The sequence below is a fragment of the Psittacula echo genome (assembly GCF_963264785.1).
Source record: "Psittacula echo genome assembly, chromosome: 10".
NCBI lineage: Eukaryota > Metazoa > Chordata > Aves > Psittaciformes > Psittacidae > Psittacula > Psittacula echo.
The window spans coordinates 19,389,374-19,450,321 of NC_137741.1; the positions used below are offsets into that span (position 1 = coordinate 19,389,374).

General features: G+C 45.8%; 1 protein-coding gene across 2 annotated transcripts; it reads left to right on the top strand.

Moving 5' to 3' along the window:
• Positions 1-29,329: 29,329 nt before the first annotated feature.
• ALDH1A3 (aldehyde dehydrogenase 1 family member A3) lies at positions 29,330-60,433 on the top strand (the record flags this gene model as incomplete). Of its 2 annotated transcripts, XM_080626346.1 has the most annotated exons (13): positions 29,330-29,428; positions 32,951-33,055; positions 38,001-38,141; positions 40,335-40,464; positions 42,095-42,156; positions 45,099-45,227; positions 47,580-47,693; positions 50,580-50,682; positions 51,349-51,533; positions 56,111-56,275; positions 58,435-58,592; positions 59,797-59,871; positions 60,361-60,433. In XM_080626346.1, 13 exons carry the CDS (start codon positions 29,330-29,332, stop codon positions 60,431-60,433), a joined length of 1,539 nt encoding a protein of 512 aa, XP_080482472.1. The 2 variants fall into 2 exon arrangements, with proteins under 2 accessions (XP_080482472.1, XP_080482473.1); XM_080626347.1 differs by lacking the exons at positions 40,335-40,464; positions 42,095-42,156; positions 45,099-45,227.
• Positions 60,434-60,948: the final 515 nt, after the last annotated feature.

Genomic DNA, 60,948 nt, shown 5'->3' on the forward strand with positions numbered 1-60,948 from the left:
TGGTGTGAAATGAACTTATTCCTGCCCCCGTGCAGGTACCGAGTATTTCCTAAAGACCATTTCTCTCTGGTTTGAATGGTCTTATCTGGAGACACTAGTTTGTTCTTCCCAATGGCTTTCACACCAGTGAGATGACAGCAGTGGGCATCGTTCTCCTTGTAATGGCCTGGAGCTCAGGGTATGGATGCAAATCCTGCATTACCTCTTAATCACCATCGTAACAGTAATCTGGATTTGCAATGGGAAAATATACAGTATTATTTTGCAAAGACCCTTCCTGGCTCCTCTTTAGCAGCACCTTTGGAAATGGGGCACTTGAAGCATGATAAAGAAAGTGGGAATTATAAGAAGCCCATGGGATGAGAGGCTGACTCCAGGAGCCCATGGAGGCCCCGCTAGTAAAGGGTTGCTGGTTTCCTTTCCGAACTGGGCTGCAGCCAGGCATTCCTGAGTGGCACCGGTCCTCCCAGTGCTGGAAAGGAACCATTCCCATTTGTGAGCTGTGGAAGTGCACGCCTAAGCCAAAGGTTACCGGGCTGAGGTGATGGGTTTGCATTCCTGCAATGTCTGAGCTCTTTTAAATTGAATGCTTGCAACATGAGGATTTAATCCCTTCTGGTACATACAGCGTTGTGTGCCTCTGTGTGTGTGAATGTGTGTGTGCCTCTGTGTGTCTGTGTGCCTCTGTCTGTGTGTGTGTATGTGAATGTGTGTGCGAGCCTCTGTGTGTGTATGTGTGTGTATATGTGTGTATGCCTATGTGTGTCTCTCTCTGTGTGTATGTGTGTGTGTATATGTGTGTATGCCTGTGTGTGTGCCTCTGTGTGTATGTATGTGTGTGTATCTGTGTATGCCTATGTGTGTGCCTCTCTGTGTGTATGTGCCTGTGTGTATGCTTATGTGTGTGTGTGTGTGCCTGTGTGTGTGTGCCTGTGTGTATGTGTATGCCTATGTATGTGTGTGTATGTGCCTGTGTGTATATGTGCTTGTATGTGTGTATGCCTCTGTGTGTGTGCCTCTCTCTGTGTGTATGTGTGTCTATGTACGTGTGTGCCTCTGTGTGTGTATGTGTAGGTGTGTGTGCCTGCGTGTGTCTCTGTGTGTATGTATGTGTGTGTATATCTGTGTATGCCTATGTGTGTGCCCCTCTGTGTGTGTGTGTATGTGTGTGTGTGCCTGTGTGTGTCTCTGTGTGTATGTACGTGTGTGTATATCTGTGTATGCCTATGTGTGTGCCCCTCTGTGTGTGTATGTGTATGTATGTATGAGTGTGTGTATCTGTGTATGCCTATGTGTGTGCCCCTCTGTGTGTGTATGTGTGTATGTGCCTCTCTGTGTGTATGCTTATGTGTGTGTGTGTGCCTCTCTGTGTGTATATGTGTGTGTGTGCCTGTGTGTGTATGCCTATGTATGTGTGTGTATGTGCCTGTGTATATGTGTGCCTGTATGTGTGCGTGCCTGTGTGTATGTGCCTGTGGGTGTGTGTGCCTGTTGGTGTGTATGCCTATGTGTGTGCCTGTGTGTGTATGTGTATGTGTGTGTGTGTGTGTGCCTGTGTGTGTTTGTGCCTCGGGGGGGGGGTGTGTGTGTGTGTGCATGTATTTGATTTTTCCCTACACAGATTCCACCAGGCAGAGTTATTTGTGTTTTTGAGGCTTGGCTCAGACACGGGGTCAGTAACTTTCCACCCAGAGCCCATGGAAAGGTTTGGGGTTTGAGGCTGAAGAGAGGGTCGAGTTTTAGGGTTGTATTTGGGTCGAAACTAGATCTGGGCTTGAGAGGCACTCGGGATGAGATCTGCTGCATTGTTCTTGTTGGTTTGCTTTTCTCTTTATTAAAGATAATGGAAATGAGCAGTTTTCCTGTGCCCAAGTCTTTTAAAAACAGAGTTCTACCACACTGAAAATGGCACTAAGAAAATGAGTGGTTTCCAGTATGGAATTGGGTTCAGAATCCAGTCCCAGAAGGGTAAGTTTGGAGTCACGGACTGAAAATTCAGCTCCAGCAAAACAAAAAGCATTTTGATTGTGTTACTGTGATGGGCGGGGGGAGAACACAAACTGTACCCTGCTCCTGCTAGCAAGCAGTTAGAAATCGCTTGGGACCAGACAGATGCCCTGGGATGCTGATATTCAAGCCCAGGGTTACTTAAATGAGCTCAAAGCTTTGGCTTCAGCACAGGCTTTGTCTCCGGTTGCTTTGAGCTTGCACGCTCTCTGCCCTGCTTCTGTCACAGGAGATGAAGGTGGTATTTTTCCCTTGTGGCAGGGACAAGCAGTGAATAACTCAGGCTGTGATTGAGTTCATTTTCCCTTCCGCTGAGCTGCTTTGCCAGATTTCAGATGATCTAAACCCAACACTGATGCCCTAAAGAAAACACCCACAGCCTGCTTCTGTTAAGCCAAGGAACCCACAGCTCTGGCTGTGCAAAGGGGATGGCACTGCAACATGGTTTGCACCATAGAGTAAATATGATCCAGGCCCACAGCACTGGGAAATAAGTGTCCATTTGATCTAAACCAGGATCCAGCTTTTAAGCATTGACCTTCTACTGAGGTACCCTTAAAAATGTGTCTCTGTTGTGCTGGAAACCACAGTACTTCATTTCTGTGAAGGCTTTCCTCTACTGAAGCTTTTAGCTTGAACTAAGCTCTGTGTTAATGCCAAGGGAAACCGAACAAGGCAGGTTTGGCTGTGTCCTGAAGGTGTCTTGGAGTGAAGATGCTCAGGGTCATGGTACTCTAGGGGTTGGTTCTCTTCTGGTCGTTGTGCAGTTGGGGATGTCCCAGTGCTGTCACGGCCAGCTCGGGTTTGCTTAGTGTTGGGAGGTGGTATCCTGAGCTTCTCCCTTGCTTTGGTCCAACAGAGCCAATGTGAGAGGAGAAAATGAAGTTTTCCTCAATGAAGCTGTCTTCTTTTTGTGACTGCTTCCGTCTTTGGAAGAAAAATGGCTCCTCCAGGTCTTGACATCTGCTGCTGTTTAAAGGAACATCATCCATTCCTCCTGGGCTCCCAAGGCACATAAAGCCTTATTCTTCCCAAAGTCATGATTGAAAACGTACATTACATGACAGTGTCCCTTTAAATGCCATGTCAGTGATGGGAAGCTTGTTAATTGGTGGTCCTGCAAGACAAAATGAGTTGGGGAAGGCAGGAGGAAGGTTTCAGGCAGCATGAACGCCCCAGGGCTGGTGGGTGGTGCAGGAGGGATCTGCAGCCCTTGCAGCTCTCTGCCTGTGCTGTTATTTGCGTTATCCAGGGATTCCCTCTTGGCTTCCAGCAGTTTTTCCTCAGGCTCTGGTGAATGGCTCAGAGGAAGAACTTCTCCGGTTAGCAGCTCCCTCTGCTACTTGTCACCCCCTCGTACACCCGCATGCACACCCCTGCGCGTGGAACCTAGGGAGCAATGGGAGAGTGCACCTGGAAGCTTCTCAGAGGGTCCATGCTCATAAAACGCCTCCTCGGAGGCTGTGTGTAACCTCCATCCTCACCCTCTGTCAGACGGCTCATGCAGGGGGAAGGCTGCAGCTACAGAAACGCTCCCAGCATCAGCACCCTGTGCCGGTGGGGAGCAGACAGCTCTTGCTCTCTGTTTAGGTCTTGCAGGTCCAGTGGTGACGGTTGTAATTTCTTCTAATTGCAAGCCACTGGGAAGCCCTGAAGGCAATAACAGGAGGCTGCAGGCTGGCTGTGTGACCAGCCGGTTCTTCTGACCTCCTCCTTCAGTGATACCTTTGTTAACTGCAGTTTGAATGGCTCAGCTTAGTGCAAGGGGAGCTGCCCCTGCCTTCCCACACATACACACACAGAGCAAATTTAATGGCTTTGAGTAATTGTGCTGGGAGCTGATCAGCTCTGTTCCACAGTTTTGACACGGGCACATTTGGCTTCACCTTTAGGGCTGTTTGATTCCTTTCTCTTTCCACATCCAAAACGTTTGTCTGGTGTGGTTTTGCCCTTAGGAAGCAAATCCCTTCGAAAAGACATCAGGAATGGTTCAAAGCAGAGGGCCATGGATGGGACAGTGCTCTGGTACTGGGTCATTTTTATCTTCCTCCACAGGCTCTCAGCAAACCACCTTTCAATTGCCAGGGCAATAAAAACCATCAGGGGTGATTAAAGACATGGCAGCTGGTGCATGCATCTCAATGCAGTCAGGTCCTTCAGGTTTTCCTTACTCCCACTGGGAAAGACTCTCCCAGTATTCATCACTGGTCTCCAGCACTCCCCACAGCCACTGCCTGAGTGAGCTGAGGGTGTTGAGCACCCATAGGATTCAGCCCAAACTCAGCTCATCTCTCCAAGCTTCATATTGGCTTTGACCTGAACCATGTCCATTGCCGCAGTGCTGGGTGTCCTGCCTGCGGGCGAAGCAGGGGAGCGTGGGGGCCTTCTGCAGTGCCTCGGATATTTGGTACATCTGGTGTGTTCTCTATGCAAGATGTTGGTTTAAGAAATAAGGGGCTTCTTTAAACAGACTCAGGTTTTTTTACTGAGGCATCTGGTTTTCTGAATGTTTGAGAAAGCTGAGATTTTTTCATTCTTGGCAGTAAGAATAACCCAGCTTCTTGCCCACTGCAGTCCAGTGAATAAGTGTCCAAGCAGATCATTGGGGAGCTTATATAGCTATTCTTATGGAACAGAAGGTACTTTTCTCATTAGAGCTGGCTCAGTACCCTATATTATCATGGCTTACTTCTTGTCTTATGGAAAGCTGTGATTTACACCAGGTAAGAATTTGCCACAAAGTTTTGAGAAACCCTTGAAAGCGTGAACCAGAAAAGGAGCTTTTATTTCCCTTGTGAGATATTCCTGTTCTTGTTGAAGTTATGCCCACATTCCCTCCATTGCTATTTTTAACCATGAGACTTTAACCAGTCTTCCCCAGGACACAGGTAGCTCAAGTCAGGTGCTCAAAGGCTCCCCGAGTGAATGGAAGGGATCTGAGGGAATTCAACCCCAGTGATGAGGGTGAATCTGGCCACTGCTGCTGCTCCAAGCTTTTTCCAGTTATTGCTTCCTGGGAATAACTATAAGGTCAGAGGATCTGCCTTGTTTGTGTGTTGCTTCCTGACCTACTGAATCATGATCTGTCTTTTTCCCCCCACCTTGTGCCTGGAACTCAGATACAGTTTTCACAGCAGCTGAAAGAATCCTCCTGGGGTGGAGGGAGGAATTGGACCTGCATCTCTTGCACCACAGCTGCAGGCTCTGATGACTGCACATGGTACAGGAGGATAACACAGATCCTGTTTTGTTTTTCTCTTTTTAAAGGGGTGGGAATGGGGGGAAAAGCAATTTATCTGAAACTGATCCTGTGCCTGCGTGCTAGAAAAGCCTCTGTGTGCGACAGCTCCTGGTGCCCAGGTCACAGAAACCATCCCGGGAAACGTCGGGTACAGCTCAGAGGTAATCTTGCACATCAAAACCAGGTGGGTTTCAGTTCATTGTGTGGCTGGACAAGTCTGGATGCTGGCAGGAGGAAGATGGCAGGAATTAGGATCAAGGGATGGGAGAGCCCTGCAGTGACAGCTTGTTCCCAGTATCGCGGTCACCATAGTTGGGGTTTGCTGATCCATCCAATACAGTGGAGCAGTGACTCTGCTAAAGGGTCCATCACCCCATCTGCCCCAGGGTGAGATGGCTCAGGGACCTGAATGGCCACAAATCCAGCCCTGCAGAAGGAAGGGAAGGGGTTTCTGCAGTTTCAACTGGCCAAAGCGATGCTGGTGGAGGAGCCAGCCTGGCTCTTGGGATCACAGTGGCCATCGCCTTGGCACAGCCACGGCACCAAACCACACCTCTGGACAGCCCCACTTTGCAGCCTGGCCTCGTGCCTGGGTTGTCCAGTGTGGTGAAGGCAAATGTGTTGGTTTGGCCTTAATGTTTGTCCCATAGCACTTAACAAATAATAACCTGGAAAAGCACACAAGGACAAAGCCCTGAGATCTTTGGTTTATTCAGTAGCGCTGCTGGGCTTGTCTCTGCCTGCTGCTGGTGCCAGGGTTCCTGTAACCCTTCCCTGGGTTTGAACATGCAACTACACATGTGTGTGTGTGGTCACATATACGACCTGTTCAGTGAAACATTACAGCATCCAGCACAAGCTGGACACTTATAGATTCTGATCATTCTCTGACCACCAACACCCAAGCCACTTCCCCAACGGCCTTGGTAACAGAGAGCAGCACCAAATCACATCCCTCCAGAAGAGAAATTCACTCTTTGCTTTGAAGACAGCAAGGGCTGAGGCATCCACCACATTCCTTCCTGCCGTGTTCCAGCAGCTGCTTCAAAACCAGATGTCTCCTCTCCAATTTGGATGCTGCTGACTTCCAGTTCCTGCCATTAGACCTTCTTCTGCCTGTTCCTGAGGGAGGTGAGGTTATCAGGTATCCAGGCTGCCACTACCACCCAACGCAGTGCACACTTCGGGTGTCCTGAACCAGCTTGCTCTCCCTCGGTGCTACTAAAACAGAGCTATTGGGGTCAGAAAGATCAACGACATCGTAAAACACTTCAAGCGTATTCCTTTGCTTTGTGTCTTGGCTGTGATGGTCATTTAGTAGAAGCAAGGCTTTAATGTGCATAGCCCTGGTCTGGTTTTCCCATTGCTGACTCTTCTTTGACCTACCTGCTTGGTAAAGTGATGTGGTTTTGTCCTTAGTTCAGTTCCCCACCCCCACCCCCCCCCCCCGCAAAGTGATAAATCTGTTAGAAGATGGGTTTTTTCTCTTTTTTCCTGCTTTTATTATTATTATTATTATTATTATTATTTCTTGCTTTATAGCTTGCCATAAATACTCCATGGTATCATCTTATAATGATGCTGGTCGAGGATAAGGGGTTGATCCCCTTTCTGGTTGAGCAATGGACGTTACTTCCACAGGAAGTCCCCAGCAAGGCGTGGGGAAGGCAATGGGCAGCCTGACGTGTGAGGTCGCACAAACAAGGAAGCAGGGGTTTTCTTCTTATCAATAGTTTAAAGGTCAAGCTTGGTTTTGTTTCTCAGCTGCATGTACAGAACAATGCGGCTTTTCTCTTTGGGGCTGTCCTTCCACCTCCTTCCCCTGTAGATTTTGCAGCCCTACCCAAGGCAGAAATGCTGGCAGAGACAGTGTGGGAGACCAGAGCATTGCCCAGAATGGGTCTGATCCTGCAAAACTCGGTGTCTTTTGCTTTTGGGATTGAATGTTGGGCTCTTCTAAATGGAGAGGCCCCTGGGCCCAGCTCATTTTAAGCAAGATTGGCATCATCTGAAGCAATGTAGGAAGATTAAAAGGAAGTGAGGGTGTATCCATAGAGCAAATGAAAGTATTTGTGCTCTCTCCCACCCTGTAAGTACATCACAGTAATTCAGAGAAGTAGCACGTGCTCATTTACAGACTATGAGTTACAGAAGACTAATCACTCGTCAGAGGAGATATGTGCTTAATGCAAAAAAGAGCCTGAGATCGCAAAGATGCTCAGTGCAGCCCATAGCTGAAGCACGTTGTGATACCCCTGGGTAAAGATCAAACTGGACTTACCGACATCTGATTCTCCTCAGTTTTAGTTGGCTCCAAATCGAGCAAAAGGGTATTTTTATGTCTGGTCCCAGTCCAAAAAGATATAGCAAAATCACCTGGAGTTACAAATGTGTTGCAGAACCTGTCCCTAATCACATTAAGAGCTCTAAACTGTAAGAGTGGGTTGTTTGCCAAATGAAATATTCTCCTCCGGTATTTGCAGAAAGGAATTACAGTCTGTGAGTAATGTTTTTCATTTGGTATTGAACTATGGTTTCTGGTTTATGGACCCAATCCGGAGCTTGGGGAAAGAGTCGCTAAAAGGGCTTTGTTTGGTTGGGGAATAAGGGCAAGGTTCCTTTATCTTCACACCCACCTTGGGGTTGGCATCCAGGGACCCACCAGTTGTTCCCATCAGGCTGGTGTTACCTGTCTGTGTGATGCCCAACAGCAGTGGGTCTCAAATGATGTATTTTAGGATCTCGGTTTCCAGCTGGGCATTTGAACCCTTCGCAATGTCAAGCTTCCTTCTGCAGTTCCAAGGGAGATGGTGGATTTGAGGTTGTGCTTAAAAAGATGGGAAGGATGCATAATCATAGGGCTTAAAGGACAGACCCCATGGTTATGAGGCTTGCTGCAGAAATGTCTGGCACCTTCAGGTGTGCTGATGTCCATCCAGCTGCTTTGGTGTGTGATGGTGACCACTCCAAGCTTCAGTTGCAGCTAGCCCCTTCCTTTGGCTCACTCTGATGTTGGCCACTAGCCATGGACTCTGGTCTGCAGGTCCCCCATGGTTTGTACATGAATTCCTGGGCTCAGCATCCCCCAATAAACCAATGAATTAGGTGATGTAGAGCTCTTGCAGCGAGTAAGAGGAGGAGCCAGTAAAATCAAAGGAAAACACTCAAAGCACCAAGTCAGCTGCTGAGAGAAGCAAGGTGAGATGGTTTACAGAGCTCCAATCTCCCTGCCATAGTGGATGTACCCTGTGCGGACTTTATATGTATAAACCTAGAGCTGTGTGAGCTGGGGCAGCAGGGAGATGCTGTTCGCTTAAATCAGTGCTGCTGCTCAATGCACTGCCCAGCACACCACGCTTCATTTACACTGAAGGGCACATTGCAGGGAACAGTTGCCCCCCATATCCCAAGGGAAGGAGAACCCAAACTGGTTTTATACCACCTCATACTTTAAGCTGCGGGCAGGAAAGCACCCTAATGCCTGGAGAAAAGCAGAGCACATGCAGCCTGCCCCCGGCATGCCCCCTTCTCATCCCATGGGAGGAAGCGCGGGGCCGGGTTAGCAGCCATGCCCTGGGGATTTTGGCCTGACTTCTTGCAGTGTCTTAATATCCCCCAGCTGGCAGCCATAATTGGAGAGTTATTAAATAACTGTCTGCAGTGACATACAATCTGAGAGCACTGTACCAATTACTTCTCATTTGCTTCCCTCTATCTCAACGTGTCTCTATCCACCCATCCTACCCTGCGCTGTTCCCATGAAGAGTTTACTGTAGTGATTGTGGGGTAGCGAGAGCTCCTGCAACAAAGGAACTACTTTATTTTCTGCCATGGTTAATGCCTCAGTTTAATGAGTTCTTCGTATCTTTCTCACCACCCTAAATTAAAGGGTAGCCTATGCAATTAAACCGTTTAGGTTTCAGACTGCCCCTCTCACAGTTATCTGCAAGATGGGTTGAAATGCAGCTGCTACTCATATTGCTCGTATTAAAACTGGCAAAGGCAAAACCCGCTTTCATCTCTCTATTTTTTCATCTCTTCATTTTTAGTAGCGTGCCTTTACTTTCAATTAAACTGATTATTTGCACCATCTTGCTCCCTATCGTTGGCCTGTAAGGTTTTCCTAGCCAGGAAATACTTTATGGAATACAGAGCTGTAGATGCTGAGACCTTAATGTTTGTGGCTTTCAAGAAAGAGGATAAAGCTGGGTTTTGCAGGTCTTTAGTCTAATTTAGACCAGTATTAACCAAGAGTAAAGCTGTAGTTTGCAGTGGATTCATTCCACATTTAAGCTTTGTTAGATTAGATTTTGCTCTTCTTTTTCTCCTTTTAAATAGGAGTTTAATGAAGAGATGAAGTTCTCCCAAACCCTTCTCTCCAGATCTCTTCTTTGCATCTGGAACCTATTGCTGTATTACCAAGGGCAGATAATAACCTGCATTAACAGAGCATCCTTGAGGACCCCCAGATTCTTTCCATCAGGAGTCTCTTCACCCATTCCCAGTATCCAGCCCATTGGAGATGAAAGATGAAATAAAAAGTTGCTGCTTTTCAAGGAGTAGGAAGAGTTGTCCTGGGTTGGGAGCAGAGCAGGGACCCCAGCAGCTCACAGCAACGCTCCGCAAACTGGGGTCTTGCACCCACAAATGCCCCCTAGACCCTACTATGGGCTTTGTGGGGATTTATCAGGGTAGGAAAGGTTTGGGCTCATGGAGAGACAACAGAGAAACCCTGAACTGGCAGCAGAGGGACCGGAGTGACCATGTGTGTTTATCTTTAGATGAAATGCAATTACTCTCTGGATTGAGCTGAGTCATTGGAGATGCAGATCCCAACCTCATAATCCTGGCAGGAGTCAGGGTTTTCCTGACCCAGGGGCAGCGCTGGAAGCAGCAGGTTGGATGCATTGGCTGGGACGCTCCCCTCTCGTTTGTGTCAGTCTAAGTGGAGTCCAGCCCAGCACCTCATAAAGCACTCACAGAGGTAAACGCTGTTGTGTCAGCAGGGTTCCCTCTTGCACAAAGTGCTGTAGGCTCCAGGAGCTGGGATTTCTTATTTCCTTTTGTCCCCAAAATGTCAAAACAGAAGCATGAAGAAGTGGCATCAGAAATAGCAATTTTCTGCCATTCAGCTGAGATAGGCTCTGCAGCAAGCCAGGGTATTATAATTGGGATGCATCTGCAGTGAAGTTTCTTCCTGCTCCAAACCTGTCAAGTTCCAATATTCATTTTAATGATCTCATTTTATAAATAATGGAAAGAAAAACAATGCATTCAATAGAAATGAGATTAGAAATGGGAGGGGAATGAATTACAAATACAACAGTGTAATTATTCCAAGGAAGATAAATCTCACTGTAAGTGCTCTCCAGTGAAACCATGTCTTGTTAAGTAGAAACCAAAATAAACCTGGTTCTGTTGATAAATAGAAGTGTGAGGCAGCGGCAGGGAGTGCTTCCTAACACCAGGTCGTTGTCTTAGTATCTTGTGGCTAACGATACCTGGGTTTTATTGGCTATGCCACTGTCTCTCTGCAGTAAATCATTGGACACCCCGTGCTGAAGCTGCAGCTCAAGCTGGAAAATCAAACTCCAGTGAACAAATGCCCAGATGACATCAGTGTGTAACGCTGGGTGAAGCTGTCACTGCCAGGCTCCTACCTCGACGGGATCATGGAGTCTGGAGTGCGCAATGAATTGCAAGGTGCAAATTAGTACCATTTCAGCAGCCCACACACAATTTGCTTCAGGCTATTGTGGGAAAGGCTGTCCCTGGGAGAGAGATTTTAATCTGGGGCTGGATTTTGTGTGGTGATGAACCTCATGTATGTCTGCCAGTGTAGACACGATGCAAATGGTGGCTTGAAAAGCCTGTCTCGTGCGCATGTGGTCACCTTTTCTGTCTGCACAAGTAGCTGCTCTGCAGAACAATCCCTGAGTCCCTTCTCCATCTGGTCCTCAAGGAAGGGACCATTCGGGGATAGATAAGAGGGACTGAACTGCAAACACCACCAGCTCAGCAGCGTGGTTGCCCCACCATGTTTGTGCTCACCTAATCAAAACCAGATTGGCCTCTTCTATGACTCGGAGGGACACGCTGGCATGAGCCGTGATGGGATGGGGTGAGGTATCCCCAGAAAGAATGTAAACCCAAGAGCTGGCAGGCACCGAGTGGGGGTACACAGGGCTGCACAAAACAACACCGCAATCAGCAGCCACATGGGCTGGAGCTGGAGAGCGGCCGACCCTCCTAGCTGGGAGCTAATGATTCCCTTCAGGATTGCATCATTAGATTCAAACTGAGTCATGATGAGGTGATTTGGGAAAACAAGTCAGAATTCATTAGTGAGGAAACACGTTGGAGCTGTTGCAACTCAGAAATACATCGAATAATGAGGAAACTCTTCAAGAATCAACCATAGTGAAGGCAGTGAAACCCCAGTAAGGTGAGCCAGGCGGTGGGTAGTGAAGACAACAGAGGACAGGCCTGATGGGCATCTCCCATGAGTCATTCTCTAGGGAGCTCCATGCCACAGCTGCTGAAGAGAAGATGGATGCCTGATCCCAGGTAAAACCTCCACCATCTCGCATTACCAATCAGGAATGAGGTATAGAGCAAGGTACACGTGAAGAAGATTTCAGCCAGAGGTGCTGAGAGCATTGCAGCCCTCATTACCACTGCCCCATGCAGTGCTTGCCATAGGACTGCTGACAGAAAAGGCTTCGCATGTCCTCACAGCTGCATCTGCCCGTGATGCCAAAGCCACCACAGAGCCCAGGGCACTGGGGTGACAAGTCCACCCTCTGTCCAGTGGCTGCAGGCTGGCTGTACTGGGTCAACCTTTTGAAGCTAGTGCCACAAAATCAGGTCACCTTTGTGAATTAGAGGTTGCATTCAAAGGGTGGGTTTTTTCCCCAAAATTCCTAACAAAAAGCAGCATCTCCCCATAGGATCAGTTGTTCGTGTGAGAGAGAAACTCAGTGAAAACTTGGTGAATTCAGGTATAAAGCATTTCCTTTGCTTCCTCAGCAAACAAAGTCTTCCTACAAATAACTGCATACCCCCAGCCTTGTTCTGTCCTGGGTGATGCTTAAACTGTCAATAATCATAAGGCTGCTGTCCCAGTGCTGCTCAATGGGGGTGACAGATTATATCTCTAAAGTCCCTTTATTGGACCTTGTTCCCAGAAAAGCTTGCAAATTGCTCTGATCTCACCAGACAAAGGCGTTGCTCACTCTGGGAGTCCTTGGATATCCGACACAATAAGGTAGGAATTGGTGAGAATTACCTGAGATAAAATATCCCTTACAACATCAAAGTTCTTGATCTCTTAGCTGTCAGGTGCAGGTATGTGAAAGTCCTGACAGGCTGAAGATAGAAGGAAGAGATAAAGCAAAAGAGGAACAGGGAGGGGAATGGAGAAATTCTCTGAATGAAACGTTATATCATTGGATTTGGCACAAAGATTTCAGTGCAAGGGGTCTATAGGGCTGGCTGGGTGTGAGCAAGGCATGCAGCTTTTGCTTTTGAAATGAATAAGTAGCTGATACCAGGAGGGTGAGGATGGATCCTCATCTTCATCACACCAATGGATGAAGGATACAGCAAAATCATGGTCACACAACCTCTTCATCTCCCCCCGTTTTCATCCTCTCAGTTGTTGGCTGTTTTTTCCCTGTAAGATGGCTGAAGTGGGTCAGTTATTGAGGGGGAATTGCTGGTGTAATACAAGACACATCTTTATGCTGTATATTTAATGACCGGGCTCTCTATGGAGGACTGACCTCCCTGCATTGCTGGCAGTAGCTAAGGCAGGAGAGCTTGGGCAGGACTTTCACCCGGCGCAGCCCAAACTGCAGTAGCAATGTGATTGCAGAAGGCCAGGTCTTTGGCAGTAAAGCCACAGGTAAGTCTGAAACAGAGTCAAAGAGGTTGAGCTGAAAGGAGATCTGCTTTGTTCAGTCAAAATCCTGCCCTTTCACATTGCAAAGACCAGGCAGCCCTTCCCTCTGCCCGCTGCTCCCGCACACCCCATCCTCCTCCCAGGACTATGTTTTAGAGCAGATCAAATACCTTCAGGTTCTTAGCAAGGTTTTGGCAAACATGCAAAATACTTCTCTCGAATGACATAAATATTGTATGTTATTTGCTGCCTTGCCAAAATGCACACACACACACACATGCACTCCTAACTAAGCAACAGCCTTTAACAGTTAAGATTGTTGCTTAGAAAGAAATATACAGCATTTTATAAACCCAAATTGATCACGCACTGTGTGTGTCAAAAATATGCACAAAACCGGGACCCCAAAACTCCATTAAAGCCCTTTGAGGCAATACATCACTGCACCTTCATATTGCACAGAGGGGTTTAACAACCCTTCTCCAGGAAAATATTTTACTAGGTAACAAAAAAACCCCACTTATTGAAAACACATCTATTTGATACTTTTGGCAATTCATTTTACTGCTCACATTTCCAATTCATTGGTGCAGTTCATGAAAAAAAATATTTTCACAGTTGGGTCATGGTATTATTTCTCTAATTTTATGGGGTTTTTCTACTTGAAAGTCGTGATAGGATTTCTTTCTGCAAAACAACAAAGACAAAGATGTTTGCCCACTCTGGTGATAGTGTCGATGTTGTAGGGAAGCAGGGTCTGCTGCAAGTGTAGAATACACACAGACGTGCCTACAGGAAACGATGACATCTTTCTGCATAACCAATGTTATGTCTGAACCAGCTAAAAAAGAGCCAGAGGAAGAACTAGTATGTTTGAATCTCCTAAGGAACAAAAAGAAGGTATTATGTACTAGGCCATATTAAAGTCTTTAAATAAAATAGATGGGTTTACATCAGAACACCTGAACTGTCCCTTGCACTCGCCTGACCTGGATAAATCACTTCATCTCACCCTCTAGCATTCCCCTTCTTTTGGCTGGTGTGAACGCACCTCTCCAGATGAAAGCCTGGCTTGAATGTGGCCTGCCCACAAGTGATCCCAGAAGAGGGCAAAGGAAGGGAGAGAAGGAGATAAACTCTTCCTAAATCAGACTAGCAGCACATCTGCATTGCAAACTGGGCTCAGATTTGGGTCTGCTACATCATTTTCCTATCTAGAGAATGACTTTTCACCCAAAGCTTTTAATGCTTTAAGCCCATTTTAGCTGGCCATGATGGAAATGTGGATGTGTGCTGGGCTTCTGCTTTTCCTTTGGTAGATAACTCACCATTTGGAAACAGACCTAAACTATAGGCATGACCCTTCAGTGCCTGCCTGCATTCATCTTCCCACCTTCCTCTTTCCTTCACAGATCTCCAAGAAGACTTTGATGGAGAGGCTCCACTTACTAACATGCAAAGAACCGAGTTACATATGTCCTTGGAAGCCCTGGTGGCATGCAGGCCTGGTGACAGCAGAAGCCACTTGGCAGTCTGTGGACTCCTGAACCCAAATGCTGGTCATCTGTGAAGACCAACGCTGAACATCCAAATGAGGATTTCTGCTTATTTAACCAAACTCGTCCTGGACCATGTGTGTGCTTACCATTTAAGAGCTTACTTCTTACAATGCTACAGTTAAGTCTAACCTTTGCTTTCAGAGAGATACTGTAAGTACCCACAAGTACAATATGACCTTGTTTGTCCAGAGAACAGTGATTTTTCCACTTTAATTGCTTCCTGTATGACACATTTCATTAGCTCCCAGCTTCCTGCCAGCTGATCTTCTCACTGCATTTGTTTCCTGCTCTGCACGTAATCACGGCCATGAAAGTCCATCAGCAAAAGTGCAATCAATTTGAAAGATTAATGAATCTCACGCTTTCCCTCCTTCCTCCCCCCCAGAACCAGAAAGCCCACTCTGTAGTTTCCAGCACACATCTATCATTACACACTCCTGGGTCTCAGGTAAATTAGCAACCTGATTCTTTTCCCTGCTGTCACTTAGAAGAAAAGGGCTTCTTATTTGCCATCCAAGGAAAAGTACAGTAAACCTAGAACTAGATAAAAGGGAAGTAATCAAATATATTTAACTGTACTCAGCCAAATCCCATTATTTGTATGGATGTTAGCTGGTGCGTTTGAAGAATTAGGATAGCCTTGTCTCTAATAGCAAATAGTACTGCTTGTGACAATTTCTGAGCTAGTGTTCTTCCACTTATTTAAGATGAGAAGTCCAGCTTTGTATTTCCATATTTATTTATGAATTACCATGGTGAGCTTGGCAGATATTAAAACAGAAGTTACATGTCTGCTCTTCCACCAAGCATGTGCCTTTGGGGTGAACACAGCATCCCTCTGTCTCTCCTAGTTGGGAAATGCCTCCTCAGTATGCGAAGTTGCCTTGGATTGCCCTTCCACATCTACCTGAGGGAAGCAGGGAGAATAATTTTAAAGTCACCTTTTACATATCAGAGGGCACCATGTCCCTCAGTTGTGGAGAACAGCTTACGGAGTATATGGAAAGCATAGGGCAGACTGAGCAGCCACGGTGAAGAGATACCCTGGGAATATATTTTGGAGATAATAACCATGTTAAGGGTGGTAAGAACACAGCAAGCCTTCAGCTGGTGCTAGGACCGCAGGACTGAAAATACATGGATAACATCACAGCGGTGCTGATGCAAGGGTGCTCCTTGCCTTGGCAGCTGGTGTGTGGGAAAGGAAGAATGCGCCACCTCTAGACGGCTGCGATCGATGATCACACCACAAGTACCTTCAGAAAGCCCTCCAGTGCCAAAACATATCGAGTACACGGATCAAGACTAATCCAGTTGGGAAACATAGCAAACCCACCTCCTAACCCTCATTCCAGGTCTCCCTGTGCAAACAGTGAAGGTTTTGCAGTGAAACCATTTGACTAAGATGTTCCAACATAAGCATTGGAACTCAAGTCCACAGATGGAGGGAAAGTCTCCTGTGGGCTCTGCTCGTGCCAGCACATGGCTTTTCTCAGTTCAATTCTGTGCTCAAAAGACACTGGTTTGTGTGCTAACCAACTAGGGAAGTAACTGTGGCTCTGCAGGCAGCCCTGTATCTTCGGGATGAAGATGCAGCTCACCTGCATGCAGATGGCCATAACCAGATGACACACATTCTGGTCCCAGCCTCTAGCTTTACTTTGCTCAGATGAAACATTACAGCTCAATGTCGTTTCAGTACTTTGGGGAGAAGAAGGAGGGAGACAAGAGCCCCCACAATGTTTTTTTTTTCACATGCCTGAGTCAAATTACCCTCCCTTCTGCGGGGCTTCTTCTGAAATAACAGATCTTACTGTAACCAAATATTGCCATCCAGGAAAGCCATTTTGCAACCAGCAAGGAGGCTTCTTCCTTCCCAGCAGCCACTGAAAAGGCCCTTTGTTCTCAGGCTGAGCACCTGCAGGGTGTTATCAGCAGTGGCCGGCTCGCTGAGCAGCTGCCACAAGACCCAGTGCCATCGGCATTGGCACCTGCGACCCAAAAACCATCCCCTCTGGGCCACTGCATGGGCAACTTTGGGTGCTCTCTCTCTCCCAGGGGGACCAAGGGCACCAGCCCAGCCTATGTTTTCTTTCTTTTCCCATCCTGAAATGAGCAGCCTCACTCCCAAGGGTCTTTAGGAACCTTGAGGAGGTGATAACTCTGTAGAGGATGGAGAACAAGCTTTACGCACTACCATGCCTTTCTGACTCAGAGCACTGGCATCCTGGGCACGTGGTTAGAAACTACACCTTGAAGCGTACAAGGTGGAACTGTTGACTGGCAGGAGGAGCAGGGCATCCACCAGAGAGGGAATCACCTGATGTGACCCAGGACAAGACTGCACCCCAGGCTGGACCCAGGCACTGCTTTCTGCTCTGTCCATAGAGCCAGCACTTCTGTTTGTGGGAAGACAGACCTATGTCTGCTTAGAAACTCAAGAAAATCTAACTCATTCAACCCAGCAGATAGTCTCCTCATACACCTGAACATAGAACACGCTCTATAAAGCATCACTGTCAGGCACATCAGCTTCAAAAAACAGAAGGTTTTCATTCTTTTGCTCCATTTTACATGATTAAAAGAAGGAGGGCACGAGGGCAGGAAAGCTGAAGAGACAGAAAGCAGAGGCTGTTGGTCATAGATCTACCATGAGGTAGTCTGGAGAGTTGTCTACACCAGTTGAGTCCATGCTGGCTCTGGAAGGATTTTACCAGTGGCCTCAGTAGAAATTGTATCCGCAACCTGTAAGTTATTTAGCAGGTCCAGGCCTGCAGGCCTTTCTCTGAGTATTGCTTTTCCACCAAAGTCAAAGGCTGGACAGTCCACACCACCAAATATGTAAAGCAAGCACATCATTTTTCCTTTCCTGATAATCCAGATAAAATCCTGACTCCTACAAGGGAGTCGTACATCAGGGATTTCAGCAATGCCTCAATGCAGGACGCACAGTATTTATCCTGGAGAAGTTCTACTAAATACCAAGAGAAAACTGCATAATGTGAGAAGGGGCAGACCGCAGCTGAAGCTTCATCATCTGCAGTGGCGGTTCAGCACTGACCTCACGAGTTCTTCCACACACCATGGCATCGCTTCCATTTTCTTTGGACTGCAGCAGTGAAAGAACAAATATTGTAAAAGGTTCAGAATGAGACCTTTGAGTGCCAGGGCCAAGCCCCTGTGAGGTTTGGATAAATGGACAAAATAACATCAAGCAAAAGCTTTACCTGGGAAAAGCGACCATTTCTGGGTGCGTGTTCAGGCAGTTTGTAGTGTACGAGCCACTTTAAACCTTGGTCTCTGTACAGACAGCAGTAGCAGCTTTCCCATGACTTCATGTTTTTATCTCTTTCTAATATTCCCCCCTTTCTTCTTCGCAAAGGGAAAATGTCCAGGTTTGTTCCTTTTAACTTTGTTCGTGGTAGCGCTCTTGACAGAAGGACTTAGTGTCAATTTAACGTCTTTGCAAGGAAAAGGGAGAAACTTCTCGGTTACATAAAAGTTTGTATCAAAATTCAAGAATCCCGATTAATTATTGGAGACTTGCCTTGTGTCATTCAATTTGTTTGAATAGCTTTAAAGATTAAGCAGATCCAAGGCCTAACAGAACCAGGGCCAGTAAGACAATAGCTGAGATTTCCCTTTGAAACAAAATATACAGGTGGTTTCAGTGAGTTTCTGTGTCTATTTGCTCAGCTTTCTTATTTTTATGTCGTATCCGATATCACAGAACCTGGCAGTAGAAATCATATAGCAATTTGTGAAAGCTTGTTGCTGTTCTAGATATCATATAGTCTGTTCCACACCAGCAAAGACAAAACCAATGCCTTTACTCCTCGAGTTTTCATTCAAAGGATAATGATCTCTGGTAACAAAATATTTGGCAGTGGCATTATTTAAAATGCACAGAGGAAATGTTTGTCCCTAATTCAAGGGCCTGCGGTCACACAGTCTCTGTTCCCTTGGTATTTACCAGCGAATGCCAGCAGCAAACAGCCCAGGAACAGAGTTAAGTTTATCACACTCCATCCTTAACCCATCCCATTGTAAGGGAGGGGAAAAAAAGCAATCACTGAATTTCTTTGCGGCCAGAGAACTTATAAACTGTGTGTTATACCCAGCAGGCTCTGATGGCTCCTTCGGTACACATCTAATTAAGCAGCTGGGGTGGATTTTTTTCCTTTCAGCGCATACTTTTGTGTTTTAAAATCCCTTTGCATTAGACGACTTCTCGGTTACCGAATTTCTCACACGGACAGAAAAGGGGAGTGGGGAAAAAAGCAGAGAGGAGATTTCGGTCGTGGGAACAAGAGTCAGAGACAGGGATTTGCAAAGGCTGAAGGCAAATCCTCCCCGAAATCTCCATTTAGAACACCGAAAACCGCAGCCACGAGCTGCCTGGGACCGCTGCCTACCTAAAGAGGGACAAATGAAGCCAGCCCGAGGGGGATGCCCGCATTTGGGAAGGGTGGGATCGCTCCCCGGAACCCAAGTGCCGTTAAATCACCGCGCAGGACACGTCCTGGCGGCAGCCCTTTGGGAAAGCGACGGGTTCGCTTTTAGTGGTGCGAATCCGAAACTTCGGGAGTTTTACTCGGCGAACCCAAGTGGGTGCTCTGGAGCGGTGGGAGCCGGGGTGGAGGAAACAGCCCCGGGGGTGTGGAGAAGGGCCGAGCATCCCCCCTCCCCTCTCTTCTCTTTGGAGAGATGCTGCGAGGAGGTCAGAAAACTGCGGATCTCCTGCCCGGAAAGCGCGGAGCCAGTGCCCGAGGGGAAGCTGCGGGCCCCGGGCACGGTCCCGGTCGGTGCCTATGGACTGGGACGGGTCGGAGGATCCTCGGGGTGCACCCAGCTTAAACCCAGAGAGATTAATGGGGCGTTTTAATGGGAGCCACGTCTGGGTACGGGGCTGGGCTGGAAGGGGCCGAGCACACCCCGAGTCAACCTCGCATCCCGGCGGGTCCGCAAGTCTCTGCCCGCCGGGATAGAGCCCGGGCGGGTCTCGCCGTGTCTCCCCCACCCCTCCGCCCCTTCTCCCTCGTTAAGAAAGTGTTAGAAAGTTGCTGAAGTGCGAAATGAGCCTGCGAAATCTCGTTGTCCTCATTAAACTCTGACAAGGAGGGTGACAGGAAGCAGCGGAGGGGAAACAATGCGGGCAGTGTTGGGGAGAGCCCCTCGCCGGGGGCAGCCTTTGTGCCCGCCAACAAAAGCTCTTGTTTGCATGTGTTAAAGTCCATTAAACCGCTGCAGCCCCAGGTGCAAAACGCCAGCCCCGGAGGGGCCGCGCAACCTTCCGCGCCCGCTGAGCGCGGCGGCGGCAGCACCGCGATCCTCAGCGCCGGGATGCGAACGGGCAGGGCCGAGGCACGGTCTTGGCGTGGTGTGCACGGCGAGGTCCTACTAATGAGGGCCCGGCTCTTCATTAACAGACGTGCCATGTAAGCCTGCAAACCTGGATGGGTTTTGCTTTGCTCTCTTCTTCTTGCGTGCCCCCGGATTCGTCTGTCCCCTGCCTGGTGTTAGTGGAAGCGTGAAGGTTCTGCAGCAGGAGAACGGGACACAATGTCGGCTATTGTGCTTCTCACCCCATCAAAGGAGGGGACACTGGTGGGACCCCATAGCTCAGGGCCACGGACCTGCTGAGAAAGAGCTCAGCAGACACAGAATCATAGAATCAACCAGGTTGGAAAAGACCTTTAAGATCAAGTCCAACCATCACCGCAGCACTGCCAAGTCCACCACTAAACTATGTCACTAAGGGCCTCATCTACACAGCTTTTGAATGTTTCCAGGAATGGTGATTCCAGCACTTCCCTGGGCAGCCTGTTCCAATGCCTGGCAACCCTCTCAGTGAAGAAATTTTTCCTACTATCCAGTCTAAACCTCCCTTGGCGCAGCTGGAGGGCATTTCCTCTTGTGCTATTGCTTGTTAAATGGGAGAAGAGACCGTGTGCTGTGATGTGGTTTGTTGCTGTTGTGGCTTCTCAAGGTATGTTGGGATGTGGTGAAGCCAGCAAATCTCTGTACAAAGTACTCACAAGGTCTGAAGAGCAGTTTGCCAACTCCTGGTTCAAACAGCAGAGTTCAACCCAAAAGGTGCAAAAGAGGAGAGACTGTGCAAAGCTTAGCCACAAAAACCAGTCTTGCACAGGGCAAAGCCTATGAAAACAACGTCAGCACAGTGTTAGTGTTTCATACTACTGGCACTGCGCTTTGTCCAAGAAAAAGTATTTCCAGGTTGTGTTGCAACAAGTCCACATCACTTCATCCCCAGTGGATCGGCATGGGATCTGCCCCACAGCTATTTTAAAATGTGCTGTTTATAACGATTCATTGCAGTTGATAGAGCTGGGAGACTTGCCTTTTATTCTGCAATTAGACATAAAGGCTCTGAGCTGGCAAAGGCTATGCGCTGTAAGCATGTGAGCAGCTCTGCTGAAGTCATCTGGGACTGCTCATGTGCTTAACATTAAGCCTGTGTGAGTGTGCAGGATCCAGGCTGGAGATGGTATCTTCTTTAAGGATGTTTGCTTACCTGCTCTGTATTTCTAGATTTGTGACTGTGCCCTTCACACCCATTTCTCTGGGAAGAGCTGCCGGGGGTAGAGTCAGCCGGACACAGCTCACACGTAGTGTGATGAAGCTGAATGATTCTTCCCGTGAACAGAACTTGTTTGCAGAAGCTTGATTCAGGAAGACATTATGGCAGCGGGGACGTTGCAAACTGTTCAGCTGTGCAAGGCTGTGTGTATTGAGGCGTTAATGCAGAGTTGTTGGGCATTGGGCCCACAACAGCTGTGATGATGAGTGAGAGCAAAGAGGGAGGAAGGAGCAGAAGGAAGAAAGCATATTTTAGGCTCCTCAATTCCTGACGAGGCAAGCACTGCTTCCCAAACCTGGGCACTGGTTCCAAATGCCTCTTATCAAGAGAAAGTAAGTAGGAAACAACGTGATCTGTGGAGAAAACAAACATATTTGTTCTTTCATTTGCCAATCCTGCAAACAATACCTGTTTGTAGGCAAATAATCCTCAGGTCTGCACCCTAGATCAATGCAGGGAGTGGTTCCCATCGCTCCATGGTGCCAGACACACTGAATGGTTTGTAATGGAACAGGTCCTTGAACTTCTTCACGGCACAGACACTATCTTAGTAGGTTATCGTGCACTTGCTTCTGTTCCTGCTCCCACTCTCATCCTCTTCCAACACCAGGCCTGGCAGGGAGGAGCAAAGGCAAGAGGAAATAGAAGTTGTTCTAATAGAAAAGGCTTCACAACGTTCAGCTGTTTGTTATTTCCTTGCCACTAACTTTTCCAATTTACTTTTGGAGCCAGGCAAACCAAAGGGAAGGCTGGTCCTTGTGCAGCCAGTGTAATACCTATGATACGGATGAAGAAAATAAATTTGATTGAGGATTTTGCTTCATGAAGTCATTACAGTGCAAAGTATAAAAAGGCTTTGTTTTGCCTTGAGCCAGCAAAGTCCTGGTTTGCATCAGGACGTCATGTTTAGGGTTACAAATGCTCACACAAGTAGCATTTCACGGTATCTCGCATCGCTTCTCTTCACCTTTACTGATAGATTCTGTGGAGGTAGAGAGGAATGGGAGAAGAAACTCAGCTTCAGCCCCAGATGTGTTAAAATGGATGCTTTAACCTGCAGAGCATGAGAAGGGAGATACAAATATTGGGAGAGTGCTGAGTTCATGCAGTATGGCTGCTTCAAATGCCAAGATACACCAAATGCCTACAACCTTTCTTCACTGATATCACTCAGCAAAGCCCAAGTAAGGTTGGATTAACTTTAAAAACCCTACATAATACATATGGTTTCTAAAGGATCTTCAGGACAGCCTCATCTTTCTTTTTAAGGCATCTTTCTACATTCCAATCCTTTTGAAATCGCATGTGAATCCTTTGATAAAGTGAGTAGAACTTGCCTTGGGATAAGCCAGCAGACCTCCCCACTAATTTTGTGTCATTTGCAATGTCTTTCCGAGCTGAAGGCAGCTGTTCAGCTCTCACCATTTTCTCCTGCTTGTTTTACATGGCAGCTGATCAAGTTTGGCTTCAATGAACTCAGCAAAAACCTGTGTAAAAGCCAAGCCTTTAAGCAGCAGTAATTACCATTAGATAACTGTGTAAGTGTTTAGACAGGTAAATAAGCAAATAGGAGCCTTTGTTACTAAACAGGTTCTTCCAACAGGTATCTAAAGGACTTATTCTCCACGTATTCCTCCGTGTTTGTATTCTCTGTGTCTGTGTGGTGGGTTGACCCTGTCTGGATGCCAGCTGTCCGCCAAAGCTGCTCTATCACTCCCCTTCTCAGCAGGACGAGGGAGAGAAAATACAACGAAAGGCTCATGGATGAGATAAGGACAGGGAGATCACTCAGCAATTACCACCATGGGTAAAACAGACTCGACTCACTGAAATTAGTTTAATTTATTGCCAATCAAATCAGAGTAGGACAATGAGAAATAAACCCAAAGCTTAAAACATCTTCCCCCCCCCCCTTCTTCCTGGGCTTAACTTCACTCCTGATTTCTCTTACCTCCTCCCCGCCAGTGGTGCAGGGGAACAGGGAATGGGGGTTGTGGTCATCATGTTGTATGTGCTGCTCCCTCCTCCTCAGAGAAGGACTCCTTACACTCTTCCCCTGCTCCAGCATGGGGTCCCTCCCATGGGAGAGAGTCCTCCATGAACCTCTCCAATGTGAGTCCTTCCTACAGGCTGCAGTTCTTCATGAACAGCTCCATTGTGGGGTACAGTCCTTCAGGAACGAACTGCTCCAGCATGAGACCCCCATGGGTTCACAAGTCCTGCCAGCAAACCTCCTCCAGCATGAGCTCTTCTCTCCATGGGGCCACAGGTCCATGGAGAGAAGCTCCATGCTCCAGCACAGGCTTCCCAGAGCCTTCTTTGGGCAGCTCCTTGTTCTGGCCTGGGGTCCTCCCCAGACTGCAGGTGGATACCTGCTCCACCATGGACCTCCATGGGCTGCAGGGGGACAGCCTCCTTCACCATGATCTGCACCAGGAGAGCCTCTGCTCCGGTGCCTGGAGCACCTCCTTCCTTCCTTCTCCACTGTCCTTGGGGCCTGCAGAGCTGTTTCTGTCACATATTCTCACTCCTCTCACTGGCTGCAGTTGCTCTTGCTCTGTAACTTTTTCCCTTTCTTAAATACATTATCCCAGAAGTGCTATCACCATCATTGATGAGCTCAGCCTTGGCCAGCAGTGGGTCTGTCTTGCCATGCAAACCCAATGCAGTGTGGAATAAAGAAGCCAGCCCAGTAAGAGGGGACCAGCTCTCTAGACCCTGTTTGTTTCTGAGGTCTGGGGTGGATCTTGGGTTTTTGCAGCCAGAAAATATTTTGAGAAACAAAGCAAACCAAAACTTGCTGGCAAAGCATGTCTTGCTCCCTTCAAATGGCCAGCCCATACCAATTAAACAGCCCACTACTGCTACCAGGGAGCCTGTAAAATGCCAATCATATCCGAGTTGAAAACAACCCATCCTGCCGCTGACTCGTATCGCGGTGAAGCTGATCGACAGTGATGAAATTTATGATTTTTTAAGTTTGCTTAGAAAAATGAACTCAAACCCTAGAGAAAATAAAGTTACAGGAATAGAAAGTTTACAAAATCTGGCACAGACAAGTAAGAAAAGTCCCAGATGAAAGTCACTGGGGAGCAATGCACTGTCAGCTGCGTGTTCTGCCTTAGCTGGGTGTTTTGGTGGGAGATCTTCTGATCCGGTTTGTTGTTTAATGACTGCTGTAGCTGAGCGCAGTGGGAGCTGAGCTCAGAATGCACATCATGTAAAGTGCTCACACTGTAGGTGACTCACATGGGGAATCCAAAATGATGAAGACCCTTCTTTTAATTCATCACCACCTACCTTCTTTCCTTGCTGATAATCCAGGGTCAGGATCCTCTCTGAATTACTGGGAAAGGAAATGCTGCCTGTGAAACACTCAGACATTGCTGTCATGAGCACCATGGAAAAAACAGACGGAAATGAATAATTTTGTGCCCAAAGCACAGTTTGAATAACAGGCAGTAAAAAGCCCCGTCGCTGCACATTAAACAAGAGGGGAATAAATCATGAGGGAGCTGCTCTCTCAGGAGCTGCAATCACTGCCAATGCGGAGTGAGGGGGGTGCCTGCAGGAAAAGGACATGGATAACTCAATTACAGTTCATCAGGCTGTGCAAAACCAGGCAAATTCTGATCAGTTCTAGCTGCTGAGTGCCGGAGTGTGCAGCCTCAGTAGCCTTTTAGAGTATATTGTTTCACCCACATATTTATGTTTGAGTGTGTACGTGTGCTTCAGGGTTTATGCAAAATAAGCAGAAGCAGCTTTGGCTCTGTGCCGTGTTAACTGCTCTACACAGCTACGGGGCTTCTGGTCAGCTTGAAGCATAAGCTGAGGTCTAGATGCAAAATATCATTGGAATATCAATTGATCAACTTGTTTCATAGCTCTCAATGGCTACACCACTGCTGACCGGGCAAAACCATTGTCCTGTGGGTGAATATGTGCTCCGTTGCTAAATCTGTCTTCATTCATGGGGCAGGATGCCAAAGTTGTCTGGAAACATCATGCTCCCAGGTGATCCGGAGATGTCTTCACTGATCCTCCAGATACAACTCCCTGGTATGGAGCCAGGAGGCAAGACACATGTATACAGGAGTGGAGTGTATTTGAAGGATGAGTTACCATCATCATTCCCTTCATTCTGGTTAAATGAGGTGGGGAAGTCAGAGAAATTAATTCCTGCAGAGACCCTTGACCCCCACAGCAGATAGGGAGACAGCTACATCATAGCACAAACATCTCTTTGGCACAGAAATGGGTGCTTAGGTCTGATCCCTGGTTGTGGATTTAAAAGTGTGTATGTCTGACCCAGCAGAGGAAAGGCAACCTCTGTGCTGGCTGGCAGAGCAGAACTGGTGCGCTCACAGCTAGAAACCTGTGAGACACGGCTCTGCAGAGCAGCACAGTACCAGGGAATTCACAGCTATCACAGGCGGTGCAGCAGGTTAAGGACACATATTGCAGACATGCCTGCAAACACTGCTGCCACAGTAGAACATAACAGGGTGACTCAGTAGTGATGTGACCTTTCATTAACAGATGCTTTTCCTCTTGTGGCTGTTTCTGACACGTTTATCAACTGTTACAAACTTAGGTAAACGTCATTTTTTTCAGTGCTTCTATTTGAATGGTGGCATGGCCCTCCTGGAGCATGGGAGTGAATATAAAATGTCTCTCACTTGTTCTGATCAGGGCTCTGCTGTTGCTCTTAGGACATCTCCTGCTGAGCTATCCATTCAGCAGTCTGGGGGAGCGAATGCTTCCACCTCTGTGGATCTGATATAAGCATCAGTGACAAAACACTCATCTCCTTAAGCCAGTGGTGGTGTTCCCATTTGCGGTAGGAATGAGTTTGCCCAACAAGGGACCAGTGTCCACAAACCTCTTTGACAGGGGAACGTTTTGTTGCTCTTCTTGTGATGTTCCTAGGGGAAACATTGCAGTCACCTCTGTGTATTGGTTAAAGTTTATTGTTTCAGCTCATTCATATGTCACTGACTGACAATTCATTCACTTCGTGCAGCTTTTCAAAAGTCTTACACATCCCCAAATCCTGCATGTGGAACTCTTGCCTTAGATGTATCTCACACTGCACCAATGTTAACTTGAAGAAGCAATAATGCCTAAAGTAACTTCCCCAGGAATGTCTTGTAAAAAGTTTTCCTCGTGAGAGGTAAGAGACATGGAATCCATGCGAGAAAACCCACTGGAAGGACTCTTTAACCACGTGTCATGGTTTAAGCCAGGCTGCAAGTCAGCCATGCGGTTTCTACTCCCCCCCCCTCCTGGAGGGATGGGGAGGAGAATCGAAAGAACGTAACTCCCATGGGTTGAGATAAAAACAGTCCAGTAACTAAGGTATAACACAAATCACTACTGCTGCCACCAATAATAATAATGATAAAGGAAATAACAAGGGAAGAGAATACGATACCACTCGCCGAAAACGAGCCCAACTGAGCAGTGCGTGCCCTTCCGGGATAACTCCCAGTTATATCCCTGGGCATGACGTGCTGTGGTATGGAATACCTCTTTGGCTAGTTTGGGTCAGGTGTCCTGTCCCTGCTTCCTCCCCGCTTCCCCTCCTCCCTGGCAGAGCATGAGACTCACAAAGTCTTCGGTCAGGGTAAACATTCTGACCAGCAACTGAAAACATCGGCTTTATCAGTACTATCCCCAGGCCAAAAGTCAAAACCACAGCACTGCACCAGCTACTAAGAAGAAAAAGTGATTGCTGCTGCTGAACCCAGGACACCACGGCTTGTCCTGGAACTTCTTATTCATCATTCTCCTCACCCACATATTTTCTCCTCTAGTTGCAAGAGTACTTTCCCCTTTAGCTGAGCATTTCTGTGGGCAAAATACAGACAGAAATGGATAAATTCTATTGATATTGTGTCACCTCTGTAACGATTTCAACCGTGCTCCCTGCTATTTGAACTGTCAAGTTATTGCCTGTAGTGTTGTGATACATTCTGGTAAAACCAGAAATGCCATATTGCTAGAGGTCCAAACAGGTTTGGTTGCCAGACCATGTCACCAGGCCTAACGGATCAGTGGCCATTTCTTTTCCAGAGATAATAGGCAGAAATGTCTCCTGTCTCAGGCTTGAACTTGCACATCCCATCAGTCTCCTTGGAGTGTTGTTGAGGACATCTAAGGATAGCTTAGATCCAAATTCCTCTTTATTGGCACCAGGACTACGCTGGGATGTGCTGAACAGATTCTTCAACTTTTGAGGCTTTTGTGGATAACACCAACTGGACAGTTGAAAATGGACAACTCAGAAACAAACATTTATGCTGTTGTAATGCATCCCTTTATTTTCTGATAATGCTTATTCGCCTCTGCCGTTGCGTACGAAGATATTCCCACAAATTACTTATAACTGAAGCACCTTCCCATGTGAAGAGGAGATTCCATCTTGTAGCTGGTAGGGTGGATGAGTCCTTTAGTGTTGACAGTTCAATAGAAATTGATTCAATGGCTTGTCTGGTAAAGATTGTGGAGGACAAAAATCCTCCTTTGTGTTATGGCAGCTCTCAGGAGCCAAGCACCCCCAAATAGGCTTTCACCTGGGCAGAGGACCTCCAGGAATACCCTGCAAGATGCGGGAAGTGGGGTTTGATTCATCAGTGGTACTTTCCCTTCTGAATCAGCACCATCTCTTGTGCTGCTGTGATATCACGGGCTGTCTGCCTTTGGACGCGCTGAGTATTTTTAAGCATTCTCCAGCAAAGTGCTGACTCTTGCTGGGGATGACAGATTCTGTGAAGCATTTTGTAAGATAACTGCTGGCATCCTGCCACTTGTTATACGGAAAATATGTTGTATTATCTTCCATGTGTGTGTGGGTGTAAGGGTGCTCCCAGTGTCCTGGCCCCCAGCCTGCAAAGACTTACACATATTTCATTCAGAATGAAGTGAAGCGATGCATAATGAACTTGTTCAGGCGCAGAGCCTAGATCTGTCACTTCAGACATGTTCCATATCCTTTAGGGCTTCTTGAAAGACAGCATCTTTGTCGATGTTCTGAGTATGTTACTATGAAAACCGTGCTGGAGATTGGTTGTGTAGGACACAAGTATATTGGTTATCACTGTAGGAAGTTGCAGCGGGAGGGCTTGGTCCTGCACTGGTATGCTGAAGTCCTTTAGTCAAACTGAGGTGATCAAACTGGTCCCAGACTCACGTATGCACACGGATGCGGAGGAGCTGCTGTCTGCTCCACACCAGGCATTTCATAGGATCCCAGACTGGTTTGAGTAGGAAGGGATCTTAAAGCTCACCCAGTTCCAACCCTTGCCATGGCAGGGACACCTTCCACTGGAGCAGCTTGCTCCAAGCTCCTGTGTCCAACCTGGCCTTGAGCACTGCCAGGGATGGGGCAGCCACAGCTTCTCTGGGCACTCTGCGCCATGACCCTCATAGTGTCCTTTAATTTAATGTCCTAATAATGTCTTCTTAATATCTATTGTAAATCTCCCCTCTGTCAGCTTTTTGTAATTGGATGTGAAGTTTCTTCCTTCTCGATCAGCCCTGAAAGCCCTATAGAGGCACCGTGCGAAGAACGAGGTGTCATGGGCTGAGGTGAGGACGGCAGGGCAGCGGCCATGTCGCTGTCGGTAGTGGGTGTTGGCAAGTGACGGGAGACCCTTCCAGCCAGTCCCTTCCCCGCTCCATGCAGAGGGGAGCTGAGGTACCCTCCATGCCGACACCCTCTTGTGCTGGGCCGCTTCCTCCCTTTGGGAGAAGCCGTGGTGGCCGCTCGGAGCCCGCCCGGGTGGCACCGGGCCCCCTCCTTCCCCTCACGGTCCCGGCCGCGGCCCGCTGGCGCCCCCCTGCCCCGCTGCCTCAGCGGAGCCTCGGCGGGGCGGTGCCGCCCGGTACCTGAGGGCCGCGGCCGCGCGACGGGGCGGGCCAATGGCGGGGGGGGCGGGCGCCCCGCGCTCGCCGCTCTTAAGGCGGAGGCGCGGGCTGTCAGCGGCAGAGGGTGGCGCGGGTTCGACGGCGCGGCCATGGCCGCTCTCAACGGCGCTGTGGAGAACGGGCAGCCCGACAGGAAAGTGCCGCCGCTGCCGCGGCCCCTGCGCGGCCTGGAGGTGAAGTACACCAAGGTGAGCGGGAGAGGGGAGGCGGGTATCGCCGAGGCGGTGCAGGTGCTCGGTGGGGACAGGCTGGTGGTGAAGTTTCATCCTTTTAACATAAAGTTTTCTCCATCACTGTCATTTTTCTTAATCCTTTTTTTCCCCCCCCTGCTGACCTAGGCTTCAGGTTCGTTGGGGGTTTAAGTGTGGTTGAATGACTGGAGTGAGCAGATGACTGTGGTATTGCTAGGGGAGCTGCAGTTGCCCCAATCCCAAACCCCAAGAAACTAATTTTAGGGGAAAAACCCCCAAAACACTAAAGTTGTGGTGCTGCCCTGGATGCCCACGGGCATCTCTCTGTGGAGGGGTGGCACCCATGGCGCCCATTTGCGACAGGCCTGTGGTGTGAGGGCTGTGGTGCTGAGCTGTCCCTCCTGGCTGCCATCTTCCCAAGCACAGCGCTCACAGACCAACCTGGTCGATGCTTTTAGCATCACGTTGGCGCTCAGCGAAATCGGATTTGGATGGGGTGAGCCCGGGCGGAAGCGAGAAGGGGTTTATCCATGAGGCAGCTGCTTGTCTGGGTTGTGTTCTGCTGGCCTTACCAGGTGGGAAGCTGCTGTGCGGTGGGATGGGGCTGTGCTGGGTGCGGGGTCAGTGCTATGGTGGGCTTCGGTCCTGGTGAATGCGGGAGTGTAGAGGACAGCCAGTGTCCTACAGGACTGGCCTTGTGAAGGGGCTCCGTTACGGCTCTGGAGCTGCCCTGGAGTGGTGTTAATACAGGTCTTGGTGGTGGCTCACTGTGCCAACAGAGCTCCTCCATGGCTTCCCCATGGGATGAGAAGTCAGGCAGCACAAACCCACACCTCTCCATCTCCACTGAGCTCCCTTTCGGTCATTCCTGACTTTCCAGATTTAACCAAAGGCTCCTCAGCGTGATCACTGTGTCCTCCAGAGGTGAGGCTGGCGCTGGTGTGGAACTGAGCACCGCTGCAGGAATCCCAGCTCCCCAAATGCAGCTGTAGCTCTGCGATAGCCCAGTCGCCTTTTTGTTCCACAACAGCCTGACCCGCTGCCTTGTGCAGCGGGGAAAACATCCCGGCTGGTTACACTGCTGGGGAGCCTTGACTGCCATAATTTGAATGATGTGCCTGGACTGAAAGAGCTGGAGAGGCTGAATGAGTGCATTAATTACTGTTATATTTCTATATTAAGTCTTAAAAATAAAAGGCAGGACGTGAAGTCTATTCTCGTGCGGTGAGAAGGAGTAAACAGTGATAGCTTATCCGGCGAGGTGTTGATTTGAATTGTGCAATCTGAAGTGCTGAACAGATTAGCAATTAGTGGTAACCACCGGACGAGGTTAATTTTTAACATCCCAAATTTATTGACTTTTTCTCTGTCAGATAAACTTGTCATTTAGCAGCAAATTGGATCTGCAGCTGCTGATTGCAGAATGGCGTAATGCTGCTCAAACAGCTCTTTCCTGCATCCAAAATGGACACGGCCATTAGAGGTGTTCTTAAACATCCAAATGTTCTGTTTTTTGTTATTTTTATTGTTGTGAACACTCCTAAATACTCCTTAGGGATCTAATCCTGCAGCCATGCATGTTTTAAAACATGTGAGGTTTTTATTCTCTAGAGTTTTACCGGAGACTCTGTGCACTAACAGTATCAAGGTAGTCTCTTAAAAGTGGAAACCAATGTTAATTAAAAGTGCAAATTTGACACTTGAGGTGATGCTCCCAGTGCATCTGAGAAAATAATGAGCAGCAGTCAGTGTTCATAAAACTGCAAGGGGTTTTCTAAAAGCCCTGAGCTTCACCAGATGTGTACAGCTGACGGCACGCTCCCCTCTGCTTAGCAGAGGGGTTTATACGTGGTTCTACCAGTTATGGGGCTGGGGGAGAGGAGAACTTTTCAACAAAGATCTTACTTATAGAGCAGCTTAATGCTTGTCACGGATGTGTGATGGAAGTGATCTGTCCACAATTCCCTGTCTCAAATCATGGGTAAGAAGCATGAACGGCTGATACGCTGTTCTGCGCTCACTCCTGGCACTAGAGTTGGGTTATGTGGTGTGATTCCCAGAATGATGCCAACATATATGTTACATTTAAAACAGCCTGATCCTGTCAGTCTTGTGTTTTACTACTTCTCGTAGGAACACTGTTTTCCCATCCCTACCTTCTCACAGAGAATTAATGTTGAATGCAGAAGAAAAATGGAATCCTTCCCCAATGCTTAGTTTGGGAGCATATACGTGATGCTGTAACTTTACAATTCCTGTTCTAATTCATAATATGACTTCATTAGTGAAATGAAAGACAACTGAGATTACAATACGTAAATATTAAGATGCAGGACTTGAATACAGAGGTAGTTTGAGAGTATCAGTGTCAAGCCAGTTAATATTTCTAGCGTTTTATCTCTTCTTGTGACTTCACTTGGCAACATTCTTTGGCAACACTTGCTTTTTCTCAGCGTGTCTGAAACAGGTGGCTCCAAAAGTGCAGCTTCTCCACAACTGCATCTCAGATGCTTTTTGCAGAAATAGTAATGAGAAACTCCTTTCAGGAAAAAAAAGCTGCCCAAGGAAAGAAAACTATGACCCAAAGCAGTGGGAATTCCGAATGTGAGGGATGCAACATTAATCTCCTGGTAGTGTATAGAGACTCATAAACAAGATTGTGAATGTGGATGACTTCCAAGTAGAAGTACTTGCTTACAGCCGCTAACAGGCTGCTAATAAAGATTACTTCATCTAATCTTATTTAAAGTATATTTAAAATCTAACACTGCCAAGTTAGATCACAGCATGAATAAGATGCATGTTAAATCAATTAATTGTCTATAGGTATTCATGTTCTGTTTACAGTGAGTAACAACACTCCAGTATTTAATGCATTTTCAGTTACGCAACACCGGGACTGTTTGTTCTTGTTCTAGAAATACAATATTTTGAAACACTTAAATCTTGTCACAAATGATTCCAAGTGATGTGGGAGGCTGCATCTAGCCTGTGACAAGGCATGGTGGGGTAGAACCGAGTCAGTACTTACCCTCCTCTGGACAGTGCTGGGAGGGGGCAAGTTGTGGAAGTAGCCCATGGCAAGACACACACAACCAAGTCATGTTGTATGCTGACATTTCACTTGTAGCATGTAACAAGGGGCTCCTTTTGCCTGAGCCATACGAGTTTCTTTTGGTGTCTGTTTGCTGTTCCCATGGAGATGCATTTCAAAAACTGTCTGTTTCTCATTGCCAAATTATGGTGTTATTCTGTGTGGGCCCCGTCTTCTGTCCTCCTCTTGCTCAAAACTAACTACATGAAGGCTTTTTCATCTCTTCTCTACCTCAGGTTCTAGCTTGGATAAATGCTGTTTGTATCACAGTCTCCCTGGGAGAGAGACTGAACGTCCTTGATTCTGCCATCAATGAAAACTGAAGAGCCTTGGGACCTTTGAGGAGTCCTTGTGTTTTATTTGCATTGTCTGCATGACTCTTTCCTTTTCTCTTCCCCATCCCTCTTCCTTTGCTCTCTTTTCAGATATTTATTAACAATGAATGGCATGAGTCTACGAGTGGAAAAAAATTCCCCACCTACAACCCTTCGACACTGGAGAAAATTTGTGACATAGAGGAAGGAGACAAGGTAAGAAGTTTTCCTGTTGGAAAGGCGAAGGGCAGTTTCCATGGGACTTCCTTTTGTAGGGAAACACACAGAGGAAAAAGTGGCTTTTAATGACAATGTACATCTGGCCATCAAGCTGGAGGTCTGGGACACTAGATGTGCTGCTCAGGAATTAACACTGGGTGGGATCAATCCTGTCTGACTTGGCAGAGTCCCTTTCGCTGGTAGGAACTGCCTGCTGAGCACTGTCAGAGGGATGAGGTTCAGCATTGTTCTTGTTTTATATCCTGGAAGGAAGCAGCCAGTCTGAGGAAAGCCAGTCTGAGGAAATAGCAGTGATGGTGTATGTACATCCCTGACACAACTTGGGCTTTGAGTTGGAGTGGTTATACACAAGGTGCATGGCATTCTGTTGGAGACACTGGATGAAACTTGCCCTTTTTTAAACACAATCAACAAATAATCTGAGCACTTGGGGGAATTTAAGCTCAGTCATGCAAACACTGCCCACTTCCTGCTAGAGATGTAGTGCTGCTTTTCCAACTGGCGTCATGGGTTCTGGCCTCCTGTACAAATGTGGCAACTCTCAGTTAAAAGCAAACCAGTATCTCTCAAGAGTTTAGTAGTCCCTGGTGTGCTGTAGATTAGCCTGGGACATAACTGCTTGGGTTTGGTAATAGTCTGAGGTGAGGAATGATCAGATGTGACACTTCTTGTCCAAAATAGCTCATCATGTATGGGCCAACTGGCCTGATCTATGGGAAAGAGCTGGCGTTTTGCAGTCATGGGAAGATGAATCACAGCTTCTCTGCTGTACCAGGGCTTGGGCTGCTCATTGCTGTTGGGCAGTAAGTGATGAGCAGTGTGGGCATTTCTGCCTGTGCTGAGGTATCTTTTTCTTGGTACCTAAGCTTGTTCAACACTTGTGAGGCCCAATGCCCGATTTCCAGCCAGGCAGCTGACTTGGAGATCCTTTGCTGGTAGGAGTGATACCGGTTGTGCAGGGGCAACGTGTTTAATGGTATTACACTCTGTAGAGTATAGAGCCTGACCCTTCTGAAGATGGGAGCAAACTTGCTTGGCAATACAAGTCTCCAGCCTGTAGCAAATAGTCTGTAAGGTAGCTGTTCTTTTGGATGACACTAAAGCAGCCTCTCAGACCTATTGCCATGGAGGGTCTGTGCATCCATGGGGCAATTACAGATTGAGGCAGAACCAAACATTATGTGTAATTGCTTTATACTATCTGGGTAGGACACAACTGTGTTTAATTGCAGTGGCATGTAAACAGTGGGGCTGAAGCAAATTCTGATGCAACTGTGTTTTGTTAGGCAGGAACCATGATGTTGTTATTGTTCCCTGAGCTAAGTGTCTGCTCAAGCAGTTACAGAGCATTACATGAGTATTTAAACCTGCCTCTTCATGACTTGGTTAAAGAAAATTGTTATGCAGAACTAAAAGGCCAGTTTTGCTGCTTGCCTCCTTGAGACTTGTTCAAGCCTGAATCCAACCATAACTTTAGCTTCTAGCTTGCAGGGGTGTAAACCTTTCCTTGGAGCCCATCAGTGGAGCCCTCTGCCCATGGATAATCAGCATAGGTGGCTGACTTGGTGCATAGAATAATTGCAGGTGAGAATGTAAGTTAGCTGCACCTTGGGTGCAGAAAGTCTCTTCTTTCTACCTCTTTACATCACACTTAGAATCTTAGAATAGTTAGGGTTGGAAAGGACCTTATGATCATCTAGTTCTTGAGTCTGTTGGAGTCACTACAGGAAGTGGTGAGTTGTTTGGTGCTTTCCAGTGTCTTGTCACCATGTGCCACCATACTTGGTTGTGCTGATCAGTTGCACAGGGTGGTCCCTGGTACTGGCTTTGGCTCTACTTTCAGAGCAGGACTCCACTTCCTATCCCTGAACAGAAACCTGCCCCTCCCTGGCTGTGCAGAGTGTGTTTTGCTTAGGCTGCATGTGAGGGGTGAGAATTTGGCACCTGATATCTCAGCAATGACAATTTAGTCTGGTGCTGAATCTTGGCCAATGCTTTATGAGGTTAGGGGCAAAGGTTTTGTTTGTTTTTTAGTTATAGAATTGAAGATAGAATAGCCCTTGATGGGATATTTGCGTGATAAAATCTTGTATGATAAAAGAAGTATTGAAAATAAAATGATGAGTTCTTCCCCTGGGTGCTTGGAGGCTTTTTGCCTCCCAAATAACAGCTTTGTGTCCAAGTGTTTGCCAGGTTGATAAAGAGAAGGAATTACTTTCTTCATTATAACCTCTTCTAATTGAGAAACTGTGGCATGCTCATGCCCTGTGTTGGAGAAGTGCCTTTCCAAAGATGTGCACCTTGAAGGCTTTTCAAAGAAGTTAGTAATTGAACTGATGAAAGACGATCTCTACTGGGTGTGCTCATCCCTGGCATTCTCCTTACTGGACAAATGGAAGCAGTGTTGTGCACACTGAGCATGAAGCAGGGCAAGGCTTTTCTGTAGGTGTTTTTGCTACTCAGAGAGTGAGGTGATGGTCTCTACTGAGCTACTGAGGCAGAAGAGAGGAAAAAGGGGCAGGATAGAAATGGAGCAGCTATGAGCAGGTCTTGATGCGGAGGAGGAAGGTGGAGGAGGTAGCTTAGAACAAAGAACAGTGTGAATTTGTTCAGGGGGAAATGGTATGTGGTTGTGTAACTGTGGGTGCAAGGTGGGTATGAAGGTTTGCAGGCATTTCCCGAGGCTGCAATGCTTGACTTTGTAATCTTAATGTTCTCTTAGTGGGGCTTTTTATGTAATGCTCAGTAAATCTGTGTAGATCAGAACTGAGCACCAGGATGCACACAGTGTGTCCCTGGCACCTTGACAGTTATGAGTCTTTGTCACGCCTCGTGCCTACCTATTGCAACATGCCTGCAATGAACATGCCGTTCGGACTTCCCTAATGCCTAGTCATAACAGGGTGGATTAAGAATGGTATTTCAGCCTTCCTGAAGAATTTCCTTGTTTTTGCCAGTCTCTCAGGCCTATTGAGGCTGTGCAGACTCACAAGATCTCAGTTGGTGGTGCTACTCCTGCGGGTGATTTGAGAAAACCTATTTGTGTATGTGATGATGACTACAGTCTCCAGGATGTACCCAGCATGTCTGAGAGGAGACAAGAATGAAGACAACTAGTATCTGCAGGAGCTACAGCAGGGCTTAGTTGCTTCCATGGTTATAGGATGGGGAAAATCTCTCCACACAGCCATCTCCTCCATGTTCTGTGAGTGCCGGGGTGGTGGGAAGACTCACAGTACCAAGGGCATGTTGTGTTGTGGCCTGTGCCAGTGCAGACCCAAATGCTTTCCACATCAGTGCTCCCAGCCCGGTCACAGAAGCTAATTAATTGCTGCTAAGGGAAGACTAATTTAAACCTGACACACTTCTTGTGTTTCATTGTCTGCTTTGTCACATAAAATACTGCCTTCTTTCAGCTGGAGCCTTCATTCCAGCAGGCAGAGTGGGGAGCACATAAGTGTGCAGTGGCTGGTGGTGCTTTCTGGCCTTTGTGATGTGGCAGTTTGAATTCAGATCAACTCAACTGAAGTGAACCACTCTGAAGACTCATTCTGCCTGTGGGTGATGGTGCCCAGGCAGAACAGACCTGCCTGTACAGTGGCTGTTTGCTTGCCAGCACCCTTGGCTTGACCAGAGCCATTGTTAACCCCCTGTATGAGCACAAGTTTCCTACAATGGTTTCCCCATCAGCGCCCTTCCAAAGGGTGGATTTCTTTTCCCAATAGTATGTTAGACTATTTTAAAGCTGTGTAATCTTGTAAAGAAAAGGAGCCAAATCTAGTGTAAGGTGACAGTTCTGTGGGTGACAGCTTGCTGTTTTGTCCATGAACTTTTGCTGTAAGAAGGCAACTTGTCTCTCCATAACACTTTTTTATTGGTTGAGCCCCACACACTTCCCCATGAGGGGAGAATGGCCAGACCCTGTTGGATCAGTGCAGAGGCTTACTTCATAATTTTATCCAAATGAGACTTGAGATAAGACATAAATGACAGCAATTGGAGGAGTGCTATGAGGAATGATAAAAGCCTGAAACCCTCCCTCCTTTCCAACCCCCTTGAGCCGCATATTATGGTGAGGTGCAAGTTCTCCATCAGCAAAGTGGGCTGAGGGCTTTGCCAGACATTACATAGAGCAGGACTCTGTCCAAAGCCAGGGTGAGGTATGTTTTATGTATGCTTGGGGTTGTGGATGCTGATGGCAGTGTTCCCATTGATTTCACTGAGTCAGGACATTGCCCTTGGCTTCGCTTTTAATCAGTGTATGTGGGGAGAAGGGAGGAGTCCAGGGCATGCTGTGGCCAGAGCAAATGCATGAAAGCTTCTCTAGGGATGGCAGGGGGAGGGAGAGTGGCACTAAGTCTACGTAGGTGAAATGCCTTTGTCAGAGCATTGAACCCTTCCCATCTGGCAGAAATGTTCTAAAGTGTGATCTAGGACCTAAGGGAACTTTAGTGTGTTAACTGTTACTGGCATTAGTTCCAGTGGGATGGAATGATGGGACATGGTTTAGTGGTGAGTTTGGCAGTGCTGGGTTAATGGTTGGACTTAATGATCTTAAAGGTCTTTTCCAACTTAAATGATTCTATGATCTTGCTTCTCCATCTTCCCCCAGTGTCACTTACATCCTGTATCAGCAGGAATATGAATTTGGATTATTTTGTAAACAAACCAGTTGCATTGAATTCCCTTTGAAAGACCCTACTGGTACTTTGACCTTAAGGTTTTTTATGAGCCCAGGCCAAGCCTAAAATACATTGCAGGTTTGGGTTCAAATCCAGGAGTAAAATGGAAGTGGCTTTGTAAGACAACTTGGTTTTAGCCACCACAGCATCATCTAGAAAGCGGCCTGCTGGGGTTTCTCTGCCATTATCCAGCTCCTTCCTTGTAACCTAAGGTTTTCTTGTGTATGTGGCTGTTCTAGCCTGATGTGGATAATGCAGTGGAAGCAGCAAAGGCAGCATTCCAGAGGGGTTCTCCATGGAGACAAATGGATGCCCTGAGCAGAGGACGACTCCTGCACAAGCTGGCTGATCTTCTTGAGCGGGACAGAGTCATCCTGGCAGTAAGTACTGTGAGCAGTGATCAGCCAGCAGCAGCTGGCTGGGAACTCAGCTCCATCCTCTGATACTGCTGCTTCCTTATCTACTAATTAATAACTATCTAATACTTTTCTCTCCATGAAGGACAGAAGAGTCCATGGAGGAGACATGGCTTACCTTCCTCTTTCTGTAGGATGATGTTAGGGCTCTTGGAAGAAGGCTGATAGAGAAGCCAACTACATAGGAAAACTAAAACTTTAGCTAGTTATGGAAATGATTACAGATATTAAATTTTCAAAGCAATAAACATATTCTTTTTCAGTTTAAGTCATCAATGATCATAGCTGTCTCCCAGCTCTTATCTTAAAAACAAACCAACCCAAACTGAACAACCAACAAATAAACCCAAACCAAACAAAAAACCCCAAACCACCACAAATGACCTGGTCCTTCTTTATTACAAAAATACAAGGCCAGTTTGACTCCTGTGCAAATTGCTTCCCCTAAAATGGGGGGCTGGAAAGAGATTCTTTCTCTTGCTGGATGTCATCCAAAGTTTAAAATGTGTGTAAGTGGGAACTGTTTCTTTCCCTACTAAATACTGGCTCAGGAAAATAGCATTATAGCCCTGAAGCTGTTTTAATTTGGACCTGCACTGAAGAACCATGGCTAATGATTCCCCATCCTGTTCTGAAGGAATCCTTCTGGTGCAGAATAAAGGGAGCAGGACCGGAGCTAAAATCCACTGCAGTTGGTATAAACCTTTAGACTATATGGGCCTCATAAATCTTTGCACATTCCTCCCACAGATCCTGACATCTCTCAGCTTGGAGCTATTGTCTGTCCAAGCCTAAGATCATGGACCTCAGCACTGACTAGTTCAGTGCTGCACTTTGGCTCTGCTTATCTTCAAGGGAATGGCATTTGTGCCATTCAGTGCTGGTAGATCTCTATGTGTCTGAGCCAATGTCCCACTGGGGTCAGTAGGACTTAATATACATGAGATGTTCTTAGGAATCTGTACTTGCGTGACTGTTCTGAGCTGTGTCTCTCCCCAGCATAATGCCTCTTAACCACATGAAAGCTTTCAGTTTCAGCAGGACAAAACCAAAGCATCCAGGTCTGAAGGCAGTCCTGGCCAGCGAATAAAAGGGAAGGAAAAAAAACTGTGTGTGAATATACCCTGTTCATTTTCTGCTCCCTTTTTTGATGTGACTCCAGAGGACCCTCCTTTTTCCATAACCAGGATACTCATTTCAAGCTCTCTGCTGTCCTTCTGATCTGGGAGGGCTTGTTTGGCATTGTTGTTTTTACTGCAGAAAACCAGCCCTAGCTGCCTTGGCTGCATGCTAAGTAATGACTTATAAAAATCAGTTTAGCAGGCAGCCAGAATGGATAACAATCCTGGTCATTCCAAGGGGAATGTCTGTTTGGACCCTAATATCTGTGGAAGATGACAGGGTATGACTTCATATGTAAACAAAGATGTTTCAATCTACCAAGGGATAGTACTTCCTTTATGGATGTGCTGGCCATTTGCACCAATATCCCGATTTAATGACCTGAGTAGAGAACAAAGCATTCACTGAGCTAATGTCCAGAACAGTTAGAAGGACAAGGGCCCAAACTGGACTTCATTTAGAGCTGCTCAGCATCAGTGCAGCTGTAGTGAAATGACTCCTGCCTTGCCTTAGTCTCAGCCCAGATCTGAGCCCAAAGGTTACTTTAGCAGAACTCTAAAATATGTGGGGTTTATCATCCTGTGGACAAAAGAATATTTTCAGAGGTTGGTTTTAGGGCTATCAAGTAGAAAAAGTAGATTTGCAAATAAAAGAAAAGTGGATCTGACTGATTTCAGTGACACCATCTGGAATCCAGAACATCTGCGTTGAAGGGTCAGTTACAGTGAAGTCATGACACAACATTTCTGACCAGTGCCCCAGATCACAGCCCTGGATCCCATCAAGAGCCACCTTCTGGGGGCTTCTGGAGGATGTGCTGTCACTGCACTCACCTTGTGCATGCAGTAGGATTATTTGGTCCAGTCTCCCTTCTACCTTACTTGTATCAACAAGTTCATTCCTTAAATCTAAGCAGAAGGAAAGAAGCCTTATGTCTGCAGCACAAGGCAAAATAAAATTGAGAAAGAGTCCTCTAAAACTGCTTTTTATTTTAAGAAAACCCACTTTAACATTGATGCAATTTGGTTTTTTCAGACTCTGGAAACAATGGACACAGGCAAACCCTTTCTGCAGGCTTATTTCATTGACCTGGAAGGTTGTATAAAAACACTCCGATATTATGCTGGATGGGCTGATAAAATCCAGGGCAGAACTATCCCAGTGGGTAAGTTCCTTCAGACCCAGTTTCAGAGCTGGGATGGGATCTGGCTCAAGGGGTGGGAGGGAAGTGCATGGAAAGGTCTGCTTGTGAAAAATAGTCTGCATTTTCTTTCTGTCTCAGGATGCACTTTAAGTAGATGTGTTTCAAGATTTAAGCTAATGGCAGGACAATGGAAAGCCTGGTTAGATCTCTGGAAAACAATGGATGGGCTCTTTTGTTGCCTTTTTAACAGAGAAACTTTTTTGGTTTTAAATTCAGGCTAATTTTTAAAGAAAAAAGCCACAGGTTATAGGGGAGTTTACTCATTGGGTGTCACTGAAATGAATTAAGATGCTGGAGAGTGTAAGGATGGAGGTTTCTAGGGAGAATTGTATAAAGGCATCAGAGCTTGTGCTGTTCTAGATGGCAAACAGATGTGGCAGATGGTTGAATCCACCAGCATCTCCCACCTCGCTGATGTTCCTGCATCCTTGACAGTGCTTGCTTACAGATGTTTAGAGACAGTATGTAGTGCCTTATCTTAAGTGTTATTAAAGAGAAGGTCTGAGTTGTTGCCTCCTCTCAGGAGCCAAATCCTGAGCTCTTGGAGGGACCCTCTTAAGTTTTCTGACACTTCAAACTTCTCCCAGAATGTTTCCTAGGCTGCAGAGCTGGAGCAGTCCCACTGCACTGCTGTGGCAGGGACAGAGAGAACACTGTGTCTCAGCTGTATGAGTTCAAATATGGTTTTGGGGAGAACAAGTTAAGACAATGAATGCCCATGTATTTTCAGAATCAGCCTGTTTTGTTCCTGCATGTGGGTGATCACTGAGGCTGGACGAAGGACAGGCACTGCAGACAAGAATTAGTCACCAGAGGAAGGGCTGTGAAGGGCTGGACTAGTTTCAGTCTGTGCAGGCAGCAAAGGGAGCAATGCCAGTCATATAAACTGAGATCTGTCACCCTCATTCAGAGTGATGGGAAGCTTTGCTTGCCTGGACATTGCTCATTTGTCTTGATTTGAGATCACTTCCAAAAACTCTAATTAGAAATGTTCATGTTTTCTGTCAGATCTTCCCAATGAAAGCAGGTTTTCAGCAAGAGTGAATTTATAAGGAAAAAGTCCTCCCTGTTTTTCCTTTGAAAGAAGAATAGCAGTATTTTAAGATGAATGGTATTACACTAGTCCAGAGTTTCATCTCTTTGTGATTTCTTACTGGAAATGCAATTCCTGTTACACTGAGTATGATTCCTATACAAAATGGGTTTAAAAACTCTCCCCCTCAGGGAGACAAGTGCTTTGCTTCTTCCAGTGAGGAACAATCTCAATTAAATTTGTGCTGGCTTTTCAGTGTGGGAGTTATCCTCCCCTTAGCCTCAACACAGGGAGTCTGCAGAAAGAATTGAACCTCTGGTTTTAAAGGCTCCACTGTGACCATGAGCAGTATTTGGCTTTTGAGCTGATACAAGACCTGTTCTCAGAGATCTTCATCCACCTGGGGTGTCCCAGGGGCATGAGTTATGATAAACAGATATAGGGTTCTTTGTCTAATATGGTTTTAGTTCTGTCCCCAGCCTGTTAGTGTGCAGTTGTGTTACAGTCTTCCTGCAGCAGCAAGGATTTTGACTAGTCTTTCATTCTTTTGTCTTGCAGATGACAATTTTGTCTGTTTTACGAGGCACGAACCGATGGGTGTCTGTGGAGCTATAACTCCAGTAAGTAGCAGTGATGGTGCCCTGTATCTCTCTTAGAACTGGAACATGTGCACTCCCCATCTTATACTGCAGCCGTTTGCTTCCCAGTTAAGTACAGCTGTTCTGCAGGAAACTCCCATCTCGGTTGCCTGATGTAGTTTCTTGGTTTACCCTCATGCCAATTGCTCTTGGCAACACAAAGTCCTCTGCAGTGAAAGGGTGGGTCTCCTAATCAGATGCTCTGCTCCTCTCTAAGGCTGACAACAGTCACTAGAGGCCAGTCAGAGCTCTCTGAGTCTTGCACTGCTTGGATGTCATTATGTGTGACAGCTTTATGCTGTCTAGTGCTGATGCATAGTTTTAAATCATATCTATTACTCATAATGCTTGACTGTTCTCTGAGCTTTCTGTGATGAAATCTCACTAAATAGTTTTCTTTTCCTTGAGGTCTCATTCTCTGCTGAGAGGACAGTGTGGCTAGTTCTTGGAATACCTCCAGTTTTAGTGTATATTGCTTGCTCTGTTTTAACGGACATCCAGGAAGATTTTACAGCTACACAGGAGATGGAGTTTGGTGCTGCCTGGTAGTAAAATGCTTTGAATGTGGTATCCTACAGGTCATGAGGCAAATGATGGTGTGCCAAGATTTTGTATTTGGATACTTGGATCAGTAAGAGTCCATGGAAGATTTTTACCTTTGGGATAAGGTCATAGGAGAGACTGAAAGAAATGCATGTGCGGTGTTGGATTTGTTGGGAATATCAGGTCTGGACCAGTTCCCAAAGATATCTGGGGAAATTTTGCTTTTTCCTCCAGCAGAACTGAGTTTATATCCTGGTGACAAGATGGTGCAGTCTGTTTAGCAACATGAGAGTGAGGCAAAGTGGGAGATAGTTGGTACTAGTTGCCAGTTGTTTGGTTTGATGATTTCTGCACAGCTTGTCTGCTGACCAAGCAACGTGACTGCTTGTGACTGACTAGAATTTAAGACTTCAGATCAAACTATCAGGTTCCTCACATAGATCACAAATAAAAAGGTATATTCCTGACACACTCAGCCACCTTTGGTACTCAGCAATGCTTTGGAAACTATCCCTTTAAAAGCCTATATGTAGGATGCTTTTGGAAGGTCACTTTAATGGGACATAGTAGGACTTCTAATATTTCAGGTTGCCCCTCCATCAACCATAAATACAATATATATATATACACATATAATAAATACAATATATATATATACATATATTAACATATATATACATATATTACATACATAAATACAATATATATATATACATATATACAATAGAACGTACAGAACTAAATTTGACTCAAGTTCAACAGTGTGTTTGTAAAAAGGATGATTGGGGTCAACAAAACCACATCTGTCTTCAGTTTACTTAGAACAAATCCCCTTCAATTCTTTCTGCAGTTTGATCTCTAACGCCAGCAGTCTGTGGGTTTGTATATTCCTACTTGATTTAAAGAGATTCTGTCACTACTCGGCATATGTCTCCCTCCACCAATTACCAGTCCTTCCTTTTTTCCTGTGGCTTGACTATATTGAAACCAATGTTCTCAGCAAGGGAAGTTCTTTTTATCCCTAGGTGATGTAATGAGGCAGCAGTGGAGTCCTTCACTGTTACTTTCACCAGCCATGCTGCAACAGAAAGCTCCTAATGGGTTGCCCAGGGAAGTTGTGAATGCTCCATCCTTGGCAGTGTTCAAGGCCAGGTTGGATGAGGCCTTGGGTGACATGGTTTAGTGTGAGGTGTCCCTGCCCATGGCAGGGGAGTTGGAACTAGATGATCTTAAGGTCCTTTCCAACCCGAACTATTCTATGATTCTATGTCATGCTCTGAAAGTCTAGAACAGAAGTTTAGATGTGGATGGCTCAAGCTGCAAAGTCAGGCCTTCAAGAAGGCTTAGGAGAAAAAGACAAATGGGCAAATCATGGGATGTGGCCACTGGAGATCACCGAAATAGCAGGTCTGGGAAAGAGGGAGAGGCGATTTGAAGAATTAGACTAAATTCTGCTTTGTCTCAGGGCTGCTGGGTTAGAACAGAGCTCATATCTGAAAAGCTACACTGCTAATTTATTTGTAAGTGTGAATTTGTAGATTCCCAACATATTTGGCTTCTTTGTTGATAGCTGAAGGCCCTTGGCTTGAGTCTAGAGAAGAAGTCCCCTTACTGTTGGCATGCTTCCATCATCCCTCAAGCAGCATTAATTATTTTTAATGAAGAAATCCTTTCTGCTGCCAAATGACCTTTCTGAGACTTAGTCTGAGCTCGATTTTTTTCCACTTCTTGCTTAGGCTCCAAGGTCTACAAATACGTATGACCATGAAAGAGATTAGCACAGAGGAAACTCATGTGGACTGGTTCCTAATTCCTAATAAGAAAACTAATTGGAAAAGAGCAATTTACAATTTGAAGAGAGTATAAGACCTCCCCTGGATTTCCACAACTGAACAACCCACTGCAGTTTCCTTGTTATAAACCTGGAATTGAGTGATATCATATAACTCTGAACTACTCAGCCAGTACCTAACAGAAAAATGGGTTTTATTCAATGAGCAGTTGCACCCTGTAATTCCCCACATAAGGACACTGTGCAGAAGTGATGCATCAGGACACTGCTTCCAATACAATTCCTGTGAACAGCCAAAATCCTATGCAAAGTGAGCTCAAACTCCTGTAAAGAATGAGGTCACATCACACAGAGCTTTGTCCAACTTACAGGATTAGCTTGAGGGCTGCCAGCAATCTTTGGGATCTCAAGGGGAAATCAAGGAAGTTATACCCCGTAGTCCAAGCAAACACAGATTTGTAAGCAGCCACTTCTCTTTGTGGCTGTTCTCCCAGTTGCTTCTTTCTCTCCCTGTGAAGGTGGGGCAAATGCTATGTGGCTGTGGGTAGGTGACTGCCAGGCTGAGCTGACCGGCCGTGTGTTCTTGCAGTGGAACTTCCCATTGCTGATGCTGGTTTGGAAGATGGCACCAGCGCTGTGCTGTGGAAACACTTTGGTTATTAAGCCAGCTGAACAAACTCCTCTCACATCGCTGTACATTGGCTCGCTGATCAAGGAGGTAAGGAAATCTGAACATCCTGTCTAGGTGCTGTTCTTTTAAGGTCATAAGCAAGGCTATATTTTGAATTGAAACTGTAGGGTTTTAGGTTTTAAAGATGTTAAAGCCTCACAAAGGAAAGGGAGAGCCACCTGTGTCTTCAGCCTTTTCTTACAAAGGCCTTTGCTTTGTAAGCAAAGATCACAAAACCTGTAGGTTTTTCTCCTTTCTCAGGAAAGCTGCAGAGAGAAAAACGTGCTTTTATTCCTCTGCCTTGTCTTCCCCTCTCCCAAACGAGGGAAAGAATACAGCTCATTTTTCTTAGACAATGGGACGAAAAGAATATGTTTTGACAGCAGGGTTGTGTTTATACCATTTTTAAGTGGGATAAATCGACCAAGACAGAGTGCCATGGGAAACAATTCTTCATCATTTCTACAGTTCATAGAACAAGTTAGCTACGTCTGGCCTGTAAAGCCACCTCCGTACTGACATAAAAGGAAGACCATAGGTTGGGATTCCAAAATGTTGGTTTAGGGTTTGTCAGGATCTCAGGTGCCCTCAGACCTATTAACCATCCTGAGGTGGTGGGAGGTGCAGGGTACTTCCAGCACTGGTCAGTACTTCAGCTTCCTACAACTACATATATAACTAATTGTGAGGAAAACTAAAAGGGTTGTAGATAAACTTTTGCCTCTTACCTGGAAAAGTCTGTTAGGCTTAGTCAAATGATAACGATGGCTTTGTCTGCTCCTGGCTTAGCCTGGGAGAATACAGGATATGTGAATAACTGACACTTAGGGCTCTTCAGGAAAGGCAGTGCAAAAATACTACCAGTTAAGTATCTCCTACAGTTAAACGACTTAAGAAGATTACACAAGATGAGGGAGCATAGAATGCAGTTGCCATGACTTCTAGTCAGCCCTACCACGCCACTGCTTCTTTCACTGACATACAGCCCCCCAAACACAAGCATTCCCCCAAAAAACCCAACTCAAATCTGATAAAATCAGTTTTCTGAGCTGAAATTCTAAGCTGCCTCTTCCTCACACTTGTCCTTCAAGGCAGAAGTGTAATTAGAGCAGAATTGTTTTATTTGAAGATGCTCCTTTCTCCACCCCAAATTAGCTCAATTCTCTGCAGCTTTTCAGAAGAATAAGTTCATTTTTATATATTTTTTCCCCCTCATTAAAAGGATGCAGAAGATGTTAACACAAAAGCAAAAATTGTGTCTTAGGTTCAATGAAATCATGTTGGGCCAACCAAAACATTTTGCCTTTCTTTTTTGCTGAAAAAACAGAAAAAACTTTTTGGTTCAGGGTGACCTGAACCAGTTTTTTTACTTCCTTGTGGCTTTGCTGCTGACTCCAAACACCATTACTTGCACAGTTTGACATGCAGTGCTTTCTTGAAAACTCATTAGCCAAGATGCAAACTCTGTTCAACTCACTTTTATAACTGTCACATCCATAGAAGAAATCTGACTGCCCTGCCAATTTATGAGAAGAAAAAGTGGGGAAAAAAGGAAGCTAACATGAGAAATTACTTCCATTTTTTATGTGTTGGGAAGGAGCAATTGCTTTTATTGAGTTTTGACATTAAAAAGCCACAGTAAATGAAGTGAATGTTTAATACCCTGCAATTCCATTGTTAGAAATTGCAGGGAAAACAGCCTTGCACAATCAGTAGTAGGGGAGGGCTGACCTAGACACGCATAATCTTTGAAACTCTTATTTCAGGAAGTAAAACCAGACCAGGAAGTCCCGCACTTCTCCTCACATTAGAATTTCACCTAGAGTTTTGCCATTTGTCTCTTTTGGCAAAATTACTAGTTGCCTAATCTAGGTCGTAAATGTGGTGGAAACTGGCATACGTCTGTTACCATCTGCTTTTGTGTTCCTGTTTTATTAGCCCCATCATCTAGTGAGGTTTTACTGACTTCCTAATCCCTCTGGCCCCTGAAGAACCACAAATGTCAACCTTTGTTCAAAACAAACTTTCATTCAGTTATCCCTTGGCTCCAGCTGCACAGCAGTAGCTGTGGGCCAAGTTTGGCCAGAAGATTGCACTCTTGACTTGAAACTGGGACTTCTCCAAGAATTCTTACTGAAACTTGGCATTTCCTAAGCATGGCTGTTAGTTCTACCCACGTCGACTCCAGCTGGTAGCACGCAGTCATGTTACTGGAAAGTCTGGAAAACAGGGATGTATCTCGTATAGGCTCCTTGTCTGCAACTCGCAATTCTTAATTACAAGGAGCACAGTACAACTAATTCAAGCTTCCTGAGACCTGAACTGCACTCTCTGGAGTGCGGAGTCAGCTCCACAGTGCTTGTAATCTCTCTACAGAGCTGTATTTAACCTCTGTTTTAGGTGGGTTTCCCTCCAGGTGTGGTGAACATTGTGCCAGGCTATGGCCCCACAGCTGGAGCTGCCATTTCTACCCATCACAGCATTGATAAAATTGCTTTTACTGGATCAACAAAGGTAGGTGATGGACTCCTCATAGAACACTTGCTGTTCCTTTTTGCATTCTTTTCTAAAACTGTCAGCCATGTAAGACTGGACCAATGAAATGTCAGTGATTTCTGTATAGCCAACACCATTTTCCATCACATTCCATTTTCCATCACATTTCCATCACAATCCATGTGACAGGATTTCTCAGAAGTGTTTGGGATTTGTCTAATTGAGGTCCTTGTGCTAGTGTTAATCCCACGTCTCTAAACTGGGTTTTGCCAAACCACCCCATTTCTGTAAGAACTGTAAGTAATACATGTTCTGACATAAGGTAAGGGTCTACAGGGGAGGCTGGCAGTGTCTTAGCATCACGTCATTGACCTGATGGAACTTCTGGGCAAGTTTCCCTGCCAGTCCTGCCCTGCAAGCATGTGCTGATGGAAAACATGTCAGTCAGAGCCCTGAACAATTCTTCCTCAGCTTCAGTTACCTCTGAGGAACTAGAACTTAAATAAAAACATGGCTCTGTGCCCAAGGCTTCCTCTGCTGACGTGAATGGGATTAACATTTGAGCTGCTTTTGAGACCTGCACAGTAAAGCACCTTCTATTCTCTTTCTTCCTGTAAATAGCTACAGCTGCTTTGCTTATGAGAAGGGTTGGAAGTGAGACCTCTGTATTGTCAGACACCTATAGCTGTCCTACATGGGGGAAAAGACCACATAGCTTGGCCTTGTGCATGGACACACAGAGCACAGCTCTGACATGCGAAGAGAAAATCATAGAATCATAGAACAGTTCGGGGAAAGGACCTTAAGATCATCCAGTTCCAACCCCCCTGCCATGGGCAGGGACACCTCACACTAAACCATGTCACCCAAGGCCTCATCCAACCTGGCCTTGAACACTGCCAAGGATGGAGCACTCACAACCTCCCAGGACAACCCATTCCAGTGCCTCACCACCCTCACAGTAAAGAATTTCTTCCTTAGATCCAATCTAAACTTCCCCTGTTTAAGTTTGAACCCGTTACCCCTTGTCCTGTCACTACAGTCCCTGATGAAGAGTCCATCACCAGCATCCTTGTAGGCCCCCTTCAGATACTGGAAGGCTGCTATGAGGTCTCCACGCAGCCTTCTCTTCTCCAGGCTCAAACAAAAACTTGCTTAGATATGTGAACCTTTTCCCACTCGCTGCTCTAGATTTTCTTTGCAACATATACTCACCCCCTGAAGAGAGGGACTGTCCAAAGAATGGAAATGCTGACACCAGTGGGTGCAGTTGAGGCAAATACAGTCTCTTCTCTTTTATTTCTTTGAGAAACATTATTCTGGGTGAGCAGTTACCGAATTCATCCATTCTTATGTCTGTCCTCCTAATTGCAGAGTGTAATCTAAATGTATAATGATGACAAATTACATTGAATGGTACTCTTGGTCGGTAAAAGTAAACACTCAAAAGCTGCTGCGTTTAACAACAGTACCATCTAGTGGCTTTGGATATATGCTAATTGCTTCGTCCATCCCGTAGGAGAAGGTGTGTTAAGACCCTATTTCTGTAGAGGGATCAAGGAAACAAACATGAACACCATAAAGTAAAAGTTCACAATAAGCTTTTACTGTCTTGATAGTTGGTCTAATCTAGGAGTTCACCCAGTTACATGCTCTCTCCAAAGCCTAAATCAGAAACTTTCAGCCCAGATGAGCTGCTGGCTGTGTGAAAACAATAGAGCTTATAGACTCATCCAGCCCACATGGATCTGTTTGGGTTTTTGATGAAAAAAGAGTATTCAGTGGATTAGGAGGAGGAGGAAAATCTCAGCTGCTGGAGCCTGTAGGCAAAAAAACTCTTATAGCCATTGTGCTTGTCTTCTTAATCCATGGGTGTGCAGGAAACACCGAGGGAGACAGATTCTTTGCTAATGCATGTGTAATTTAAAAGTGTTTTCTTCCCCCTCCGCCCATCTGTGAGTTCAGCTGCATCTCCACTGTATTTGCAGCACAGCGCTACTGTTTCTGAGCCAGGAAGTGAAGCTAATTCAAAATATATTTTGACTTAGTTCTTAAGCCCCAGCTTGGGCTCAGGGCCAGCCTGGAAACACTGAGCTTAAACTCCACGAGAAGGTTCCCATCTAGATTTCTTTCTTTCACTTAGTATATTAACATTACTCCTCTTCAGCCAGCTAGCTTGTAGGAATGCCTCTGGTGAAGCTATGTGTATCTGCAGCATGATGCATCACTTATTTCTGCTCTCTCTAGGACTAGGCTGCTGAGTGACTAGAAGTGATCTGTACTGCTAGGTTCAGGAGCCTTGCTCCAGATACAAAGGCAAAACATGACTAATGCAGACCTATAACTGCCAGAAGCTGCCCCATGCTTTCCTTGCTCACAGCTCCACTCCAGGGTAATTTTGAGGCAGAAATAAAGTGAAGATTGTCACTTGCAAAAGTAAAATACAAGAAAATCAGTTACAGAATGAGGGAGGACATTCAAATATAAGGTCACACTTAAAACAATAACCTGCCTTAACAACTGAAGCTCCCAAATAGTTTTAGCTAATACTGTTTCTAACAAAATCAGATTGCTAAGTGATTCTGATGCTTGATTTATGCTGCTCTTGTGAGGAATTCCATATTTTTTAAATGGAAAGAGAAATTGTTGGTTTGGTGTTAACAGTATTAAAAAGGCCAGTCAGATTTTGGGGAAAACGTGATATGAAATGATTTTTCTGGTGGGGGAAACCTTTAGTTTGACATTACTTTGGTTACATTCTGGCAGCAGAGTAAATCCTTCCCTTCAGGAGAGGGTGGACAGATAAACCCCACCAATTCTACCCTTGTTAGCATCACACTTGACACACTGAGTTAAGACTTCCAGGGAAACGGCTCACATCGTTTTTGTGTCTCAATGCTACAGGTTGGGAAACTGATCAAGGAAGCTGCTTCTAAAAGCAACCTCAAAAGGGTGACACTAGAGCTTGGAGGGAAAAACCCCTGCATTGTGTGTGCAGATGCAGACCGTAAGTGTGTTTATTTGCTGTAAGAGACTATGAGCGTGGTGCTTTTTGTGCGTCTCTGTGTCCTTTGGCAGCCAGCAGGGCTGGTGTTTGCCACTGCATCCACCCCAGAGACTGGAGGAAACCTCAGTCTAAGGGCAAGATGCAGTTCTATGCTGGAGCTCTTGCCCAGCACAGGCACCATTCCTATGGCAGATGAGCAGACCATTATACTATTGCTTGACAGCCAGAGGTATTTGTGCCATCTGCTAACTGAGCATTGCAAAGACCTGGTCCATGCTGGCTGTACAATAGAAGGAAACTCTGCTTTTTAAACATCCACTACTGAAACCACTCTTCAGGGACCAATGCACAGTATCAAGGAATCCACATCTGAATTCCCACAGCAAGGAAAAGCTGCTTACTGCCCTCAGTGAGTCCTTGTGGAAGAAAGTATCAGGAGCTATGGCAAACTAGATCTTGAGTCAAAAGGCAGGAAGGGGGGTGGAATAAGTCATCTGGTTTGGGGGCATCATTGGGCCTTGTGAGTGCATTCAAATGGGTGCAGACCATTGTCAGCATTGTTTTAAGGAGTCTTTCAAAAAAGAAAGGCAAAACACAAGCCTGGAAACACTGAGAGACTGGAACTGTGCATGTGGTAATGCTTTTTCCTCCTGGGCTCTGTTGCAGTGGACTTGGCAGTGGAATGTGCCCATCAAGGCGTGTTCTTCAACCAAGGGCAGTGCTGCACGGCTGCCTCTCGAGTGTTTGTGGAGGAGCAGATCTACCCCGAGTTTGTCAAGCGCAGCGTGGAGTATGCCAAGAAGCGACTCATTGGAGACCCCTTTGATGCCAGAACTGAACAGGGGCCCCAGGTAACTGTGTGCCTGAGAATAGTTGTTGTATGGGGTTTGGTTGTGTTTCTGTTTCGTTTTCCTTGTGTAAATATTATCCTTATGAATATGGTCCCAGCAGAAGTGCTGAGGGGTGAGTAATGTATCGTGGCTTTATTTTTCTCCCTATTTTAAATATCAATTAATCACAACTGTTGAAATGTTATGTTGTAATTTTTTTAAGCACAAATGTATTTAATTCACTTCTTATCCAGCTTTATGGAAGGGGCTGACTCCCTGGTACATTAATACAAAGCATATTGGAACAAGAAGCAATGCACAGAAGAGTACAGCTGCAAAAATGGCCATTCAGCTACTTGGCTGTGTTGGTGATGACAAGTAGTTAGAGCCCAGGGATTCCTGAGTCCCCACTTTCCCTCTCTTCCTCTGCTCCTTTTCTGATCCTTTGGAGAATTTTCAGCTGAATTAGGAGGAAGAGCCATGCCAAGCTGCTGTCATGGCCAGCGTTGTCAATGCTTCCAGAGCCTTCCTCTCATTTTTCCCTTCTGAAGCAATCTGAGCTGTGGTGGAGAGCTCTGGAGGAAGATGATCCTTGGGTCAGATCTTCTAAGAGGGCCATTTTTTGCTACTAAAAATAAAGGGGGAATCCCAGAAATCTGTAGCTTAGACCTCCTGTTCTTAGTACTGCCCTGTGAGTTTTTCTTCCTTGATGCTATATAGGATCCTTCAGAGAAGGGATGGCTGTGAGGACATCTGCCTCTCCTTGTCTGGATCTAGACCCATTTCATGCATAACAAAACCTCATTGCGTGTCCTCATGCATGTGGAATAAGACAATGTACATCCCCTGTTCAGGCTGGGGCTACACCTATCCTTTAACTTGCCTAGAAAGAGATTTCAAACTGCTCAGCAGTTTTAGGACAATAATCCCATGCTGGAACTTGCGTCAGCAGAGATGAGCTGACCCTCAAACTGTTTCAAGGTCTGCTCTTACCTTCTTTCTGCTTAAGGGAGACTCTTTGCATACAGAGCTATAATTGAGGGTAGTAAGTTGGAATAGCAGTGTCTCATCAGATTTTAAACATGGCCCAACTGTCCTCTTTCCTTGTTCTGGCTTACCTGTTCCACTTGTACCTAGGAGAGAGGGCACACGCACCTGAGCTTCTGTATATGCAGCTGTCAGGCCCAAGGTGGGAAGGTGTTAAAAGAGTGGGAGGAAACTGTTAATCCCAAAGCTTTCATGTGGCTGACAGTGCAAAGTAACAACCACTTCCTCTGCAGTTATAGTTGCTCTGTCTGGAGCCTATGCTGTAAGATGCAACACACAGGAATTCAATCAGAAGAGCAAAATGATGCAGTGTCACAAGGGCTTAAAATGCCTCCAAAAGTAGCAAAGATTCACACCTGCCCACAGGTTACTGTTCAAATGTGAAGCTTCCAGAGCAAATTTTCCCTCTGTTCCTGAAGTAGCCTGCTCTGCTGTGAGGGGTTTTTATCTTGAACTGATGGATAAGGGAAGACTCACCAGGGAAAATATTCTGTTACCTTCTTCATCTCTCCCTGTCAGGCCTCAGTTGCTTCAGATCCAGGTCATTGCTTTAATTCTCCTGTATGGGTCAGGGTAAACATACATAATAGCACGACAAAAATGGCCACATGCTGCTGTGTAGACCCCATTCTGGGATGATCACTGGCTTGGAACCCAACAGTGGGAAGGAGCTGGAGCCAGCTTTAGGCTGACAGTGGTTGTAGCCCATGATCTTTTTGGTCCTACATCAGCTCCAAATGATCATAAGGAGACAACAGGACCTGCAATAACAGAGAGTTCAGAAAGTGTTTTACACTTTTTACAGCCTCTGCAGTTCCACAAGAGCTTAGAAACATGGTGCTGTGTGCAGCTGTTTGTTCCTATATTGCACTGCACTCGCACAGTAGATTAGGGAACTGGCTGATTCAGGTCTAATCCAGCCTTTCTGGAAGTGAGCAAGAAAGGTTTTACTCAGGTCAGCTCCCTGATGTGGATTACTGTGCACTGGCGCGAATGCTCATGCCATGGGTATGGGAAAAAGACTGTGTCAGCTGCAGGATTGGGTTATGCTGATATAAGCTGCATTGCTCTGATCAAAATTAGGTTAAATTTAAATAGTATTAAATTTAAGCAGAAATGAAGCATGCTTCTGATGAGCCTTCTCCAAAACTCACATGGGTCTGACTGTGCCGGCTGGCTGCAATTCAAAGGACACCACAAGAAACCTGAGGGGTGATCAGGACTGTTTGACTGCCAACCTCAAATGCAGACCAAGGGGGTTTTAACTCTGGATTCCTGTGAGCTGTATCACAGGAAGTAATGAAGTAATTCTGCACAGATGGCAAAGTGGTTAACCAGGGCATTATACAACTGTGAGCAGCAAACTGTGTTAGGTGAGACTAACATCCTGGTGGACTAGAAGAGGGGTCGGATTAGAACAAGACTGGAATAGTTTTGTTATTGTAGAACCCCAAATGCTGGGATTTGTGGACTGTAAGTCCTTTTGGACTAGATGATCTTTTGAGGTCCCTTCCAATCTCTAACATACTGTGAATAAAACAAGCACCAAGGCTGCCTCATGGCAGTTGCTTGCCAGTACTTACTCAGCCCAAACCCTATTGGTTGTTTGCATTTTAAGATAGTGAGTATTTTCCTTAGACTGTAGATGTTTGTCTACTTTAGGATTAAAGCATGAAAGTAAAATATGTAAGTAGGAGTCTGTGCCCACCAGATGGTTGTGTGATTATTCTATAGGATTACAAGAGCTAGGCTTGGAAAAGGAAAAACTTGCCCCTTGAAGTCTTGACATAATGAAGCAAGATATGACGATTTGGGGGTTCTCAGATTTTCACCATTGCAGTGATGCTTAGAAACCTTCTTCTCTTTTGAATCAGTTGAACAAATAGCAGGATTTGCTCCACCAGGTCATGTGTTTGTAATAGAAGTCAATACTGGAACCATAAATAATAGTGGAGTAGGGGACAGAATTTAAACAAGCCTTGCAAGCTCTAGTTACAATGGCAAACAGTTCCACCCTTGCATGTCATTTTTACAAATGTTTTCTTTCCCCAGTGTCTTTTCATCTAACTATAGTGTGCCTCGCAACAAGTTACAGCTGTATAAATATCCTTGTTTTGTTTTCTGTGATGTGAAGTGGATGGACTGGATTGCTCTGGATCACAGACATGCCAGGATGGAAAGCACTTGCAGATATTTCAAACTATTTACATTTGGCAGCTAAGCAACCAGGCAAATAGACAATGTGTGTGACACCTGCCAAACTTACTATGTGACACCCTGAGTCCAACACGAGGGCACACATTTCCTCATGCAGTAGCATCCAAGTGTTTTCTTGGGTAGCATCTTAACACATGAGAGAACATGAGCACTTAGTACAAGCTGTCCACAGCACATGTAATACACACATCTGTGTGGCAGCGGATGTGCTGTTCTCTGTTTTCACTGTGTACCAGAAGTACCCCAAGGACACCCTCCTGAAGCTTTGATATTTGTCTAAAAGCATGACAACTCGGATTGCGTGTGGCCAGGATTAACTAAGGACAGGATATAGTCTGTAATCTGGAGGAGCTGAGTGTGGAACACTCCATATAAACAGTCCCAACTGGCAACTGGCCCTGCTGAAATAAAACCAGATGCTTAGGGAGGGGTATTGAACCAGTACAAGCATCTGGAGATACCTGGCATTCAGAATAACCTCCCAGGCTGCCAGGGCACCTTGGAGTCTTTTATTTGTCTATGAAGTTGTCAAGGGTTTTATTAGTTTTAGCTTAAGATAAGTCTTACCATCTGCAGTGTGCTGTGATGAGGTGTTTCATCTCTTAATTATCCATCATGCAAATAACGTGTTCGTGTGAAGCCTGACAGTATCTGTATGATTTGACGAGTATGGCTTCAGAGCAGTAGTTGTTCTGAAGTCACCTCACTAACAGGGCTTATCTTTGAGGCTGGTCATACAGTGTGTGTGTGGAAAGAGTTGGAGGCAGAGCTCCCTGGGCTCTTCCAGCTGGGGACAGATAGCTATGAGTGAAGCTGCACATTACAGCAAAGTCAGCTTAATAGTTTATATACGCTGATTTTTCCCTCCCTTGCACTGTTTCTGTTGCTGATAGAATCCCTTGATGAGCTGGCTGAGGTTGCTAGCCCAGCAAAACCCATCTCAGGCTGTTCTCATGGTGCTACTGAGCTAAAGTTAGTGCATGGAGAAGGTCAGTAAGTCCCAGAGCAGGAGCGAGGTGAGCCATGGGAGTACATAGCCAAGATGTGGAGGAAGGGAAAATACTAATAGCAGCAAACTATTAGATCAGATTGAACTATCACATGTAACTTCACCTCCTGTTTTCTGTGGCTCAGGGCCATGCCTATGTCCTGTCTTTCACCCTGCTTATTGCCTGACTGTTGTATCATAGAATGAGATATAAACTCACCCGCTTTGACAGTGCCCTGAAATGTGCCCTGAAATGTGCCCCTGGGCCACTTGCAATGACTCCAGTCTCTGGAACAGTAATAATAAAGGTACTGTTGTCTGTTTCTTTTTCTTCTGTGTCTGGCAGATTGACCAAAACCAGTTTGATAAAATCCTGGAGCTGATAGAAAGTGGGAAGAAAGAAGGGGCTAAGCTGGAATGTGGGGGTCTTGCCATTGAAGACAGAGGCCTGTTTATAAAACCCACTGTGTTTTCAGAGGTCACTGACAACATGCGTATTGCCAAAGAAGAGGTACAGTACAAGTCACCTGAACCTATATATGCATTTAAATGGGAAAGAAAAGAGGTATGGTTGTTTGCTGAAGTGAAAACGTGAGAGGAGAACTGAAGTTTCACTTATTTCAGTGTCTTAACAACTGCATAATGCTGAAATCTATTCTACTAATGAAGTATCTGCAAGGTGAGCTTCAATCTGGAGTGTATGTGCATACAGGGGGGAACTGTGGGAGGAAAAGGAGAAGAACAGAACAGGCAAAAACTCCTGTCAAAATGTTTTAGCAGCAGTTTTTGTGCCATGAATAGGTGTCTCTTTGCAGCCCTTTCTAATGCCTTGCAGCTTTCCCTCATTTTGTTTGGTTTTCCAAAAGGAAAGGAGCCCCTCTGTATCTAGTGGACTTTAATAAACCCAGATGAAAACATAGTAGATAACCCTACCCTAAAGCTTTTGGGTCTCATTTCAGGAAAACTTGATATAATGCAAAATACAAGTGCATGCCTTATCTAGGTAAATACTGCTTCTGAATAAGCAATAGTGGTAATGGAAGGGTTTCTGTCTGAACCCTTGATTTTAAATATAGATGAATAAAAATAACTGTGACTGTGGCAGGCTGGAGCAATCTGTGTCTCCTTTGCCCTGAAGTTTTCAAGTTTTCTGAAGACAGTTAAGCTCTCCCACTCTACGCAGATGTGTTCTCACGCACCTCCTACTGAGTGGACTTGAAATTGCTCAGCTATGGTACATGCTGATTCAGCGTGAGAGAGGACAGGGTAATGTGTGTTCTTGCTCCACTACTTAGTAAAAAAGGAGTTGCTTTGTTGCAGAAAGGTGGGACAAGAAATCTGGGACCTGAAGCTGGTGAGGAGGGAAGGAATGGCCCTGCTGTTCTGCCACTGAAGAACTTTTCTCAAGTAGCCTTAACATCTGAAATGGTCCCTGATTCTGTTCTCATGGTGAAATCCCCTGGGATTGACCATTTTTTTCCTCTTTGAAAACATGGTCAAAACCAGCAAAGTGCAACTCTAATACTCTGGCTTTCATTATTCATATGCAGAAAAACTGAACAAGCTGTATGTGATTAGGTCCTGTGATATTCCTTTGAAATAGAAGTTAATCTACTTCTCATCATGTTCTCCAAAGGAAAATAAGTAGTTGCCAAAGTCTAACTGGCACTTGTTTTTTACAGTTTAGCCTAGTGCTTTTTATGGGGCTGCTTACTGTTCACTCCTGACAAAATGTTTAATGTCTCAGATCTGCCACAGCATCTCTGAGGAACCTGGGAAAGATATCAGTCAGTCTGGGCATGAGTTACAGTCTAAAAATAGAGGGAATAAGAGCTGAAAATCCCATGACAGGCCTTTTTGTAATGAACTGACTCCAAATCCCAAGTCACAATTCATGAAGTTTATCCAGTTTCATTCATTCTCAGTTTTATTGCAAATGCACGTTCATCCTTTGCCTAGGATCAAGTTAAGTACCTGGATCTCCCAAAACGAAGGTGTTTAAAAACACTTATATGAGCCTAAAGGCCAGGCAAACTGCTCAGCCTGGCCCTCAAGGTGGCACAAGCGAGACTGTATCTCACCTGAGCTCAGGGTTTATTATACTGCAAGACCATGCAGGCCAGAAAAGGGCCTCACCTTTGATACTGTACAGGATGAGAGTTACCATCCAGAACTTGGGAAGCATTGTGTGTGCTTGCTGCCTTTATTCTGGCAACCTGGGAAGCCAAGTTTGTGGTCAAACGCATGCTGGTAAATGCACTGCATGCAAATAAACTGCATACAGTGACAAAATCAGAGTTCAAGCCAAGGAAGAAAACTTGCAATCCTTGAAATATATGAATTACTACTTGAGTACACTCCACTTCTGAGTTCAAAAGGAGAGTCATAAATGGAGTAAGGATGAATCATTTGAAACTTGTTCAGATCTAACTCTGCCTATTCTGATTGTTACAAATGATCTGCTAGTTGTTGGATCTTAGCATGTATTAGCTGCTGTAGCACATCACTGTACTTCCTTTGAAGTCAGTTTAATTAGTAGGTTTTAAAGACTAACAGTGACTTCTAGAAGACCAGGATGTAACATTTTAAATACAGTATCCAAACAAAGCACCTGATCGTGATTACTTCAAAATTGCCACGATTAGCAAAGGCTTTCCTCACTTTGTGCAGATTTTTGGGCCAGTTCAGCCAATTATGAAGTTCAAGAGTATAGAAGAGGTCATAAGAAGAGCCAACAGTACTGAGTATGGACTCACAGCTGCAGTGTTCACAAAGAATCTGGACAGAGCATTAACACTAGCTTCAGCATTGCAGTCAGGAACAGTCTGGTAAGCAGCATGGGACCAGAGTGTGGGCTGGGATTTTGTTTCCTGGGAGTGTGGAGGGAGTATGATTTGGAATCCTGTGTATGTGCCACAGCTAAGATGTATTAGTCTGCTTAATTCCCAATATCCTGCTTAGAAGCAACATCCATTCATCAAAATAAGGTGGTAAAGACCAGATAGTCAGGCAAGAAATGGACTTTTTGTTCCTTCAGTCAATGTAGTCCTTTGACTGGAAATCCCTGGAAGTGTAGGGGTTGTAGTGAGTTCCACCGGACATGATGCCTTTCAAAATCCTGTGTGTGAAGGCAAGCAACTTTCACCGTCTTTAGGTAGCATCAGATGGGTCTTAGCTGCACAAATCAGCATGGACGGTAGATGGCATCACACCACTGTCAGAAAGATTAGCTATTTTTTTGCTTATAAAATTGCTTATTTCATATTAGAATCATTTTAAAGAAGGAATCCTGATTTTTTTTTTCCCCCCACTTAAGGTAGGAATTTGATCTGAGATCTGACTTTGATACCTACAGAGGATTGATTTCAAGACTTGGCATCAGAAGAATATGCCTCTGAGTAACATTTACATGAAAATGGGATGTTAGGCTTTGAAGGATATACATGCTGTACATACATGAAGGTGCAGTCCTACAGCACCAAGCCATAGCTGTCTCTCTTCAGTCATTTGATCTTACTGAGATGCTGAGGAAGTATCTGCCTTAGCTTTTGCTGCCTAATATCTACAGAGAAATGCCTAGCACTTCCATTTTATTGCAACACAATTGTCTAATGCAGTCCAACTTTTTTCTATACCTGGAAGTGGATGGTGGGGCTGCTCATGAGTGTTTATAGACAGCTTTCTGAGTAAACATGTTCAGTGCAGAATGTGCTTCATTAAATTAGGGAATAGGTTGTACTATTTATTTTAAGCACAGGTCTGAACACAGCATAAATTCCAGCTTAAGCATGAATGTCTTCACCATTAGAGACTATGAAGCGAGATGTAGGTCAGAGTGAGCACCACTCAAATGTTTTCTGTTTCTGACACAAAAGAAGATTTTATTGCTAAAATCTGATTATGCAAGTGTGTGAACTGTATAAAGAGAAAACTGTCAGATTTCAGCCTTTTTTGTGGTGGTGGTGTTGTCATCATCATCTTGTTTCTCCTTGGAACTGAATTGTGGTTTTACAATTGATGTTTTTATTGTAGGATCAACTGTTACAACGCGCTTTATGCACAGGCTCCTTTTGGTGGCTTTAAAATGTCAGGCAATGGCAGAGAACTGTGAGTTTTGCTCAATATTTTGTTTATATGTGGATGGTGAATGCAATAACTGTGAAAATGTTGTTGAATTTGCTTTAAACTATTAGGCTTGCGGTATGCTGCAGAGGGAGGTGCTAAGCCAGTACAGTGTGGGTGTAATGCACAGGTGTGAAAACCTGAGTGATGCTTTTTAGAGTACCTTCATCTGCGTTATAAGCTCTTAATTTCTCCTGATCAGTCAGTTCCACTTGTGCAAGCATGTGTTTCTTTTAAAATGGGGTGTAATTGTGTGTACTTAGGTGCGTGTGCTTCATGATTATGAGCAGTAGTGGGTCAAACTGATAGCTGGTATAAGTTAGTTTAGATCTAGTTTTAATGGCCTGATGTCATTTACAGCAGCTGTCAATCAGAGGCTAAAATGCAGTTGCGTGTAAATCTCTTATGTTAGGGGAATACACGTTAATAAGCTACAATTGCTTGTCCCCTTCCCTCCTCTCTCTTCTCTTCCAGCGGTGAATATGCTTTGGCAGAATATACTGAAGTGAAAACAGTCACCATCAAACTCTCCCAGAAGAGCCCATGAAAGCAGAAGGCCTGAATGTGACACTGAATGTGGCACCTGGGGGACGTGTTCAGAGCAAGGGGGAGGGGAGGGGAGAAAGGAGAATGGAAACACCTAACTTTATTCCTCTAGAAACACTGAATCTACTGGACTCCATTTTGTCAACTGTCTCTTTGAAAACTGATTTAACTGACCCTACTGGCAGCGCAGCACATACTTGTACGGCACAAGTTCCTGGCTGTCCATCTCTCTGCTACCTGTGACAGTGTTTGCAGGACAGGGCTTTCAAACTGTACCCCTGAAGGATGTGAACATCAGTGGCATGTTAGAGAAGCTTCTGGTACTGTTAGTGTGAGGTGTCCCTGCCCATGGCAGGGGGTTGGAACTAGATGATCTTAAGGTCCTGTCCAACCTTAACTATTCTATGGTTCTGTATGGGTTTCACTTGGCTTAAATGGACTTGAGTGGTTGGGTTAATACAGCGTGACTGAAGTTGACAGAGTTTGTGTGAAGACTGCAGCTGGAGTTCAGAATTT